At 68.4% G+C, this 67478-nt stretch overlaps 1 protein-coding gene and 1 long non-coding RNA gene across 3 annotated transcripts; one reads left to right on the plus strand and one right to left on the minus strand.

Annotated features, from left to right (window-relative positions):
• Positions 1-5877: 5877 nt before the first annotated feature.
• LOC133755397 (solute carrier organic anion transporter family member 4A1-like) lies at positions 5878-25173 on the minus strand. The gene is made up of 12 exons (XM_062185511.1): positions 25075-25173; positions 16086-16927; positions 15070-15160; positions 14101-14222; positions 12366-12477; positions 9582-9736; positions 8738-8933; positions 8455-8620; positions 8205-8377; positions 8032-8096; positions 7670-7818; positions 5878-6178 (listed from the first exon to the last, which is right to left on the minus strand). Exons 1-12 carry the CDS (start codon positions 25155-25157, stop codon positions 5942-5944), a joined length of 2391 nt encoding a protein of 796 aa, XP_062041495.1. The 5' UTR covers positions 25158-25173; the 3' UTR covers positions 5878-5941.
• An 838-nt stretch (positions 25174-26011) lies between these two features.
• LOC133755398 (uncharacterized) lies at positions 26012-35248 on the plus strand. Of its 2 annotated transcripts, none has more exons than XR_009865393.1 (3): positions 26012-28075; positions 28605-30019; positions 34881-35248. It is a non-coding gene; the product is annotated as an uncharacterized LOC133755398 (long non-coding RNA). The 2 variants fall into 2 exon arrangements; XR_009865392.1 differs by having other exon boundaries at positions 31775-35245.
• The last annotated feature ends 32230 nt before the right edge of the window (positions 35249-67478 follow it).

The following is a 67478-nucleotide window of genomic DNA, read 5'->3' on the forward strand; positions in this document are numbered from 1 at the left end:
ATGGGAGACCAGGAGAAGCACCTGGCTCCTGGCTTCGGATTAGCGTGGTGTGCCGGCCGCAGCGGCCATTGGAGGGTGAACCAACGGCAAAAAGGAAGACCTTTCTCTCTGTCTCTCTCTCTCTCACTATCCACTCTGCCTGTCAAAGAAAAAAAAAAAACTCGGAGTGCTGGGCTGTCTCGGAGGCCTCACAGAGTGGCCCTGGGGGAAGCTCTGAGCCGAGTCGGCCTTAGCATTTGCTCTGCTTGGGAGGCTCCCTTGCTGGCTGTAATAAAACCTCTGTTCCCTGCACCTGCGGGCTCTGGGCACCCTTCAGCCATTGCCTGGGCGGGAAGAACCCGGCCACCTGGGGAGAGGGACGGGGTGGGGGGGCAGCTGTCAGGGCGGCCACCTCCGTCCTCCCTTGGCCCCGTGCACAGTCCCAGGTTTGGTGGGCGGGGCCACCTGGGGAATGACACTCCTTGCTGCGAGGCCCCTCCCCCGCCCATGCAGGAAAGAGGGTCCCTCACTCTGGGTCCCCAGGAAAAGGCTTTCTCTCCTTGGGATTTGCTCCCGGAAAAGACAGCACACACAGCACACGTAGCCCAGGGGGACAAACCGTTCCGTCTGTGCAGTTTGAGAAAAACAAGAGGCCGTGTTCTGCCTGCTCGCGCCCCGGGAGCCGGGAGCTTGTGCCTCAGTAAAGGCAGCAATTTGTGGACGTGTCTGTGGACACAGGCGGCTTGGAGCCCGGGGCGCGCATCCGGCCGCTGTCACTTCCCGTGAGATGGACGGCCCACGGCTCTCGGGGCCTCGGAGATGCACACCCGCTGCGGGCTGGCAACGTCCCAGACGCTGGCCACCCTCGCCGGGGGACAGCGCCTGTGGGCAGGGGAACAGGGGCTGTGGGGGCTCCCCAGCCTTCCCGCCCCCACCCCATCTGCAGTGGGGCCGCTCCAGCCTGTCCGCCTCCCCCTGGACACACCCCGGGTCCAGCCCTGTCAGTGCAGCTGGGCTCAGAGGCCAAGGCTGGGGCACCTAAAGCGCCAGTTGCTGGCAGGCGCTGGGCCCGGGCGGCCGCCCCCAGGCCCCGTGCAGGCCACCCCCAAGCCCCGAGCAGGCCGCCCCCAGGCCCCGTGCAGGCCGAGAATGCCCGGGTGGCCGCCCCCAGGCCCCGTGCAGGCCGAGGACGCCCCCGGCGGCTCCTAACTGGGTCCATGTTTCTGTTCCCTGCCGCACTCGCGCCCTGGGCTGGAGGTGCCAGGCAGGGCCCCACAGGCCACGACGCTGGTCTCGTCCTCTTAGATCCGGCTGTTCCGGCCAGGGCCAGCCCAGGTCCTCCGTGGTGCTGATGGCCAGCCAGGCATTAGTCCTCTGCCCCCTGCCAACTGGCCCTGCCCGAGGTCCCAAGCACCGTGGGTGACCCCTGCCCGCCCAGCAGCCCCAGGCCCTCGGACAGCAAGGCGGACAGGGCCTCCTCGCCACGGCCCCCACACATGGTCCAGAGGCCCAGGCCACCCTTCTGCTCGGGACTCGGGAAGTGTCACTGTGCCCTCAGCAGCCGCGTCCGGGGGGGACAAGCAGGGCACGGGCGGGGGCACAGCAGACTGGGAGTGAGACACCCCCACCCCCGGCCTCCAGGGTTTTCCCCAGCAGCCTGCGGACGGCCCCGACTCCCCAGACAGCCCAGCCTGGGGCCCTGGGCTTGCTGGGGTCTGTCCCAGAGGCCCAGCTGACACCACGTGGCCAGGGCTCCCGCTACAGGGGCTGCGGTAGCACAGACCCCGGGTGGCTCAGGGTCAACTCAGGGGCTCATGTCAGCAGGACACGCGAGGGCCTGGCCACCTGGACGCCCTCCTGGGGGGCTGTGGTAGGGGACAAGATGGATGCATGGCTCTGGGGGAGGGTGGGTGCCGCGTGGCACAGTTCGACCAAGCTCAGAGGACTCAGCTGTGTCTCCTGGGCCGTCCTTGCCCTCGGCTGCTGTCACTGTGCACAGTGGACGTCCAGTGTGGGCGGCTCTCAGCCCCAGGCTCCACCCACCCCACTCCAGCCTCCACCAGTGGCGCTGCCCCCACACGTGGTCCCCCTGTGTTTCTTTCACTCCCCTTTGCAGGCTGACCCCTCCTCAGGCCTCTACCCAGGGTCCCCCCACCCGGGTCCCACGTGGGCACCTGGCACTGATCCTCTCCATGGCCTGGGCAGCGCCGTGGGGCGGAGCCAGGGCCGGCCCAGGGTAGAAGGTGGTGATGAGCTGTCCCTGGCCCAGCTGCTGCCCTGGGCGCACCCGTCTCCCTGCTGCCCTGGGCGCACCTGTCTCCCTGCTGCCCTGGGCGCACCTGTCTCCCTCCTGGCTGTGGGAGACGGAGGTGAATGATGGCCACAGCCCCGGGCCCTTCTCTCGGTGCTTTGTGATAATCTGCCTTGGAGTGCCGGTGGGCAGGGAGGGGCGCTGGGCAGAGGCTGGGGCCAGAAACCGCCCCCCACCCCCGCCGCAGGCCGTCAGCCCCCCCCCCCCCCCCCCCCCCGCTCCAGGACAGAAGCTCAGTGGCCAGTGGGGCTTGGGAGGGGATCCAGCACTTGTCCCTCGGTCTCTTGTCCCACGCTCAGTGGCTGGGGGGGCAGAGAGGGCTCCTCTGAAGCCGAGCCCTCCTAGGGGGCTGCTGGGACGCCCTGCCCAGTTCCCCAGGGGCAGCTCAGGCAGCCCCACCACCCTGCAGGGCTCCCTCCCCGGCTGCTGGGACTTTCTGGTCCCACCCTGGGAGAGGCCCTGCAGGTGCGCTGGGAGGAGGCGGGGCCTGCAGAAGCCCTGCCTCACTTCCTGCTCGGTAGTCACACAGCCTGGGTTTTGGAGCGAGCACCTGCCACCTTCCCTGGGTGCGGAACCTGGGGCCTGGGCCGCCTGCTTCCTGTCTCGCTCTTCCCGCCCCGGGAGCCGGGAGCCGGGAGCCGGGAGCCGGGAGCCGGGAGGAGCTGGGCGGCTCCCCGTCCGCGAGCGGAGACCGGCGTCCATCACGTCCTCGGAGAAATCCAATTAGGGGAGAACGATTTGTGAGGCACAGGCTGTTTCTCAGAGAACAAAACAAGGAACCGAGCCAGCAGGGGCTCGGCCCCGCCCACAGGGTGGGGGCAGGGCGGCGGCCCCTCCACGGCACCCCCCGCATGGGCCCAGGCGCGCGGGGCCGGGGAGGGGCAGAGCCCCACGGGGCTGTGGCAGGAGTGGAGGCCCCGCTGCGGAGCCTCCTCATCAGGCACCTCCACGTGCCGTGGCTGTGAGCTGCTTGCCTTAGTCACGTGGACTCGGACCTGTGGGGCGTGGGCCTCCCGCCGGCCTGGGGGGGGCGAATGTGCAGGTGCCCGAGACCCTCCCCTGGAGACGCCCAAACCCAGAAACGCTGGCCCGGGGCAGAGACTCTGGGCTGACCTGACGCTCTGGGGAGAGGTGGGGTGGCCCGGTGGGTGCTGGCGGACGCTGGCTGAGGATGGTGTTGGGCTTTGCACACTGCCTTACGATAACCCAACCACCCGAGAGACCGGACGGTGAGAGCAGCCCCCGTTAGAGGGTGGGAAACTGAGGCACGAAAGGTTGGACCCCCAGGACCCCCAGGTCTGCTGTCTGGGACCCCTCCCCCGGACGAGCAGCTCCGGTGCTGGCCCCCGTTGGCACGCCGCTCCAGCAGCTGCCGTACTGGACGTGGAATCAGTGGTCAGGCTGTGAATTAAACACACACGATGTGGTGACCGTGGAGCCGGCGGTCGCCAATCAGCTGTCACTCGATACTTCTAACACGCTGCTGGCTGAAACAGAACCCAGGGCAGATTCGATTCTCACGCCCGGCACCGCCCCCCACAGCCCACCCTGTGTGCCCCAGCAGAGGACGCTGCCAGGACCCCGGCCTCGACTCAGACCAGGATGGGCTGCCGCCAGGTCCTGGATGACCAGCTGGCTGCCACCGAGCCCCTGGGCGGCCAGCTTCCGTCCTCAGAGCCCTGGGCAGACAGCGGAACTGGAGCCCTGAGCTGTCGCGGTTTGGAGGACACGGTGTGGGGAGGTGTGGACGGAGAGCTCCCCAGGGCGGGGTGGCCTCTGCCGTCAGTGCTGTCCTGGGGCTTGGCCCTGCCGGCCCTACACCTCTGCACCCCCCCGCCCAGCTCCTGCCTGCTGTCTTCCTGCCCACGGTTCAGCTCAGCCCGTGGCCTGCCCTCCCCAGTACCTGCTGGGGGCCCCCACCCCAGTGCAGCAGGGGCAGGGTCCTCCCGTGCTCTGGCCAGGAGTCAGCCCAGCAAAGCCCCTGTGGGGTCAGTGGGTCTGCGAGGTCCACGCCTCAGGTGGACTTGCCCGCCCCCTGGTGGCCGCAGAGGGAACCTCGTCCCTGGGCTGGGTGTCTGGCAGAGGCTGTCCAGGCCTCCCCCGCAGTGGCCCCATCTCCATCCTGTCCATGCGATCTTCGCCCCTCCGAGAAGCAGGGAGACACGCTGGGCGCACACCGCTGGCGTCGTGTGCATCTGTGTCCTGTGGAGTCTCTTTCTGTGTGTGTTTCCTTAGGCTCTACAGACCAGTGTCCAGGCGGCTGGGTATGGGGGCAGAAGTCTGGCGTTGGTCACCAGCTTCCAGGAGGACCCTGGCCCTGGACGGCTGAGTCCCAAGGCCGGCTCTCCCCGAGAGGGTCTCTGGCGTCGCCGTGTCGGGTGCTCCCATGGCTAGGCATTTTTTTTTAAAGACTTATTTTATTTATTGAAAGAATTACAGAGAGAGGTAGATACACACACACACACACACACCCCTGCTGGTTCACTCCCCAAATGGCTGCAATGGCTGGAGCTGTCAATCCGAAGCCAGGAGCCAGGAGCTTCCTCTGGGTCTTCCCCATGGGTGCAGGGGCCCAAGGGCTTGGCCATCTTCTACTGCTTTCCCAGGCCACAGCAGAGAGCTGGATAGGAAGTGGAGCAGCCGGGACTAGAACCGGTGCCCGTTTCGGATGCCAGCACTGCAGGTGGAGGCTTTACCCCGCCGCGCCACAGCGCCGGCCCCCCGGCGTTCTTTATGAGCTCCAATCCCCCACTGGAGCCATCTGGTGGTGGCTGGGCTGTGTGGAGGCTGAGCCATTGCCAGGCACAGACAAGCTAAGCAGGACCTGCCCTGTCCACCTCGCCCCTCCCCTGCTCCTCTTGGACCTCAGGGGGGTTCACACAGCCCCCACCCCCAGATACAGCAACTCCCCCCCTCCCCAGCTACAGCAACTCCCCCCCTCCCCAGCTAGAAGCCAGGAGCCAGGAGCTTCTGCTAGGTCTCCGACGTGGGCAGCAGTGGCACAAGCACTTGGGCCATCCTCCACTGCTTTCCCAGGCCACAGCAGGGAGCTGGATCGGAAGTGGAGCAGCCCAGTCTCGAACTGGCGCCCATGTGGGACGCTGGCACTGCAGGCCGGGGCTTTAACCTGCTAACGTGTGTGGCTGTACCAGCTGCCGTCTCCCGTGCCCACGGCTGTGTCCAGCCACATCGTCCCATACCGCAGCCTGCAGAGATGGAGCCCAGGTTGCCCGTGGGCTGCGACAGGCAAAGGGAGGGGGTGGCCTGGAGGACCCTGGACCACGCCAGTGGCTGCTGCCTGTGGGGCACATGTGAGAAACCACACCGGGATGGGGAAGCCAGCAACTCTGCAGGTCTACAGCAATAACCACGCGGTCCAGGCCGTAAGCTTTAAATACAAAATTCTATTTACAATCAGGTACACAGGGCCTCGCCGGCCACATGGCCCACGACCACTGCTCGCGTGCCCTTACATGGCCGGCATGACAGGTCCTGGGAGCACGCCTCCGGCACGACACGGCCCCTCCGGAGCGGCCAGCCCTGAGGGCGGGGGGTGACCGCAGGCGCCAGCGGGTCCGAGCGTCCTGCTGTCCCGGGGGGCCTTGGGCTCCTTCAGCACTGGCCGAGCCGGGCACGTGCCCAGGCCTCCCCTCACTGTGTCTCCGTCGCAACTGTGGGCCCCAGAATCCAACGTGGGGCCTCCCGTGGGGCCTCGGTGCTGTGGCTGGCGTCCGGAAGCTCCTGGGGCACCGTGGAGGTGGGGGCGGGCTCGGCGGGGCTGTCGGAGGCCGAGGACTGGCTGGGCAGAGAGGCCTCTGGGCCATCCGGAGACCCTGGGGGGGGCTTGTACAGGTAGCAAGCACTGGCGAAGAAGATGAAGCCCAGCACCTGCGGAGGGAGGGGGAGCGCTGGGAGGGGAGCCTGGCCCACCCTCCCCCAGGCCTGTACACCTTTCCCAGGGGGCCAGTTCCCACAGGGGCACAGGTGCTGCTCCCGGCGGAAGAGCCCCAGCCCTCGCCCCACCCCCCGATGTGGCCAGGTCTCTGTGGATGCAGTTGGGCCCCCTGGACTCGGGGGGGGGGGGGCCCTTAGGTGCTGGGCATCTTTCCAGGGAGGGGGCCTGGACAAGAGGCATGGGGCGGGCGGGGCATGGCAGAGGTGTCCTGGGCCCACCGCTGCCCGGAGCCAGACCTGGCCTGGAAGGTGCGGAGCCCACGGCACCTGGAGAGGGCACAGACCCCGGAGTCGGCCTCTGCTGCGTGGGAGGCAGAGAAATGCGACACGGAGCGGCCGCCCTGGCGTCTCGGCCAGCAGCCTGGGCTGCAGCCATAGCAGGCCTCGCGGACGCCACCAGGCCGGCCACGGTGTGCAGGGAGCGAGGACACCGCGCGCACGTCTGTGGCTACGCTGGCCCGGGCAGAACCCAGCGTGCTTCCTGGAGCGTCTCCCTGGGCCCCAGGGTGGGCGTGGGGGAGGGGCTGGCCCCGCTCAGCTGCGTGGGGACCAGGGAGCAGCAAAGGCCTGCGGGCTATCTGGAGGGACGCTGCCGGCTCCTGCTGGCACCCGGCCTGTGTCCCTGCAGCCGAGTCGCCCCTGGGACAGCCACACCCCATCTGAGTGCCGGCGGTGGCCCATGTGGGAGACCCGGTGGAGCCCCAGGCTCCTGGCTTTAGACTGGCCCAGCCCTGGCTGTTGCGGCCATCTGGGGAGGGACCCAGTGGGCATTCGGAGATTGGACCGGCAGATGGGGCACAGGACAATCAGCACCTGCAGGGCTTTGGGACCAGCCCCACGTGGGCGCGGGCTCCCCAGCAAGGACACGGATGTGGGGGCAGAATCCGGTCTGGGCTCTGCGTGGCTATTTTTATGCTAATCCCAGGAGAGCTCTGGGTGACCTCTGGCTCGAAGCTCCTCCTGGCCCTGCAGGCTGACACCCAGCAACCCCGAGCCGGCCTGGAATCCCGGAACCCTGGGACTTCATTGTATTCTGAAGGTCTTGTGCTCTCTCCTCTACGGGACGAGAAAGCCAAAGCAGACATGGGGCCTCTGCCAGGGCAGCCCGGGCACCGGTTACCACCGGAGGTCCCTGGCGGCTGGAGGGCAGGGGCTCGGGCTGGGAAACCCCAGGGGCTTCGGGGTGCACGGCTGACAGAGGATGCTGCCCGCGGACCGCAGCCCCGGAAGCAAAAGGAAGGGGCTGTTTTCTCTCCAAGCTGTGCACAGCAGCCCCAGGAGCAGGAGCTGCGTGGGCCTGGCCAGGGCCCCCCGCCGTCTGCCTGGGCCCCCCGCCCCTCCCCCCACAGCTTCAGTCCCAGAGACCGGCTTCGAGAAGTGGCAGGTGGGAGCTGCCCCAGGGACGCCGCCGCAGGCCAGGCCCACCTTGTATGTGAGCCCCACGCCGAGCATGGAGCGGCTCATGGCCGCGTTCTGGTACACAAAGCAGGAGCCCTGCTGGCCACACTGGTCCTGCCAGAGCAGGCACGCCTTGTCCATCACCCAGCCGAACGCGATGGGCCCTGGGATGCCCCCTGTGGAGAGAGGGGTGTGCTCAGTGCCCACTGCTGTGGGGCCGGGGACCCGGCGCCCCAACGTCCCTTTCTCTGGGGTCTCGGCCCTGGGCGGGGGCAGGGGACTCTGGCACAAAGCTTCTGGGCAAGTGAATGGCAATGGCGCCCTCTAGTGGACAGTGAGGGGGTGATGGGTGGGATGTGGGCTGTGGACCCCGGCGCAGGGCACAGTACCTAGTGTTCTCACGAGGATCCACTGGATTCCAAGCGCAAAGGATCTCTGCTGCTCATGGACACACCTGCACCGGGAAACAGCGTCAGCCCCCACGAGGCGCGGCCGCATCACCGTGCCCCCTGGTGGCGGCTCGGGGCCAGAGGTCAGCAGTCACGAGCCCGGCCGGGCTTACCGTAGCGTGGCGGTCAGCGCGGGGATGCTGCCGAGGAAGGTGAAGACAATGACAAGGAACACGAACACCAGCAGCAGGGGCTTGACCCGGCACGGCACAGCGCACTTCCCCGCGGTCGCGTGGCCCAGGCCCGAGGACAGGTTCTGGGCGACACAGATACAGCCTCGGTGCACCTGAGGGCCCAACCACAGCGCCGGTTACAGGCGGAAGGGGCGGGGCCCCCAGGGGCAGCGGGCAGGGCCATGCTCACCTGCTGGCCGTCGGGGCCCGGCTCGGCGGCCGCGGGGCAGCCCGCGTGGCAGGGGGAGTAGTAGGTGAGGCCGTCAGAGCCGCACACGGGGCTGTAGTGCTGGGGCCCGCAGCCGCAGGAGGCGTTGCAGGCCGCGGCGGGCGTCGGGCGGCTTCCGGGCAGCGGGCTGGGGGGAGGCGGCAGGGGTCAGGGGTCAGGAATGGAGACCGGAGCCTGGCGGGCAGGGAGCCGGCCCCGGCCCGGACCCCACCCGCCCGACGTGCAGTGCACACAGGCGCCTCACCTGCCGTCGTAGGCGGCCGTCAGCCCGGCCACGGGCGCGTGGGGGCAGTGCGTGAGGAAGACCAGGGTGGCCAGCAGGCTGGTGAGGGTGCAGAGCAGGCAGAGCCTGACCATGCCCGAGCCCCGTAGCTTGAACCTGTTCACGAAGAAGCCGCCCAGGAACGTGCCGCCGCCGCCCGCCGGCACCACCAGGAACCCTGCGGGGAGGCGGGAAACTGAGGAGAGGCCTGCGGGGGCGGGGGAGGGGGCCGGGCACCCAGGGTCCGGCCTCCAGGGCAGCTTCGTGCCCCCGCCCACCAAGGCCTAGCGTGGGGGGGGTCGTCCACAGAAGCCTGTGCCACGTGGAGTCGGCAGCAGGGATGGGGCCCCACGCTAACAGGTGCGCAGGGTGGGGCACCGGGGAAGGAGGGCCCCCAAGGGGGGGTCCCACAAGTCCTGGGACTGAGACCTGCCCAACAGGGCAAGAGTGGGGTGGGGTCTGCCAGCGAGAGGGGCTGAAGAAGGGGGGCCCTGGGACAGCGGGGGAAGGCCAAGAGGGGTGTCTGGGGTGACACGGCTCCACCCGCTCCTGGGCCAACCTTGCCCACCTGGCACCTCCCACCAAGCGAGTGATTGGCACACAGCAGGTGCCCCTGGACGCTGGTGGAGCGAGGGGGTCTGAGAGGGGCCCCCAACCTCCCACCTGGGGGACCACTGGCCTTCCCCGGCACTGCCCACGCCGCCGCCGCCTCTCGGCCCGGCAGGCCCTCCCTGCCGGCCCGGCCCACGCCTGCCCCCGCCCCGCGCCCCATCTCGGTTCCCACGGCCCCTGGCACCGCAGAGAATGCACGACTCCGCTTCCTCACCGAACAAGGTGGCGGCCTCCGAGGCACTCAGGCTGAACTGGGACTCGAAGAACTTGGGCCCGAACGTGGACATGCCGGTGATGAGCGTGGCCTCCGTGGCCCCCGCCAGGCACAGCAGGACGAACGTGGGGTTCCTCAGGAGCAGCCAGATGGAACTGGACAGCGGGGGGGCCGCAGAGACGGAGGGTCAGCGCGGGCCGGGTCGCGAGGAAGCCGCAGCTCCTGAGGCCCAGCGGGGAGGGGCGTGGGACGGGGCAGCGAGGGGCGCCCTGCAGGCTCCAGAGAAAACAGAAGGGGTGCAAGGGGCGGCTCTGGCGGCGAGGGAACCGAGGGCCGCGGAGGGGCAGACCCCGGTGACCGAGCCGGGCGGCCGGGAGAGAGCTGCCTGGGGAAGGGGTGGTCGCCACGTCCAGGGGACTGGGCCACAGCTTGGCTCGAGGGCCCTCCCGGGAGCCCCCAGGTGGGCGAGGCTGGCTCCCTCCTCCTCGTGGTTTGCACGTGGCTACCGGAGGGCTGCAGGGCCCCCTAGTCAGCCTGCTGATTCCCCCGCAAGTCTGGCCTGGGACCCTCTGAGCGCCGGGGGACCTGTGCACCAATGGCCCTGGGGGAGGACAACCTCAGGCCCCCCCCACCCCGGGGTGGCCCTGACCAGACTCCCTGGGGTTCGGCACAGAGACCGGAGCCTGACAGAACCCAGCTCCACATCGGTGCCCACGTGAGCTGAGGACCGGGGGGGAGGGTCGCTGTCACTGCTCGCACGTCAGAGACCACGCTATGGCCGAAACGTGGAGGCCACAGGACCAGCAGTGGCCACAGAACCACAGCAGCCAGCGAAGGGAAACCCCCAGGCTGGGCTGCCCCCTGCTCCCCTCCCCACTGGAGACCACGGATCCTGTAGGGGCCGCACCCCTCCCTGCCGCCTGTCGCCCGGCAGGCACCCCCCCACCCAGGGAGGGAACCCTTTAAGTCCACCCCGTCCCCGGCGGGAGAGCCACGCTCCCGCCCCTGCCAGCTCTACAGATGGCTGTGACAACTCCCGGCGCTTGTCACTCAAATGCTCCTCACGCAGAGGACCTGGGCCAACAGCCCCCGTTCTGACGGGCGAGTGTGTGTGGTGCGGCCGCCTGGGGGCCAGCAGTGGCCGGAGGGGCGGCTGCTTAGAGAAGGAGCCGCTCTGGCTTCGTGGACACCTGAGGGGTCCCGGCTGAGCCCCGCCTTTGTCCCTCGGGCCAACCGCTGACCGCCGCAGCATGGCCAAGGACAGGGTGCTGGTGCCTCCCGGCACGTCCTGGGGTGTGGGGCCCGGTGCTGGGTGGGGGGGCTTGGCCAGGCTCCAGCGAGGGTGTGGTGGCCTCCGTGGGATGCAGGCTCCGTCGGCCCCAGCCGGGGCTCAGGGTGGGCACCGTGCCAGGACTCGCTTACCCTCATCAACTAGGTCAGGGAACTCAGCCGGGGCAGGGGCTCCTTGCTGCCTGATGGACAGTGACAGCCCTGGGGTCCCGGCCCCCCGGGCGGGGCTCCCACCGTGCACACCTTGCCCTGAGCCCAGTGGCCTCACTCAGCCCTGAGCAGCTCTGCGTGTGAGCCCCCCAGCCCCGGGCCGCAGGGGTCAGGGGCCACACCCCCTCCGCAGTGGGCGGGGCCGACATGGGCCTTCGCCCCCCTCCCTGGCCAGGACGTCCTGCTGGGTGCCCTGGGGGTGAGGAGGGGGCCGGGTTCCAGGAGCCCGCAGGCCCACGTGGCCCCTGTGAGGCCCAGGGGCTCAGGACTTCCGGCCCCTGCTCTGAGTGAAGCCTGGCAGTGCCGTGGGCTTGGGAAAGCCGGGCCAGATGGGCGGTGGGGGAGGCGGGGCATGGAGGCGGCAGCACTTGGGGCTCCCGGGCGGAGGCCCAGGCCACGCTCAGCGGGACGGCAGCAGGCTGCTCGAGGGGGCTCCCGGGAAGGGTGTCAGGGTCCCTGAGACCCTGCTGGGGACCCCACAGCACCCAGGCCCGCAGGAAACCTCGGGCCGGCAGGTGCCAGGACAGCCGGGGCCCTGCACAGCGACTGCTGTCCCTGCCCGGCCCCTGGATGGCCCTGGATGGCCCCTGCCCGGTTCCTGCCTGACCCCTGCCTGGCCCCTGCCCAGCCCCTGGATGGCCCTGGATGGCCCCTGCCCGGTCCTTGGATGGCCCTGGATGGCCCCTGCCCGGTTCCTGCCTGACCCCTGCCTGGCCCCTGGATGGTCCTGGATGGCCCCTGCCCGGTTCCTGCCTGGCCCCTGCCCAGCCCCTGGATGGTCCTGGATGGCCCCTGCCCGGTCCTTGGATGGCCCTGGATGGCCCCTGCCCGGTTCCTGCCTGACCCCTGCCTGGCCCCTGGATGGTCCTGGATGGCCCCTGCCCGGTTCCTGCCTGGCCCCTGCCCAGCCCCTGGATGGTCCTGGATGGCCCCTGCCCGGTCCTTGGATGGCCCTGGATGGCCCCTGCCCGGTTCCTGCCTGACCCCTGCCTGGCCCCTGGATGGTCCTGGATGGCCCCTGCCCGGTTCCTGCCTGACCCCTGCCTGGCCCCTGGATGGTCCTGGATGGCCCCTGCCCGGTTCCTGCCTGACCCCTGCCTGGCCCCTCCTGGCCCCTGGTTTGTCCCTGGGCACTGGGCAGCTTGGCCCGAGCCCCTTGGGGCTGCTACGCCGAGGTTCCTGGGTTCGTGGCGGGGCACACTGACTCCATCTGGGGCCCTCAGCGGGTCTTGGGCACATGCGCAGGTGACCCCGCCCGGCCTCCCTGGGCCCCCAGGTCCTTACAGGGGCAGGTCCCTGACGGTCTTCCCGAAGTCAGGGCTGCTGGTGGCCTTGCGGCTGCCGTCTCCCAGCCGGTGCGTTTCTGCTGCCCGCATTACCACGTAGCGCTGGGAGCCTAAGAGACGAGGAGTCAGTGCAGCCACGGTTCTGGGGGCCTGGCCCCGCCACCCTCTACCTGCCACGCTGCACCTGCCACCTGTCACCCTCCACCCTGAACCCGCCGCCCTGCACCCGCCGCCCTCCAGCGTCTGGGAACAAAGGGCAGTGACAGAAGCCTGGGGGGAGCAGCAGGAGGGGGATGGGGGGGCAGCTGGGAGAAGCCTGCTGTTGGCCCGGGGTGAAGGACAGCGCCCACAGCTGGCCAGGCCTGCCCGCCCCAGCCCGACAGCAAAGCAAAGAGCAGATTCTGCCCCGTGGGTGGAAGTGATGGGAGAACAGGGGACCGCGGCTGTGGCTCCCTCGCTCTGAGGGGTGGGGGTGAGGGAGTGGGGGTCCTGTCTGCTTAGGCTGGGGGCGGGGTCTGTCTGCTCAGGCTGGGGGCAGGGTCTGTCTGCTCAGGCCGGGGGGGCGGGGTCTGTCTGCTCAGGCTGGGGGCGGGGTTTGTCTGCTCAGGCTGGGGGGGGGCGGGGTCCTGTCTGCTCAGGCTGGGGCGGGGTCTGTCTGCTCAGGCTGGGGGGGCGGGGTCTGTCCGCTCAGGCTGGGGGTGGGGTCTGTCCGCTCAGGCTGGGGCGGGGTCTGTCTGCTCAGGCTGGGGGCGGGGTCCTGTCTGCTCAGGCTGGGGGCGGGGTCTGTCTGCTCAGGCTGGGGCGGGGTCTGTCTGCTCAGGCTGGGGTCAGGGTCTGTCTGCTCAGGCTGGGGGCGGGGTGCTGTCTGCTCAGGCTGGGGGCGGGGTCTGTCTGCTCAGGCTGGGGGCGGGGTCTGTCTGCTCAGGCTGGGGTGGGGTCTGTCTGCTCAGGGTGGGGGGGTGGGGTCTGCCTGCTCAGGCTGGGGCGGGGTCTGTCTGCTCAGGCTGGGGCAGGGTCTGTCTGCTCAGGCTGGGGGGGCGGGGTCTGTCTGCTCAGGCTGGGGGGGCGGGGTCTGTCTGCTCAGGCGGGGGCGGGGTGCTGTCTGCTCAGGCTGGGGGCGGGGTCTGTCTGCTCAGGCTGGGGGCGGGGTCTGTCTGCTCAGGCTGGGGTGGGGTCTGTCTGCTCAGGCTGGGGTGGGGTCTGTCTGCTCAGGCAGGGGTGGGGTGGGGGGGGTGGGGTCTGTCTGCTCAGGCTGGGGGCGGGGTCTGTCTGCTCAGGCGGGGGTGGGGGGGTGGGGTCTGTCTGCTCAGGGTGGGGGGGTGGGGTCTGCCTGCTCAGGCTGGGGGCGGGGTCTGTCTGCTCAGGCTGGGGCGGGGTCTGTCTGCTCAGGCTGGGGGGGGGCGGGGTCCTGTCTGCTCAGGCTGGGGGCGGGGTCTGTCTGCTCAGGCTGGGGCAGGGTCTGTCTGCTCAGGCTGGGGGGGCGGGGTCTGTCTGCTCAGGCGGGGGCGGGGTCTGTCTGCTCAGGCTGGGGGCGGGGTCTGTCTGCTCAGGCTGGGGCCGGGGTCTGTCTGCTCAGGCTGGGGGGGCGGGGTCTGTCTGCTCAGGCGGGGGCGGGGTCTGTCTGCTCAGGCGGGGGCGGGGTCTGTCTGCTTAGGCTGGGGCGGGGTCTGTCTGCTCAGGCGGGGGCGGGGTCTGTCTGCTCAGTGGGGGGCGGGGTGCTGTCTGGGGCCCACCTGGCAGCTGCCTGGGGTAGGCGAGGATGGGGATGGCGATGAGGACAGCCGCCGCTCCGGAGCCCAGGAAGCCGATCCACCAGGCGCCGACCCAGTGGGGGCTGGCGGTGCTCAGCTCCGTCCTGCAGGGGCAGTGCACTGGGTCAGTGGCCAGCCCACCCCTGCCCTCCACAGTACACGTGCTGGGCAGCTGACTCTTCCTCCAAGCAGCCCTCCAGGCTCCCTCTGCACACAGGCCCCAGCCCCCAGCCCTTCTGGCCCTCGGGCGAGACCTCAGCGGGCTCTGGCTGTGCGGTGTTGTGGGGCGAGGAGCCTTCCAGCAGCAGGGCAGGGGTGGCAGAGGGCGCCCCCTGGCCTCCTGAATCTTGGGGGCAGCGGCTCAGCTGGAGCAGCCAGGAGCCCCCCACGCCACACGTCAGCTTCAAGGTCAGTGAGCTGGAGAGGAAGATGGCAGCCACTCCCCACACCCCCCTCCCCGCACCCCCCTCCCCGCACCCCCCTCCCCACACCCTCCCCTCCCCGCTCCCCCCTCCCCGCACCCCCCTCCCCTCCCCGCTCCCCCCTCCCCGCACTCTGCGCCTCCCAGACCCATTCTAGGGGAGCGGAGGGGTGGGGCCAGCAGGAGGCAGGGAGCCTGGGCCAGAGCCCCCAGGGTTTCTCCTTCCCCCTCTCTCCTCTCCTCCCCCACCCCCTCCGGCTCTCTCCCTCTCCTGCTACAATTCCTACAAACCGTCACACAAACGGAAATGCAGGCGACAAAGCAGTCGGAGCTGCAGCCGGAGCAGCCACCTGGCTCTCCTGAGGGCACCAGAGCTGGGCTTTGAGCCCGGGGCCTGGGCCAGCGTGCACCTGCCCTGCAGCCCGCTCAGCAGGGCCAAGAGCCCCCACGTCCGGGGCCACCTCTGACTGGACCCTGCCCGCCCGGAGCCACCTCTCAGGGACACGGGGGCCCTCCCGAGGGGCACTCACCGCTGGCCCACGTCCGTGTAGATGGTCAGCAGTGCTCCGCCCATCAGGTAGCCGGCGGCAGGACCAAGGATGGCCGCGGTGTAGAAGATGGCTGGGAGGCAAATGGGGGCATTAGGGACCGTGCAGCCCCCGGAGCCCCCCCACAGCCCCTCCCCGCCCTGTCCCGGGGGCCCTGTGAGGCAGTTGGTCTTGGAACCTGGGCTCAGGAAGTTTCCCCAAAGCCAAGGTGTCCCCGGGCCCTCCCTCGGGAAACCCCGCAGAGACCCCGCTGAGCTGAGCGGTCCCCGAGGAGCTGGGCCTGCAGGGGAAGGCCCGGGCCGGGCTTGAGCCACAGCCCTGAGGAGTCCGAAGACGTGAGTGATGGCCGGGGCCAATGCCATCTGTGCTGGGTGACCCAGGAAGCCAGCGTCAGCCCCACAAGAGTCCAGCTAGGCCACGGAAGTGTGGCCAGGTACTCCCGTGCCCGTCCTGAAGTTTCTAAATGGCCGTACAGAGGCCGCCTGGAGAGCGGGCAGCGGGCAGTGGGAAGTGGCTGCAGGGCCGCCCACACACCCAGGGCTGGAGCTGGGTGGCCGGCTCGGTGGTCTTGCACCTGCTGACTCCAGCCTCAGGGGACTCTGCCTGGCCCTTCCGTGTGTTCCCCGCCCCACGTGGCCAGGACGGTCCCCTGTCACTTATCCACACAGACCCTGACCTCCCAGGGGCACTGGGGCTGCGCAGCTGGCTGACCTGGCACACCCCCGCATCTGGACCCTGAATGTGGGCGTTGTGCTGTGGTTCCAGGCACAGTGGCTGGGGGGCCCTTGGCGGGGGTCCTCACCAAACAGGCCGCGTCACCTTCTGCCCTGGTGCTCAGCTGGACCCACTGCTCGCCTGTGGGCCCACGTGAACGAGGGGTGCGTGCAAAGTGGGGCCGGGGTGAGCAGGCCTCACGCCGCTCAGGCCGCCGTCCTGGCTCGGCCAGCGCCAGCCCCGCCGCTCACAGCCCTCCCCCGGCCCCTCGGTGCCGCGCTCACCGATGTAGATGGGCGAGTGGCTGGACTTGACGTTCTCGTCCAGGTAGGTGACGCCCAGCGTGTAGAGGGGCGTGGCCCCCATGCCGTGCAGGAACTGGCCCAGCATGAAGACCAGACGGTAGCTGGACAGGCCCGAGGTGCGGTCGGCGCAGGCCGCGCTGCGGTTGGAGGGGCAGGCGCCGGCTCCCTCAGCGACCCGCGCCTCGTAGCGGCCAGCGGTGAAGTGGGGCAGCGCGAACACCAGCGAGCCGGCGCCCATGAGCAGCACGCCCCAGCCCAGCCAGCGCGGCTTGTGCCCCTGGCCCCCGAAGTAGCTGACGAAGGTGAGGCAGAGGCAGGAGGCGATGTCGTAGGAGCTGGCGATGAGGCCGCTCTGGTAGCTGTGCAGGTCGAAGCGGCGCTCCACGGAGGTGATGACGGTGTTGATGAAGCCGTTGACGGTCATGCCCTGCAGGAAGGAGGCCGCGCACAGGAACAGCAGGAAGCCCTGGGGCGTGTTGAGCACCTGCAGGCACCCGGGCGTGAAGGCCCACCACCCGCAGGCCGTGGCCCGTGGCCCCGCTGACACGTACCGCACCTCGCGGGCCGCCTGGCCGCCGGGCTTCTGGGCCGGCAGCTGGCACAGCGGCTGGCTGCTGCACGCCAGGGGGCTCTGGGCCGCCGGGCAGGGCACCCCGCTGGGCGGCAGGGGGTCAAGCCCGCTTTCCTGGTCCAGGGCTGTGGAGGGGCTGAGGAGGAGGAGCTGAGACCGGGGGTCGAAGGGCGTGTCCCCCACGGAGTGCTGGGGCATCGCTGGGACGCGGTGGCGTGGCGGCGACCGAGCCCGGGGGGTTCGCTTCTCTCTGTGAGAAGAATTTCTGGTTAGCAAACGTGGGTCTGTCTGCCTGCACCCATCACGGGGTCCTCCTTCCCACACCCACCCTCGGAACCTCAGCCCCGGCCACGTGGCCTGGCCTGGGGGGGGGTCGCCCAGCACTTGGCCAGAACCCGGGGTGGCTGGGGCTGGAGGAGCAGAGCCCCCAGGCGGAGGTCACAGACAGGGCCCGGGGCTCGGCAGAGTCAGCCCGGGTGTGCCCTGGGGCCTGGGACCCCGGCCTGGGAGCTGCACTTCCGCTTTCTGCCACCTGGCGGCCACGTGTCTCATGCTTCCTTGCACCCCTGCGCTGGGGGCAGGAAAGAGATGGGTGCTGGTGCAGTCTGGAGGGTGCCGGGAGTGAGCGAGGCAGGCGCGAGCTGCCCGGAGCCCCGGCACCTGACCCTGGGGGACAAACGGCAAAGGGGTGGCCGGCGGGTGGGGGTCCCTGCTCCCCCTTGGCTGCAGAGTTCTCAAAACGTGCTCAGGGTCGGGGGCCTCTGTCTGACCGCTCTTGCCCCCAGCTGCCCAGCGGCCCCGGCCCCCAGCGGCAGACTCCGCCCCCAGACAAGGCCTTTCTCCTGCCTCGGCCCCAGGATGCGCACCCAGCCCGGGAGGTCAGGCAGTCACAGGAGCCCCGGGACTCAGGAGGAGGCAGGCCTGGCAAGCTGTGTTTGAGCAGACACACGCCCGCAGCCGGCTTCCCCGCGTGGCAGGTGAGGACGGGGCGGGGCCCGGGGGCGCGGCCTCTGCAGGCAACCGGACTTCAGCCAGCTGTGGTTTGCTTTGTTTTGAAACCCAGGGGACACCTGTAGCCCAGGGCCCCAGCGGGACAGCCCTCCTCGTCCCCAGCAGCCCACCCAGGGCCACCCTCTCACCCAGCTCACGGCTGGGGCTGCGCCCCTTCAGCCGCATCCCCCATACTGCACCTGCTGGGGACCTCAGCCACAGCTCCCCCGCCCCTGGGGCTCAGTGCGGCCCCGCCCAGGCCTCCCTCTGCGGCCCCGGACAGCACCACGCTCTCCAGGCTCACAAGGACACAGGGAGTCGGGTGAAAGCAGGCCAGAGGCATGACCTTCTCAGTCCACCACACACATGCACATTCAGACACAGGCACAGGGACACATACATGTGTCATGTGAACACACGTGAATGCCAGGCACTTGTCCTGGGTTGGGGCGGGACCTAAGGGCTGCGTGCAGGGGGCAGCGTGGACCAGCCTTGCTGCAGGGAAAGTGAGAGGTCCTCAGAGCCACCTGGGGGTGTCCTACGTGAGTGACCTGCAAAACCGAGGTCTATGCGGCCGTCACCCTCGTGCACCTGCTGCACCCCGGGGGGCCCGGCCTCCAGGGGCCACACAGGCAGCAGGGAGGGTCAGAGCCACACAGGGCGCAGGGGAGGCCAGGTGCTCGACACTGGCCACCAGCAGTGGCCTCGTCTGAGAAGAGGCCCGCAGGGCAGAGCCGTCCACAGCTCCGGCTGAACTCGAAGCTCTGACAAATACAAACGCCTCCCCTGAGAGCAGCCCTCGCCTCCTGTGTCTGCACTGCGTGGTTAGGATCCTGCTACACGCCGGCCGGCGAACTGGTGTCCCTGCCCACCACAGGCCGGCCGGGGCCGCTGGGGGCGACTGCCTGCCTTCCCCCAGTGTGCGATCTGCCCCCTCAGGCGACGCAGCCCGGGACTGCCCTAGCACTGGGCTGCCCCACCGGGCTGGGAGGCCCTTCTCCAGGGCTCTGGGCCCCACCAGCAGCGACTCGGGGTGGGGGGCAGGCCACAGTGGTGCCACCTGGCATTGTCCCGCCTCAGCTGAGCCAGCAGGTGTGATGCCGGGCACTCAGGGCCAGGAGGAAGGTCCCAGGTTCCTGCACCTGCCACAGGATGTTCCTGAGTCTTAGGGCTGTGGCTCCAGCGCCAAGGTCTGGCCAGAGTGCCTTTGCGTGGTGGGGACAGCACCGTTCCAGGAAGTGGCAGCCAGTGTCCATGTCCATCTTGGCCTGGACATAAGGGGGTCTGGGCTGAGCACACGGCACAGCGAGACGTGGGGGGTGGGCACTGTAGCCACGGCAGCCACACCAGGAGGCCTCGGCAGGCACAGCCAGCCCCTCTGTCTCGGTCCCAGGGAACTGGGCTGCTTTCTGGGACCTGCCTGCCTCTGAGACAGCCGCGGTCCACGGCTGGGCCTGAAGGGCACCTCGTGCCTGCCCTTGTGGCTGTGGGCCAGGCCGTGACTGCTGACCCGCATCGGGGCCCCCCTCTGCCTTCCCTTCCTGGTCTCAGCCCCTCGGAGAGCACAGGATGCTGCAGCTGGCCTCGGGAACTCTCTGGAACCTTGTGTGTGTGCACGTGTATGTGTACACACGTGTGCGTGTGTACACACGTGGGTGCCCGTGGCTTCTCTCCATTTGGAACTGGATTTGACAAAGTGCCCGGCGGTGCCCTGGTAACCCGCGGCAGCAGCAACTGACAGAGCCTCACCCCGGTTCCCTGCTCTCAGCAGCCCCGGCAGAGGGGCCATGTGACACTGGGCACGTCCCCATGTCCCCAAGATGGCACGGGGGGCACCAGGCAGCCCGAGTCCAGGTCACGTCCCAAGGACACATGGGCACGTCCCCATGTCCCCAAGATGGCAGAGGGGGGCACCAGGCAGCCCGAGTCCAGGTCACGTCCCAATGAGACTGGGCACGTCCCCATGTCCCCAAGATGGCAGAGGGGGGCACCAGGCAGCCCGAGTCCAGGTCACGTCCCAATGACACTGGGCACATCCCCATGTCCCCAAGATGGCACGGGGGGTACCAGGCAGCCCAAGTCCAGGTCACGTCCTAATGACACTGGGCACGTCCCCATGTCCCCAAGATGGCAGAGGGGGGCACCAGGCAGCCCGAGTCCAGGTCACATCCCAAGGACACATGGGCACGTCCCCATGTCCCCAAGATGGCACGGGGGGCACCAGGCAGCCCGAGCCCAGGTCACGTCCCAAGGACCTGCCTCTTCCTGAGCCGTCCCTCAGAGGGGCTCCCCTGGGCCACGCTGGCCGCGTGCAGGGGCGGTCGATGGGCTGCTGGGCAGCGCCCACAGAGCGGCGCAGAAGCAGGTGAGCTGAGCCTGGTGCTGCTGGTGTGGACCTGAGCCATGGGCGGGGCCTGGTGACTGCAGCCACAGGGCTGGGTGGGGACAGGGTGGCCGTGGGCAGAGGAGGCCACACCCTGGCTGGCTCCAGGACTGCCCCAGCTCCCAGCAGCACCCCAGCCTCAGGCCCCGGGTACCCCACCCGAACCGCCCTCTCCACGGAACTCTAGGAGCGTCCCCGCCTGCAGACTCTGATGCCGTAGGTGATGGGCCGGGATCTCCTTCCACACCAGCACCAGCGCCCACGGTGTGAGGCCTCTGCGGGCGCCAGGGTTCAGGGACCGCCCCAGGAAACCGTCCCCGCCCCGGAGGAGCCCGCCGCTGTCACGTACGACCCCCTGCAGGACGCCCGTGGCCGGGAATCAGAGACACGGAGACACAGCCATCCCGGTCTCCAGGGCCCCAGGAGCCTGGCTTCGGGGGAGAAGCCTCGGAGAGCTGCCCACGGCTCTGTCCCTGAGCCTGGTGCGGGCAGGCAGACAGGACGTTGAGTAGATCTGTGCGCTGGACGGCCACGCCTTCACCACGCCCCTGTGTGCTCGCATGCCCCCACCTGACCACACTTGTGTGCCCACCTGCTAATCAGGCTACGTGACCACGCCTCTTCGGAAGTGGATACGAGGCCTGAAACATGGTGGGCCCGCCCTTTTACACCTTTTTTTCACTATGATGGACGCTTGCTGCCCTTGCTGCCCTGCGCCTTTGGGGCATGGCCTCCAGGGTGTGGCCTCCAGGGCGTGGCCTCCGGGCCGCCTGTGCTCTCTGCCTGCCGCACGTGGCTTTGGCCTACTCTGCTCTGTGCGGATCCAGCCTTCCTCACTCTCCTATGCAATATGAATAAAAAGCTTAAACCTTTCCATGTCGCCTGGTCTATTGAGCCAGTCCTCAGAATTCTCTGGATTCACGCAGGAACCCACACGCTTATTAATATGGAAATAGTAACAGGCAGATCGGCACCAAGCCCACGCCCATGCACCCAGAAGCCTGAAGCTGAGCCCACTGCCGGAGGCAGGTCCATCCCCGGCCCGGCCCCCCAAGCCTGCCAGGCTCACCTCTGGGCTCCCGCCCGGCCCTGCAGCTCAGCGGGGGCAGAGGCTGGCCTGGGGGCTCGGCCGACGTCCTCCGCCCAGGAGAGCGCAGACGCCATTCCCTGCGTGGGCAAGGAGAGCCGAGCAGCCCAGCACGGGGCCGCTGGGGGGGCTTAATCCCCGCTGGCTCCGCCCACACCTGGGGGGCAGGAATGGGGCCAGGGACCCGCCAGCGGATTAGGCCAAGGCGATTAGCGGGGAGGAGGATGCCTGGCTTCAGCGGGGAGAGCTTGTGTGAGCACACGGTCGCGAGTGCTTCTGTCCCCATCTGAGACCACGGGTGACACCTGGAGTGGCCCCCACCACCCCAGGGGCCTGGGCAGCGGCCCCCGAAGCCCTCGCCCTCCAGGCACTTGGCTCCTGCAGGGCTGCGCCTCGGCTCAGGGCACAGAGCGAGCGGGGAAGGCCAGGAGCTGGGCAGCGTTGGCGGCTCTGGCCAAGCACCCGTCCTCAGGGAGGCTCGGAGCTGGCCAGGGTGGGCAGTGCCGTTTTCACACTGGGGGCTCCCAGGCTGGACGTGTGAACCCACGTGAACTCAGCGGTAGGGCAGAGCACACATTTCACTTCTCCCCTGTCTCTGGGCTCCTGCCATTTCCTGGGCTCCGCGGGGCCACCAGCCGAGGCCAATCCCACCTGCCCGAGCTCCAGCCACGGCCTGAGCTCCCCGGGGCCCGCTCCCTTAGCTGAAAAGCCGCCCCTCCTACCTCCAGCTCAGCCCCGTGACCACGGGACCCTTCTGCCGCCTGCTAGACTCACCAGGAGTCTCCTCTCCGACAGGGCCGGGCAGATAGCTTTTTTAAAAAAAAATTTTTTTTTAATTTTTTTTTTTTGACAGGCAGAGTTAATGAGAGAGAGAGAGAGACAGAGAGAAAGGTCTTCCTTCCATTGGTTCACCCCCCCAAATGGCCGCTATGGCCGGTGCACTGCGCCGATCCGAAGCCAGGAGCCAGGTGCTTCCTCCCGGTCTCCCATGCAGGTGCAGGGCCCAAGGACCTGGGCCATCCTCCACTGCCTTCCTGGGCCATAGCAGAGCTGGACTGGAAGAGGAGCAACCGGGACGGAATCCGGCGCCCTGACCGGGACTAGAACCTGGTGTGCTGGCGCTGCAGGCGGAGGATTAGCCTAGTGAGCCGAGGCGCTGGCCAGCTTTTACCTCTTTAAGATGAGGCCCAAGGGCACTCATACAGCAGCCGCGAGGCGGGGGGATGGCTGGGAGTGGCAGCGCCACAGCGTGCCAGGTGAAGCCTGATTTGCATCCCTGGTGACCAGGCGCAGGTGAGGGAGCCAGAGCCAGCCACTTTGCATGGAGGCCAGCACGGAAGGGCTGTGTGAGCGCCGGGAGCCCAGGGCACCAGGGCTGGCACCAGAAAGACCCGTCTCCCAGGGGTTCCCTGCTGCCCCCTCTTGGGTGTCCCACCCAGGTCCACCCCAGGGCATCGGGAGAGTGAGCAGAGGGGGCGTGTGCAAGCTTCCGACCCGCAGTGCCCCGCCCATGAAGCTGGAACCCCACTGTGCCCTAGGAGGACGGACTCCAGAAGCGGAGAGGATGGGGGGGGGGGGCGGCACTGGGGCTGCTACAGGAAAGGCGGGGCCCCAGCTCGGGAGGGCAGTGGGCCGAGGGCCAAGCAGGGGCCAGCAGCGGAGGAGGAGCCCCCGGACCAGAAGGCCCAGTGCCGGTCCCGGCCACTGCCTCTGCAGGGACCGCGGAGGACACACCTGGGTCCCGCTGCTGGCAGCAAGGTGCTCCAGGCCACACAGATCCATGGCACACGTGCCACCAGGGCCTCCTCCCGCCTCAAGGGGGCCATCCCGAGCACCTGTCCAGTCACCTGCAGAGGCCAAGAACGGGGGTCCACCCCCGCTGTGACCGCGCACACCCAGCAAGACCACACCAGCCCAACAAGCAGCAGGGAGCCCCAGGACAGGCGTGGTGGCCAGGCTGAGGGACCGTGCATCCGTGTGGTGGCCAGGCTCAGGGACCGCACATCCGTGGGAACGGGCAGGTTACCTGGCTCGGGAGGGAAGCAGGAGTGTCCCAGGTGTGGCTGCTCCAGCTGCTGGGTGCCCCGCCCCTGCACCCTGCTGTCTGCCAGCTGAGCGTGGGACCCTGGGCTCCTCCTGCACCCTCTGTGATGGGCCCACAGGGGAGCGGTCAGGGCCTGGCCTGCTCCGGTTCGAGTCCACCCAATTTGCACGGCCCCTGTTACTGACCCGGGGGCACTGCTGCTCTCGGAGCCTCGCAGCCCAGGCTCTGACTTCCTGCTGGGCTGCGACAGCGTGTGCTGGCTGATGTCACAGACCTGGAACCCGAGCTGCGGCCGTGGGGGCCCCCTCACTGCTCAGTCCCTGGGGGCTCAGCTGTTTAGTGAGGCTGGAACAGCCCCCCGTTCCCCAGGCCACTGGGTCCCCGGGTGAGCAGCCACCTCACCACCAGGTAGGGAGGGACCTGGTTGGGACTTGCCCAGTGCCAGCTTTGTGGGTCACGCCCAGAGAGCCCCACAGCCACCTAGGAGGGAACAGCTCGAGGAAGAATTTTCCTGGCAGCACCTGCTGGCCTGGCCCCGCAGGAGAGCAGGACCGGTGCCCGGGCAGGGCCAGCAGGGCCAGTTGGCTCCCGATTGGCACCAGGGTCCTACCCTGAGGCCATCGCGCCGCCTCCTCCCGGCAGCACAGGGGAAATGCTCCCTGCTGGAGGACCTCTCTGTGTGCGCTGTTGTCCCCTTACCTGGACCCCTCCCATGCGACCCCTTAGAACAGAGCCCACCTGGGGTCAGACAAGCCCAGATTCCAACCTCCCCACCTCTCACTGGCCAATCCGTAACCTGCCTGCTCCTTAATCTACGGGTCTGTAAGATCCTTGAGGCCGAGGTGAGCGCCCCAGCTGTCGCGTCACCACAACCAGCCCTACAGAGGTAGCCACTCACCCCAGGCACCCTCTTCCCTGAGGTGCACCTGGCCCAGCCCGCGGGGAACCCCCAGAGCCCTGCCCGGTCGGACAGAGGTGACCAAGTCCAAAGCTCAGCCCAGGGGAAGCGAACCAAGAGCCGGCCCCGCCGTGTGGAAAAGTACTGTGGCCCCAACGCATCCAGGAACAGGGCCCGGGCGGGCAGAGTCCCAGGACAGCCCCAGCGAGGCCCGCACACTGCGCCAGGGCCACCCCGGCCGCGGGGCGGGGAACTTGGGCTCTCCTCTGGCAATGCCCGTGTAGGTTTCTCCCGCGTCCGCCTTGGGGCTCCCTGTGCGGAGTCAGCCGTGCCCAGCCGACGAGGTCGCGACCAGCACCCTCGTGGTCGGGGTGCCCCTCGCCCCTCCCGGGCTCCCGCCCCGCCCCCGGCCGCGGTTCTGAGCCGCGCACCCGGGGAGAGGGTCGCGGCCAGCGTCCTTGTGGCAAGGAACGGCCCGGCGAGCCCGCCCTCGGCTCCCCAAGGTGTCTGGAGCTCTACAGGCGCGCACACAGCCCGCCCTGCCGCGGGAAACTTGGACGCACCACGCTCCCCGGGCCCCGCCCCACAGCCGCATCCGCCGCAGGTGCGAGACCCGCCGCGCCCCTGCAGCGCCGGCAGCTCCAGCGCGCTCCGGGCCAGCAGCCGCTCGCTACATCTCCTTCCCTCCGCCCTCCTTCTTGCGCCCCGGCTCTTCCAGCCTGGCGCGGTGGCATCGAGGGGCCGAGCAATCCGCCCCCCTTACTTCGGGGGCGCCGCTGGCCCGCGGAGGGGCTCGGGGCGCACGGCCGGTGCCCGGGCCTCCCGCCGCGCAGACGGCCCCCACCGCGCCTGTCCTGGCGCCACCTCGCTCCCGCTGGCTCAGCTCCGCGTCCACTGGCACCTGCCGGCTCCTGACGTCAGCAGGCGGGCGCTCGGCGCACCTGGGCCGCGCCCCGCTCCCCTGCCCCTCGGCGCCCCGCGCCCCGCGCGCTCACCGTTCCCAGGCACCGTCCCCAAGCGCCGTCCGCGCGCTCCACTCCACGCTCTGAGCGCCGCGCGCTGCCCACCCGCGCTTCATTCATCGCTGCAGAGAGGCGGGCGGGGCTCGGCGGCCGCCCAGGGCCCTGGCCTCACCTCCTGTGGCCAATGGCGGCGCGGTCCGGGCAGAGCCCGCCCCGGTGACGGCTGAGCGCGCGCGCGGGGGCGGGGCGGGGCGGGCGCGGCCGAGGGCACCCGCGGGAGGCGCGAAGGCGCGGGGCGGCGGCGCGACCGCATCTCCGGAGCCGGCGGGGCCCGCGCTCTCCGCCGCTGGTTCCCTGCCCAGGCCCCGGGGCGCCGCGTCGGCTGCTGCCGTGAGGTCGGTGAGGTCGTCGCCCCGAGCCGGGGGCGAGGAGTCGCGGGCGGGTGGGGCGGTCCCGCCGGGTGCCCTCCGGGAAGGCCTGCGCCGGGTCCGGGAAGCCGGGAGTGGCCGCCGGGATGGCTCCCAGGTCCAGCCCAGGGTCGGGTCAGGGACGAGCCCGGGGCTCGCGGGGAGGCTGCGTCCTTGGCTGGGGCGGCCGGGGCCCAGCTGTGGCTTTTTTTTTTGTTTTTTTTTTTGTTTGCCGTAGAACGCCTTGTGCCGCGGAGGTCCCGGACGCGCGGCCCCCGACACGTTCCCTGCTCGGTCCCTCCGAGCCTCAGCCTTCTCACCCTAAAATGGGGGTGCCGGGAGCCTCCGCAGAGGGCTGTGGACCCGCTCCGGGGAGCGCAGGTGTTGGGGCCGAGTGGTAGCGGCTTTTCCCTTTCGTGGCGGTGACTACGTTTAAGGGAAGTTCACCCTAGTCAGGCGTGGGTGTGTGATCTCCCGCCAGGGCGGCGGGGCGCAGGCGGGGGCCTGGCCTCTTCCTGGGGGGGAGGGGCGCGCGGGGAAGAGGAGGGCGTCCTTCCTCCCCGCAGGGGGCGGGCTGAGGGGGCTCGCGTCGCCTGAGTGACAGCCGAGCAGCAGCATCCTCGGGGCTCCCCTTCGGCGGTGGCTGGCGTTATGAAGTGCACAGCTGTGTCCACTGCAGGAGGGCAGCCCCGCGAACCTTCATGCTTCCCGGGGACCCCCACCCGCAGGCGCCCTGGAGGTCTCAGCGGAGGACCCCGGTGCAACCCTGCAGAACTCAGGCCTCGGGGGACCCCGGGCGCCGCTGTGAGTCCTGAGACCCCGGCCCAGGCCGCACCCTGTGTACAGCTTGCATGCGGCTTCGGGGGACCAAGGATCTGGGGTGCGGTAGGGGCCCGCTCCAGGACGGGACCGGCTGGCGCCCCCGGCTTGCTGCGCGGGGCCCGGGAGGGCGGGGGCGGGGCGCAGCGAAGCCTGATTCTGCGCCCTGGAACATTCTGGTAATTAAAATAAAATGAAAGGAAGAAGCCAGGCCAGGTTCCCCTTCGGTCCTGCGGGTGCCGGGCCGCGCGCTGCCCCCACTCCCCACCCCGGGCGCGGAAGGGAAATTCCCGCGCTCTGACGTCATCTAGAGGTCGGACTCGGGGAAGCTGCGCGGCCACACCCCTGCCTGCCGGCTACCAGCTTCCCTGCCCTGCCGCTGGCCCTGCCGCTGCGCACTGCGCGCGGTTTGTCCCCAGAGCGGAGAAGGAGCAGGGGACGGAGGCTCTGCAGGAAGTGGCCCGGCCCTGGGCACCGCTTCTGGGGATCTAGGCGAGGGTGAAGCGGCACCACGGCTGGCCTCAGCCGGGCCCCGGGAGCTGCCGGTCTGTTCCTGTGCCATCCTGTTGCAGCCTCTGTCGGCGCATTTGCCTGGTATTAACGGAAGCACTGGACACTGCTCTGTGCCTGCTCCTCCAGCGTTGACAATGGTCATTTCCACCTAACCGACCCCGAGCCTTGGAAATGATGCAAAAGTTAGGGGCGGGCAGTGTGGTCCAGTGAGCTAACTTGCCACTTAAGGCTCCTGCGTCCCATATCCGAGTGGCTGCTCCACCTCCCATCCTGCTCCCAGCCAACGCCCGGGCAGGCAGCAAATGATGACCCAAGTGCTTGGGCCCCGCCACCCACGTGGGAGACAAGGACGGAGTTCCAGGCTCCTGGCTGTGGCCTGGCTGGAATGAAGCAGCTAACAGAACTGCTCGCGCTCGCTCTCTCTGCCTTTCAAGTAAAAGAAAATAAAAAAATTTAAAGAGAAAACAAGTTAGGAGCCAATTCGCAGGCAGTGGAAAATTTTTAACAATCTTCTTAAAGCTATGATTCCACCATTTTGCATCAGAGAAAGGATTCTGCTGAGGAGGGAGGGGGGTCTCGGTCACGGAGCGTGGGTGGGGGGCTTCGCTCTGTCCAGTGCCATGTTCGGGTGAGGAATCACGGCCAGGGTCAGCCCCGATGTGCAAAGACAGCAGGCGGTCGGAGTGATCTTAGGGGAAACACCCAGCCCACGGTCCTCCAAGCTTGTGCGGGGCGGACCTCATGGGCGTGGATCGTCAGGCGGGGAGGCTGTGGGCGGTGGGAGCCCCTGGGAGCCATGGCCACCTTGAGCCTCAGTTGCCTGCTGGGTGCCCAGCGAGTCCCCACGTGAGTGGTCACCTCGTGAGGACTGAGGCTTGGCCACCCTGGGCCCGTTCTGCAGGAATGCTCACCGATGGGCCCTGGTGACGGCTCTGGGCAGCAGGCGTCCCCGTGTCCTCACTGTGTCTTGGGGCCACAGCACCTAGGGCATTGTCTCAGCTCAGCCTTGTCTTCCAGAGAATTGCCTCCCGACGGCAGGGGACGTGGCTGTCAGCTGATCTCAGCGTCCACAGTCAACGGCAGAATGTGCTGAGCCCCCTGGCCGTGTGCTGAGCCCCCTGGCCGCGTGCAGAGCCCCTGGCCGCGTGCAGAGCCCTCTGGCCATGTGCAGAGGCCCTGGCCGTGTGCCAAGCCCCCTGGCCATGTTCAGAGGCCCCTGGCCGTGTGCAGAGCCCCCTGGCTGTGTCCTCAGGCCAACACAGTCGAGCTGCTGGAGAACAGCGTGGGGAATCCAGGTGACAGAACCCTGCCGGCCCCGGCCTGCTCTCTGGGAAGTACCTGCTGCCCGCAGGTCCGGCGACCTTCAGTGTCGGGAGCAGTGCCGTTTGCTGGGGGTTGGCACGCTGCCGCGAGTGTGCAGGCGTGAACAGCCGTCTCACCCCAGGTTGTACAAGGCCTCCCGAGACCCCTGTGCCCGAGGCCTCCGCAAGCGCCAGCAGGCGAGCTGGGCGCCTCCCCCTGGGGGACTGGAGCTTCCATTGTCGCCGCCCCGTGGCTTCTTGAGGGCCTGATGTTCTGTTTAACCCCAGGCGGGCGGACGTCCTCAGGGGGTTTACTGAACCTCTGGGCTTCTTGAGCCCTGGGGGTGGTTCCATCTGCAGGCAGGAGTGGCTCTGGCTCTGCCAGGCCCCAGGGTGTCCGGCCTGTGGCCAGCATGGGCCCTCTGGCTGCTGCCGCCTGCCCAGCCCCTCCCCGCCGCCCTCCTCTAGCTGGGGCCCGGGCCAGGCCCCGCGCTGTGGCGCCATGGCTGCCTCACTCCCCCAGATCCTCCCAGATGGTCCCGGGTGCACCAGCAGAGCTGAGCAGCTGAGGCCACTTCCGCCTGAGCACTCCCAGGTCTGGGCCCCCACCTGCCTTTATCCTTGGCGACCCACCCTCACCCCCATCTCACCCCGGGCACTCCCCGCTGCCCCGCCCAGCCGCTGTCTGTCCCTGTTTGTCCGCTGTCTGCCCCTGTGCGTACCGCTTCAGCGGCCTGGGCTGTGTTCTCCCTTGGCGTCCGTGGCTCTGTGTCCTGGCCAGGTGTCTCCCAGGTCCCACCCTCAGAGACCCGCAGCAGACTGCCAGCTCGCGCCCCAGGACCACCCCAGACCACGTCACCGTCAACAGGGCATCCTCCTCGGACTGGCCCCGGCTCCCTCCCGGGAGTCCCTGCCTCGCTCAGGGCCCCGAGTTCCAACAGACTCTTGCCGGGGGCTCCGGAGACTGCTGCGAACCACCCGGAGCCGCGCACTTCCCCAAGGCTCGCGGCCCCCACGCCGGTGCCCACCACGGTCCTGACGGTCTGCTGGCCTCTGGCCACACTCGCCCAGGCCTAGTGTGCACACAGCAGCCAAGCCTGCCGGTGGCTGCCCGAGTGTCCCCGGGCAAGGACCGCACCTCAGGCCCGTGGACAAGGCCGTGCCTCACCCTGGCCTTCCCACGCCTGCCACGAGGCCTCCGCCCACCCTCCCTCCCTCGAGGCTGTCCCGCCCCACCCAGCCCAGTCGCCAACACGGGCCCAGGGCCGCCCTCGAATGTTTGTGTAGGATATCAGCCCCCGGCGGCTCCTGGCCGTGCCCGGCTGACGCAGACTGGCACACCTTCGGCACCTAATAAATAATGAGCCACCCACCAGACCGGGCCTGCGCTTCTGCCCGCGCCCTCAGTCCACGCACCACGTGGTGCCCACGCCCGGGCTCCTCCCTGGGACGCCCCGCGCCCCCTCAGGCTGTGCCCCACCTAAGGGTCTCCGGCGGGACTGGGCCAGGCCGGCCGCCGCCCCCTGCCCCAGCGTCTCCCTCGGCGCTGGCTGGCTGGGGCTGCCTGGCTCCGCTTTGTCTTCCTCTGCCTCCTGCCGCCCCAGGAACTGTACGTATGGCAAAAGCGACGCTGTAACTGCCCCGGAGACAAACCTGGAGGGATGGAGTCCGCTCAGGGCCGCGTGAGCAACGCCACGGCCACTTCCCGTTCCCTGCCTTTTCTCCGGGCGGGTCTGGGCCCGTGACGTCCGTTCTCACGCTGGCGGCCACGGCCACGGCCACGGTGCTGTGGGGCCGCGTGGCCGGCTCCCTTGTTCCATGCATTTGCCCTTTAGTGGCTCGGGGACGTTCTCCGAAGCAGCGGCAAAGCTGTAGCAGCAGGGAGTGGGCGAGGGACCTGGCACAGCCTCCGGGAGCCATCGGCATCGCCGCTGAAAGGTGAAAACACGCGGGTGCCCGGCCCCGTGGGCTCAGACAGCGGGCGTGGGGGGCAGGGCGGGCAGGGCGAGGCGTTCAGGAGGGGCGGCGTCCTCCTGCGGACGTACAGGGAGCCTGGGCTGGGCGGGTCGCGGGGGTCTGCACACGGACGGGGGTGTGGATGGGGTGGAGCCAGGGGCAAGGCCACGCCTGGGAGGAGCCTGTGTGGTTGGTGACAGCACCCGACAAGGAGGGGCATGGGTGAGGGGCTCAGGGGAGCAGGTGGCGGAGCAGCCCCTCCCCTCTGCTGCGACTCTCCAGGGGCTTTAGGAGGTGGGGGAGAGAAGGGGGGCATATTCTCCAGGAGCTCCAGGGAGATGGGGTGGCCCCTTCCTGTACCGGGCTTCACCGCTCCAGCCATGTCCCCCCTGGGCCGGCACCCGTGCGCCAGGCCAGGGCACTTGGCTGCCGGTGGTCCCTTGGGCTGGAAGCCTCCCTGCTGGCCTCGTGGGACCCCCGGCCTGCAAGCTCCCAAGGTGCTTGGTCTGTTTGCCCCCGCACCTGCTGCGCATCCCGTGCATGGCAGTGTCTGGGCCGCAAAGCCTCAGCCAGGCGTCACATGCCAGGGCCCCGTCCATCCGTCCATCGTCCATCTGTCCATCCGCCGTCTCTCCAGGTCCAACACAGGAAGACCTCGGCCTTCCCCCACCCCCTCCCCTGCCCTCGGGGTTGTGGGGCAGGGGAGGGGGGCTTCTTTGGATTGAATTAGTGATACAATTTAACAAGTGGGTGTTGAGACCTCCCTGGTGAGCCCACCTCCTGCCTCCCGCCTCCCGGGCTGCATTTGAGTGACAGCACGGAACACCCATGGTGAGCCGGCATCGAGGCCGGGTGCACGTGGCTGTTGACAGTGCCTCCGACCCAGAACTCTCTGGGGTCTGGGCTGCCGCCTCGCCCGCTCCGGCCAGCACCTGCCGCCCTCCCAGCCCCTGCTCTGCTCCAATGAGCCCCTCCCCATCCCTGGCTTCCTCCCTCGGGGCGCGCCCACGGGCGTCACAGGGACTTACCGCAGTCCCCGCACCCTGTCTGCCGGGGAGGGGATGCCGGCGGTGGCACTTCTATTTTTAACTTCTTGAGGAACCTCCACGCCGTTTTCCATAATGGCTGTGCTGATTTGCATCCAGGCCGGCTTCTCGCAGCCTTGCCAGCGCCTGTCTCTGCTATCCCCCCCCCCCCCCGTGCCAGCGCCTGTCTCTGCTACCCCCCCCCCCCCGTGCCGGCACCGGCACCTGCGGTTTGGATTTGCATCTCCCTGCTGCTGAGCGGGGCTTGGTGTTTCCCGTGAACTCTGTTGCTCACTGGTTTTCTTTTGGGAAATGCTTGTTGAGGTCCTTTGCCATTTCTTTGTAAAGACTTATTTATTTATTTGAAAGGCAGAGTTAGAGAGAGAGAAGAGAGGTCTTCCATCTGTTGGTTCACTCCCTTGGTAGCTGTAACGCAGGGGCTGGGCCAGGCTGAAGCCAGGAGTCAGGAGCTTCTTCCAGGTCTCCCACGCGGGTGCAGGGCCTACGCACTTGGGCCACTGATGCTCTGCTGCTTTCCCAGGCCATTAGCAGGGAGCTGGATCGGAAGTGGAACAGCCGGGGCTTGAACCAGTGCCCACGTGGGATGCTGGTTTCGCTCTGGGAAGGAGTGCGTGGACTCTCCATCTGGTTCCCGGCTCCTGGCATGGGGGGGGGGCTGTGCTGAGATGTTTGTGCCCCACACTCGACACAGGTGCCCACGGAGGCACGGACGGGTAGACAGAACGCCGTCACTTGGACTTGCAAAGGGTGAAGATGCCGGCACCTCCTTCGTGGTGAACTGGCCGGCATTCCGCCGAGGAGTGAGCCCTTCCCACAGCCCCAGTGTGAGCTCCTTGGGGCAGTGGTGACCACAGGGACAGAGGGCAGAGCAGTGGCTGTCAGGGTCTGGGCGGGGCCCGGGGATTGGGGTTCAGTGGGGACAGAGTTTGGGCTCTGCAGAGGCAGAGTTCTGGAGGCGGATGGTGGTGACGGCTGGGAATGTCCCGGACCCCCGTGGGCTGCGAGCTCAGAGTCGTGGCCACGGAGGCCTGTGTGGGACCGTGTGTTTCTGTACACGCAGAACCAACAGCACACGGGACGCAGAGGGCGCCCCCCCGGGGGAGTCTGGCGGCTGCTCCGGAGCTGAGCACACGGCTCTGCAGGAACGGTGGGCAGGAGCCCGGGCACAGGCGTGGGCAGTGTCCCGGTGGGGGCAGTGTGGGACGGCCGGGAGCGGGAACGCCCACGCCGCCGAGCAAGGACCCCGCCACAGCAGGAGGCCGAGTGGCCGGGCCTGGAGCAGGGAGTGGCCCACACATTCCGGAAAGGGCCGTGGAGGCCGGGCCAGCTGACCGTGGGGTAGGAGGGGCAGGAGGGTGGCGGCCGCACGACTCCCCGTCACGCTGTCAGAGTGAGCTGGCTTGCTCCTGAAACCGCGTGGGCGTTGTCACTTGAGCTGCGCCTCGTTCCTGGAACGCCCTGCAGTGCGGTGGGCACTGTGTGGTGCTCGGCCCCAGCAACTCAGGCTCCCGCTGGCCCTGGGCCGGGTGCCCCCTGTGGGGCCTTGGGCAGGTTTCTCGGCTTCTCTGAGCCCCAGGGTCTTCAGCTTCCATGGGACGAGAGCGAGGACGCTGACCTAGGTCTGCTGGGCGCTGCTGGGCCAATGGGCCTGGGGACCCCGCGGTCACCCCCCTCTTCCACAACAGCACCGCAGCCCCAGCGGTGGTGGGCTGGGCCCTGGGCTCCGCGAGCTTCTCCAGAACTGGGAAAATGGAGCAGCGGAAAAAGAAGCACACAGACAAGCAAGCCCGCCCCAGCAGTGGTGTGAGGTGGCAACTGTAACAGAGGGCGGGCGGTGGGGGCCCCCACCTCTCCTGGGTGGAGCCGTTGAGGCAGAGGGAGAGGCAGAGGGAGCCCAGGACAAGGGCAGCTGGCATTGGGAGCAGCAGGTGCATGGCCCTGGGGAGAGGCAGAGGTGGCCGGTGTGGCCAGGATGGAGCAGGAAGGGCCAGGGGAGGCCTGGGGTGAGCTCCAGGCCTCTGGGGGCTCCTCTGCGCCCCGCCGGAGTTTGAATGGCACCTGCGCCTGCACCCTGGCCTTGCTGGGGCCCCAGCACCCAGCAGGCTGCTGGGAGGGGTTCCACATGGCAGGTTTCACGCTTGGCTGAGGAAGGTGGGGGCTGCCGTGGGCCTGGCTAGCCCAGCACCTCGTGGTGGGTGACTCACAGCCGGTTTGTCCATACAGGAAATGGAAAAATCCCCAGAGTGCTCATGAGTACTTTCCTCGTAGCCCTTAACACTTGGGTCCCAAACGGCCTGCAGCGCGTCAGTCAGCCTCTGTCTCGGCTCGCTCCTGGGGACACCACAGCAGTGTCCCTGCCGGCCACCTGGGGCGGAGCTGGGAGCAGTAAAGTCTTTACATGGAGTCGAGACCCTCGTTTGCTTTGTAGGCAAACTGACGGCTGCTGTGGTGATGGTGGTGGTGATGGTGGTGGTGATGGTGGTGGTGGTAATGGTGGTGAGGGTGATGATGGTGGTGATGGTAATGGTGGTGATGAGGATGGCGATGGTGATGGTGGTGATTTCGGGGTATGAGGGCGGCCATGGCACGCCTCGTGGGGAGGTAGCTGGACCGGCCCTGGGGAGGGTGGTGCGGCCATAGCCCGGCGGCGGTGCCGCACTTGCATCGCGCTGTTCCTGGTGCTGCCTTTCGCCTTCGACACCCTCATGGGCCTGCGCACGCTCAAGGCTCCAGACGGAGCCCCCGTTTTGGGCCCAGGCCTGGAACTGGCGCCCTTTGAGCGGTGGCCGGAGGGGGCCCCAGTGCCCACCGCCCGGGCCCCTGCCGCACCGCCACCTCCACCTCCACCCTGCACTGTGGAGCCAGGCCCCACCCCCCAGGCTGTGGAGTGCCATCGTCCCGGCTGCCTGCAGGTGCTGTGGGAGGTGGCCACCGGGCGGGGCCGGCGGAGAGGACCCCCAAGGAGTCCACTCTCGACCGGAGCTCAGTCTGGGCGCGCGGCCCCTCGGCAGCGTGTGACCCAGGCGTAAGTGTTTCTGGGGGCCCCAAGGCTGCTCAGAGGCACTGCACCTGGGCCATCACGGAGCCCGCAGCGTTGGCAGACAGCGCCCCGGTGCCCGGAGGCCCCTCGCGAGTCCAGCGGCAGCCTCTCCTCCAGCGGGCCCCAGGGGGAGGACGGTGAGGAGGCGGACGCCATCTGCGCAGCGCTGGACAAGAGGGTGGATGAGAGGAAGTTAGATGGGCGGAGTCCGAGTGGTTTACGAGGAAACTTTGATTGGGCACACACAGTGGGCGTGAACCTCTCCCTCTCCCGTGTAGCTGATGCTTTAAAAGAGGCTCACTGCGCAATAATAATTCAGTGGCTGTTTGACTCGGCTCCTCGCTGCCTCTGTCTCCGGATCGGCGAGCGGCGCACTTACCCTTCCTCGGGCCCAGTCCACCCTCACCCGGGTGAACTAAGACCCTGCAGATGATGGCGGTGGTGGTGGTGAAGATGGTGATGGTGATGATGATGATAGTGGTGGTGACCAGGGTGATGGTGATGGTGATGGTGATGTTGATGGTGGTGATGATAGCTATCACCATGACGATTATCTGTGGAGTCTTCCTCGTGCTGGCCCGCACACGCTCACTAGCTCCCTTCCCTGGAGCCACTTTCTGGGCCCGGTGAGGATCCTGCCTGGCGGCTTCTGCTCGGCCTGCGGCAGCGGGGGCCACATGACCCTGGTCCGGGCCGCGTTAGCTTTTGCAAGAACGGATGAAACTGAAACCTTTACTTGGAAATCTTTACTTGGCAGCCTTTACTGTGAGATCTTTACTTCTGTGGATAAAGTGAACTGGAAGCGAATCTGACCGGAGAACGGGAGAGGAGGAGGAGGCTGGGCAGCCTCCGTGCTCCTAGAGCCTTGCTTACCACATTCGTGCTCCTGAAATAAAAGATGTTTTTGGAAAAAAAAAAGAGAGAGAGAGAATGGATGAAAACACGGGGGATTCCGCTGGGCCTGGCAGCTCCGCCAGTTCCTCCAGCTGTGAGCGGGAGCGGGGAGGAGTCCAGGCAACACGAGGACAGAGAGCTCGAGAAGCCTCGCCTCGAAGGAGGCAAGAGAGCAAAGGTGGGGGCCCCACATGGGTGGTTCCGGAAGCAGCCCCCCACTCCAGGCTGCCTGCCCGCCCCTCACTCAGAGAACTTAGCCAGGGCCTGGTGGATGGAGGGCAGGCCGGGGTCGTCCCTGGGAGGCGGGGCCGTGGGGCTGGGGCGGCCCGGGTCGTCCCTGGGAGGCGGGGCCGTGGGGCTGGGGCGGCCGGGGTCCTCCCTGGGAGGCGGGGCCGTGGGGCTGGGGCGGCCCTGGGAGGCGGGGCCGTGGGGCTGGGGCGGCCGGGGTCGTCCCTGGGAGGCGGGGCCGTGGGGCTGGGGCGGCCGGGGTCCTCCCTGGGAGGCGGGGCCGTGGGGCTGGGGCGGCCCTGGGAGGCGGGGCCGTGGGGCTGGGGCGGCCGGGGTCTTCCCTGGGAGGCGGGGCCGTGGGGCTGGGGCGGCTGGGGTCCTCCCTGGGAGGCGGGGCCGTGGGGCTGGGGCGGCCCTGGGAGGCGGGGCCGTGGGGCTGGGGCGGCCGGGGTCGTCCCTGGGAGGCGGGGCCGTGGGGCTGGGGCGGCCGGGGTCCTCCCTGGGAGGCGGGGCCGTGGGGCTGGGGCGGCCCTGGGAGGCGGGGCCGTGGGGCTGGGGCGGCCGGGGTCTTCCCTGGGAGGCGGGGCCGTGGGGCTGGGGCGGCTGGGGTCGTCCCTGGGAGGCGGGGCCGTGGGGCTGGGGCGGCCCTGGTCGTCCCTGGGAGGCGGGGCTGTGGGGCTGGGGCGGCCCGGGTCGTCCCTGGGAGGCGGGGCTGTGGGGCTGGGGCGGCCCGGGTCCTCCCTGGGAGGCGGGGCCGTGGGGCTGGGGCGGCCGGGGTCCTCCCTGGGAGGCGGGGCCGTGGGGCTGGGGCGGCCCGGGTCCTCCCTGGGAGGCGGGGCCGTGGGGCTGGGGCGGCCGGGGTCGTCCCTGGGAGGCGGGGCCGTGGGGCTGGGGCGGCCCGGGTCCTCCCTGGGAGGCGGGCCGTGGGGCTGGGGCGGCCCGGGTCCTCCCTGGGAGGCGGGGCCGCAGCCGCTCCCGCGCAGACCCAGGGTCACTCCGGTTCCGCCATCTGCTCTCTCTGAAGCGACTGGCAGAGTGCGGTCAGCTTCCCGTCCTGCGGTGACAACGGAGAACTTCCCTCCGAAATTCCCCGGCACACACCCGCCCCGAGCCCCGGGGGAGGGGCTGGCAGGGGCCTCGGCGGCCTGCGTGCGGCTCAGGGCGGTCCCCACCGCGTCCCCGGGGCCTGGCTTCTCCTGGGGTTCAGGCCAGGGAAGCTGCGGCCACGCCCACCTGCACAGCCGCTGCGGCCCTGGGAGCCCAGGCGGCCTCGTGCCGGCCCTGCAGTGTCTCCTGGGCGGCATGGCCGTCTCTTCCTCTGGGCCCCACAGCCTGCGTCCCCGCCTGGGAGCCTCTTCTGGAAGGTTCTGTGCCTCATCTGCACTGCTCCTGTGTGGCCGAAAGGTGGCGGGCACGGACCCCAGCACACACACCCCCGACCCCCCCCCCCCCCCGTGTCCCTGCCGGCCCCGGAGCTGTCTTCTGCCCACCCTCCCACTCCCGCTCCCGCCCACGCCCACGCCCACGATGACCTCTGTGGGCAGAAGTGTGTGTTTCTGGCTGAGCTGCCAGGCTTGGATGTCCTTCCTGCCCGAGAGAAAAGTTTCAACTCGGAAAATTACAGCCAGGAAGCCCGGGAGAAGCTTCCGGGTCGCTCTCAGCCCGCAAGGAGAAGCCCTGGGCCGTGAGTCTCCTCCGACCACCGCGGAGCCTGTCCTCCCGCGTGTGCCACGGCCGTGTGCGCACGAGCCACACGGACCCTTCCAGAAAGCCCAGCCCCAGCTCCTCGGCAAAGCACCTGCCAGCCAGTCCATACCGGTTACATCACTGCGCAGGTCACTACCGGTTAAAACACCACTGGCACCACCTGGGCCAGGCTGGCAGGGGCAGGTGCAGAACTCGCTAAGCTGCCAATCGGCCCAGTGCCGTGACCTCGCAGCTCTGAATCTGTCCCGCCACGGCCTGGCCACGGCGTCTCACTGAGTCCCACCCCCCAGACACACACATGCACACACACACGCACACACACATACACACGCACGGCATCTGTCCCCGGACCGCCCACCCCACTCAGCCTGGCTGCCCTCACCCCTGAGGTCTCTGCCGAGGCCGACCTGGCCCAGGATGCACCGTGAGCCGGTCTGGTGTCCACCGCGGCCCACACGGGCAAGGACTCATCCTCTCAGACAGCGACCGGGGGCACAGCACAGCGGGGGAGGAGGGTGCGGGCACCGGCGCCTCCGAGGACACACAGGGACCCCACAGGCCTCAGCTTCATCCCCCAGGTGGCGGGAATGGGAGCTGGGGACCCTGGCCACCACGGCCTGGGCCAGCATCGCCCCCTCCCGGTGGGGGTGATCGCTGGAGGCGCGGCCGTCGCTGGATTTCTGGGCATTGTGGATTCACTGCTCTGCTGTGTCCGGCCCCTGACTCCTTACTGGTGCTGCCATGGCAATGCCATGCATCAGCACGCGATGCCGGGTGCTCGGAAGTTCACCCTGGCCTTGACGGGTCTGGGGGCTTCCTCGAGAAGACAGCAGACATGGCCCAGGTGACCATGGAGCATATGAGCACCTGTGCAAAGGCCCTGTGGCCCAAAGGAGCCCTGTGCACACACCTGGAGAAGCAAAGGCCCTGGGCAGGGCTGGGGCTCACAGGCCCCTCCAGGCCATTATTCTAGGGTGTGAGAGGCTGGGGGTCTGACCTGTGCCCTTCCCCCACTCCCCAGGTGTGGATGGGGGGGTGGGGCATCCAGGCAACAGGCAGGAGCTGAGCCTGGGGCGGTGACTTGGAGACTGGGTGTGGTCAGGCAGCCTCGGCTTGGTGGACTCCAACAGGGTGCTGGGGGAAGATTTGGGGTCCACTCTGGTTGGGGCAGCCTGGACTGGAGCAGGCAAGCAGGCCCCCCCGAGGGAGTCCTGGGGTCCTGCGGCTCCCTGGTCTGCAGGTGTGGAGTTCAGCGAGTGGCCGAGCCCAGCTGGTCCCTCGGTGCCTCTGACCCCAAGCCCTCCCTGGGCCTGCAGAGCGCTGATGGCACCAGCCGTGAGCCCAGGAGGCTGCCTGCAGCGGCTGTTTTACAACGGCGAAAACGCACGGTGTGGATGGGCTACAGCCGTGGAAACAGCTGAGGAAGGGGCGTGAGCGGACCCCGTGTCAGTTACGTGTCGGGGAGGCAGCTGTGGTTCTACCGCATTGAGTTTACATAAAAGAGATCAAAACGATTCCACCTGCTGACTTTCCCTTTCCCAGAACACGCGTGATCGCCTCTGTGGCCCCAGGAGCGCGCGTGGTTGGCTGTGTGGCTCCCTTGCCTTGTATCAGAGGCACTCTGGAGCCGTGGGCTTTTTTTTCCCCCAGGAAACTGGAGGTTTTAATGCATCCGTGACTGGAGGGGTGCGTGTTTGAGTGTGAGTGCACATGTATGTGCTTCTGTGGAGGGCTGAGTGTGCACATGTGTGTCTGGGCTGTGTGTGGGAGTGCGAGTGCACACGTGTCTGTGGAGGGGGAGGCCCCACACAGTGTGGCCACAGCTGTGAGCAGGACACTGGTCCCTGAGTGGGGACCCGGGGCGGTTCCCCAGGGACCCCTGGGGGGCTGCTCTCCTGCTGGTCTGGGAAGGTGGCCCCACCCTGGGCGCCTGGGCCACGTGGCCTGAGCCTACCGCCTGCAGAACCTTCCAGAAGGCCCGCTGCCGGGGCAGGAAAGGCAGTGTGAAGGGCAGGCAACCCCGCACCTCCACCTGGGGGCATTCGTGGGGGAGGGGGCCTGAGGTGGCCCCAGGAGCATGCGTGATTGGCTCCTGCTCCTGGCCTGGTCCCGCTGGAGGCAAAGGCCCCGCCACACTCAGGGTCCCCACCCCGGCTCAGGAAGAGGCAGGTGCACGTGGTCACAGGATCATGGGGTCACGGGACCCCGCCACACTCAGAGTCCCCGCTCGGCTCGGGAAGCAGCAGGTGCACGGGGTCACAGGGTCACGGGGCCTCTAGGTGACATCACGGGAATGCTGCAGGAGCTATTGCTTTCCCCGGGAAAGAACGGCCGGCCTGGGTGCAGGCAGCGCGGTCATCCAGGGGCCAGGGGGAGCCCGGGGGCCCCTCAGGGGGAGGCCTCGGGGGCCCAGCGGAAGCCTCGCTTGGGGAAGCTGAGCCCGGCCCAGGCCGCAGTGGAAAAGTCCTACTCCGGCGACAAACCGTGGCTGCCACCCCTTCCTCTCGCCCCCAGCACCGCCGGGCCTTCCCCGCAGGGCTGAGTCATGTCCAAAGACGGGTGGAAAATTCCCACGCGGGGACACGCACGGCTCCGTCCTGGGAGCGTCGGGCCCCCGGGCCCCCCAGCCAATTCCACAGCTCCAGCACCCGGTGCCTTGGCGTCTCAGCGCACCCCCCGCCTCGGGCAGCGGCCAGCACAACCCCGCCCTGGGCAGTGGCCGGCACACCCCCACCCCGGGCAGCGGCCAGCACAACCCCGCCCTGGGCAGTGGCCAGCGCACCCCCCTGCCCCAGGCAGCGGCCAGCGCACCCCCACCCCGGGCAGTGGCCAGCACACCCCCACCCCGGGCAGTGGCCAGCACAACCCCGCCCTGGGCAGTGGCCAGCGCACCCCCCGCCCCAGGCAGTGGCCAGCACACACCCCCACCCCGGGCAGCGGCCAGTGCACCCCCCGCCCCAGGCAGCGGCCAGCGCACCCCCCCGCCCCGGGCAGCGGCCAGCGCACCCCCACCCCAGGCAGTGCCGGCACACCCCCACCCCGGGCAGTGGCCAGCACAACCCCGCCCTGGGCAGTGGCCAGCGCACCCCCCCGCCCCAGGCAGCGGCCAGCACACCCCCCGCCCCAGGCAGTGGCCCGCACACCCCCACCCCGGGCAGTGGCCAGCACAACCCCGCCCTGGGCAGTGGCCAGCGCACCCCCCCGCCCCGGGAAGCGGCCAGCACACCCCCACCCCGGGCAGCGGCCAGCGCACTCCCCCCAGGCAGCAGCCAGCACACCCCCACCCCGGGCAGCGGCCAGCGCACCCCCCCGCCCCAGGCAGTGGCCAGCACACCCCCCCGCCCCAGGCAGTGGCCAGCACACCCCCACCCCGGGCAGTGGCCAGCACACACCCCACCCCGGGCAGCGGCCAGCACACCCCCACCCCGGGCAGTGGCCAGCGCACCCCCCCAGGCAGCGGCCAGCACACCCCCACCCCGGGCAGCGGCCAGCGCACCCCCCCCAGGCAGTGGCCAGCACACCCCCACCCCAGGCAGTGGCCAGCGCACCCCCACCCCGGGCAGTGGCCAGCACACACCCCACCCCGGGCAGCGGCCAGCGCACCCCCACCCCGGGCAGCGGCCAGCGCACCCCCCCCAGGCAGTGGCCAGCACACCCCCACCCCAGGCAGTGGCCAGCGCACCCCCACCCCGGGCAGTGGCCAGCACACCCCCACCCCGGGCAGCGGCCAGCGCACCCCCCCCAGGCAGTGGCCAGCGCACCCCCACCCCGGGCAGTGGCCAGCACACACCCCCCCCAGGCAGTGGCCAGCGCACCCCCACCCCGGGCAGTGGCCAGGGCACCCGTGGGGACACTGGGGCTGCGTCTCAGCCCCGACCTGACCCCATCCCAGCTCGGCTTCCGGTGATGCTCAAGTACTTGGGTCCCTGCCACCCACGTGGGGCACCCAGCCTGGGCTCCTGGCCCCTGCTCCTGCTCTGGCCTGGCCAGCCTTGCTGCTGTGGGACCAGCAGATGGGGGATTTCTCTCTTGCCTTTCGTGTAGCACGACCGTGGCTCTGCAGCCGCACGCCTGCACGCGCTCTGTTCAGGGGTCAGCGCTCAGCCCCCGTCCTGGGTCCAACCCTGACCCCGACCTCACCCAGCACCTGTGCTCGCCGCGTGGTGCGTGGTGCCCCCTCCGGCCTGAGCTGGCCTGTGATGGCAGACAGAGAACTGAAGACACAGCCCTACCCAAGCCCCCACCAGACCCTGCCTGGCCCCAGCCCAGCCTCAGCTGTGCCTGCCCAAGCCCCAGGCCCTGCCCCAACCCCAGCCCAGCCCCCCGCCCTGCCCTAGCCCCCAGCCCTGGCCCAGCCCTGGCCCAGCCCTGCCCCCCCCCCCCGCCCTCAGCTTGGAGGGCAGACCTCACCCAGTCAGAGGTGATGAATTGGTTTCCTTCTCTCATTCCGTGCAGAGAGCTTCCGGGAGACCACGTCCAGCTGCACGATTCCGTGGCAGGCGGCCTGTCCACGCTGTGTCGCCCGCAGCACGATCCAGGTCCCGACATCCCCAGCAGCCCAGGAGGAGCCCTGTGACCAAGAGCAGCCCTGCACCCTGCCTCGGCTTCCCACCGCGTCACTGACGCCACGCGTCACGGGCCCCTGGTGTCTGGCTGCCAGCACGGTGCACCACGCCCCACAGTCCACGCCGTGGCCCACACATGTCCTCCACACAGACCCTGGTGGGCTCTGGGGCAGGGCCTGGCCAGCCACCTCACTTCCCTGACCCTGCTGACCACAAAGCGGGAGACCCAGCCGGGGACAGCGACCTCTCGTGCTCCTGCCCCTTGGTTACCTGGGACCCTCAGCGTCCCCTCACCCTCTCCACAGCTCGCCCAGGTATCTCCCACCTACTGGTTCACTCCCCAAATGCCCGCAATAGCTGGGGCCAGGCCAGCCTAGAGCCAGGAGCCAGGAACTCAGCAGGTCTCCCACGTGGGTGCAGGGACGCCGTCACCTGCTGCTGCTGCCCCCCAGGGTCTCAATTCTCAGTAACCACAGTCAGGAGCAAGCGCCAGGAATTGAACCCGCGCACCCTGACAGGGACGCCCGCCCTTAGCTACCCTCTCTTTTTAATTAATTAATTAATTAATTTTTTTACAGGCAGCAGGCAGAGTGGACAGTGAGAGAGAGAGACAGAGAGAAAGGTCTTCCTTTGCCATTGGTTCACCCTCCAATGGCCGTTGCACCGCGCTGATCCGAAGCCAGGAGCCAGGTGCTTCTCCTGGTCTCCCATGGGGTGCAGGGCCCAAGCACTTGGGCCATCCTCCACTGTACTCCTGGGCCACAGCAGAGAGCTGGCCTGGAAGAGGGGCAACCGAGACGGAATCCAGTGCCCCGACCAGGACTAGAACCCGGGGTGCCAGTGCCACAAGGTGGAGGATTAGCCTATTGAGCCACGGCGCAGGCCAGCTACCCTCTCTTTAAAAGAACGCTCAGGGCCGGCGCCGTGGCTTAACAGGCTAATCCTCCGCCTTGCGGCGCCGGCACACCGGGTTCTAGTCCTGGTCGGGGCACCGATCCTGTCCCGGTTGCCCCTCTTCCAGGCCAGCTCTCTGCTGTGGCCCGGGAGTGCAGTGGAGGATGGCCCAAGTGCTTGGGCCCTGCACCCCATGGGAGGCCAGGAGAAGCACCTGGCTCCTGCTATCGGAACAGCGCGGTGCGCCATGGCCATTGGAGGGTGAACCAACGGCAAAAAGGAAGACCTTTCTCTCTGTCTCCCTCTACTGTCCACTCTGCCTGTCAAAAAAAATAAAAAATAAAAATAAATAAATAAAAAAATAAAAGAACGCTCAGCTGGTCCCGGCGCCTGCCCGCTGACAGATCGCTCTGCCTTGTGGATTTCAGCACCGCAGAGAGGCTGTGATCCTGGGTCACCAGACCCTGCAGGCGCTCAGGTGAGCTCCAGCTTCCTGCTGCTGGGGCCAGGGCACGGCAGGTGGGCCAGGCCGGGCCTGCAGGTGGTTACCTCCGGGTAACTTCCCCTCGCCCCTCAGCAGCCCCCCAGCACAAAGGGCGCGCACGGCCCCCCCAGCCCCGCCCAGCCTGTAGGACCCCTGGAGACCGCTCAGGCATTGTCCAGGCACCCTGCTTGTCCTGCTGCCCAGGAGGGGGCGGGGCCTCCACCTGCTCCCCATGGAAACCAACCAGCTCTGGCCTGGGGTCTGGCTGGACTCCGCCAGGGGACAGGCGGCCTCGCGGCCCCGGGAGGGCCCGTGGAGGCCGTGTTCCAGGGACGGCCATGGGGAGGCCCGATGGAGTCCCTGGCTCCGGGCTTTGGCCTGGCCCAGCACGGGTTCTTGTGGGCATTTGGGGAGTGTACAGATGGACAATCTTCTGTCTTTCAAATTTAAAAAAAAGGAAGAAAAGAAATTAATTTTTAAAAAAGAAGGAAAAGGAAATCTGCCACTGACTCCACGGAGCTCGGCCTCCAGCGAAGAGGCCATGGGGGGCTGGCGCACGCCCCTCCCAGAGGAGCCCCTGCATGGAGCCCGGGCCGGGGGCCGGGGGTGCACGTGGTATCCAGCATCCTGGAGCCCCTGCAGTGACGCGGGGGGCAGGGGGCCAAGGTCACGGAGACCACGGAGCACAGCACGTGTGCCCTGGGGATCCCCGCGGGAGGCTGCTTCTGAGAGCTGCCGCGGCTGCCCGCTGGGCTTGCTCCCTGGGGGCCCGTCCTGGGTAGCCAAGGCGGAGGCCCCTGAAGGCAAAGCCGGCCCTCTCTGCCCCTGCCCTGCTTGCCCAGGTAGGAAGTGGGGCTGGGGTGGCCGGTGACGAAGCGATCCTCCTGGAAGCTGGGGTCCTGGGGGCAGCATGTGCCCTGGGGACGCCACGCTGGCACTCGCTGTCAGACCCAGCAGCACAGCACTGAGGGGGACAGCCCTTCGGGCGTGTTCTGTGGCCAAGGACGCACCTCCAAGGGCAGCCTCCTGGGCCTTGGTGAGCCGTCCGGGGTCGCTGGCAGCCTCGGAACCTGCAGGTGTCACTTGTTCCTGGGGCTCTGAGGGCGGTGAAGACCCTGCCGGGCCAGCTCTGCCAGTCCTCGAGGGCAGGGCCTGATGGTGTCCACACCCCCACACCCAACTCACTGCCACGGAAACGGCCCCAGGGCCCAGCCCTTACCTGATGCCCAGTGGGTCCAGTCTCTCGAGCGGGTGCCTCGGTGTGGGGCCCCCCATCCCTGCCCGTCCCCACCCCCGTCTCGGGGTCTCTCGAGCGGGTGCCTCCGTGTGGGCCCCCGTCCCCGCCTGTCCCCACCCCTGCCTTGGGGTCTCTTGAGCGGGTGCCTCAGTGTGGGTCCCCCCACCCCCGTCCCCGCCCCCGTCTCGGGCGCCGCAGACCCCAGCGCTTGCCCAGGCTCCTGCTCCGGGGTCCTTGGTTTCCCCGCGTGAGGGTGGAGGTGGATTCTGCAGCTTCTGGCTCCAGGCGGCGCAGAGACCCCGAAGGCGAGGCCCCTGGGGGCTTGTTCTGCTTCCTGAGGCGCTGAGGCCCGCGAGCCCCCGAGTCCCTCCCTGCTGGCCTTCTGGGCCATGCCCGTGGGGTGTGCTCCGGGCCCGGTGCCTCCCTGGCAATGCCTCTCTGGACCAGGAGAGGGCGTCCGCGTCCCGCTGAGCCCAGAGCCTGCAGCCGCTGGAGGGAGGCGGGTGTGGGCCCTGAAGCCAGAGCCTGGGGTGACCCCACAGTGAGGAGCTGCCAGAGGGACCCTGGGGTGCGGGGAATGGACCCGTGTCTACCTGCAGGGGCCCAGGTGCACAGGGGCGGGTGGATTCACCTGTGCCTGTGGTCCGCGGTGGCCAGCACAGCCTGGACCTCGTCCTTAGCTGGCGGTGGGGGTGGACGTACACTGCCCCCTGCCCTGGCCTCTGCCCCTTGGTCCATTTGCACCTGAACCCAGGGACCCAGAGCAGCAGAGCTGAGGCCCTTGGCGGTCGTGGTCTTGCTTCTGTTGAGAACTAGAGCTCGGGCTGCTCGGGGCGGACGGGGGCTCCTCCTGCAGCTGCGGGGGGCGACCTTAGTCCTCGGGGGTGAACCCAAGACTCCCAGATCCTGAGCGAAGGGGACCATGAGACGGGGGGCAGCGCAGCGGGGCAGGGGGACACGTGTTCTCGCTGAGATGCGTTTTCTTCCCGTCCTTTCTCAAAGCCGACAGCCATCTGTCATGCGGAGCCCGAGTGACAGTGCCTCTATTCCTGCCCCACAGGCGGGGGACACGTGGGGCGTCCCCGAGCCAACAAAGAGCCCATCTATCACCAAAGCTGCAGCGAGCACTTCCAGCCCCGCCCCCCCCCGACCCTGAGGGTAGGACAGGCAGGGAAGGGGCGGCCTGTGCCGGCACAGATAGGTCCAGTATGGGAAAGGACAGACCCCTCATTCCTGTTCCCCTCCCCTCCCCGCTCCTGTCCCCTTCCCCAGTAGGACCCTGGCCCGAGAGCAAGCAGTGCAGCATGGGAAACCCGTGGCTGCTGGCTCCCAGCATGCACAGGGACAGCAGCAACACACGTGGGTCCTGTGAGCTCACTGGCATCATGGACACAGCGTTACATAGACCACACACACGTGAACACTCGTGCAGGGTGAGCCGCCCCACCAACACGCGTGCCGCACACGCAGACAGCAGGTGTGCATTGTGGGGGGGGGGCAGCGTGTGCAGCGTTCACCACCCCACGCACACGGCTCGGGATGGACAGAGGCAGACACACGCCCGGCGTGCCGGGCCCTCGGCCACACAGAGCCCCTCCCCCCTCCCTCCCTCTCCCTCTTCGAGGGCACCTGCTGCTCCGGGGGACGATTCTCCCTCCTGCTGACTCCCCCTGGTGCCCTGCTTCCCCTGCTGCCTGCCCTGGTTTCGGGGACCCCTGGCCACGCTGCCGTGACAGGACGGGAGCCCCAAGCTCTGTCTCCACCCAGGCCCCTCCTTCAGGAGCCGGCGCCTCTGTGCATCACGTTCCCTCCCGGCTGCACCTCGGGGCTCCAGGGCCCCAGGACTCGGCCAGGCTGGGGACACGGTGGGTGCTCTGCGTCCCGAGGAAGGCACAGACGTGAGCCCACCCCTGCCCTGGCTTCTCACTGCCAGGCCGCGCCGGGGTCCCCGGGGGTCCCTGACCCCACATGGCTGCTCAGGGCACAACCTCCCTGGACGCCGCAGTCCTCAGAAGCCCACAGGACCCCACGCCCGGCTCTGGGCCACGATGGGGGAGCAGGAGGAGACTCCTCTCGGCTCTCGGCCCTCTGGGAACTGGTTCCACTTGACCTCACCTGTGTGCCACTGCCTGACCCGGAACCACTCACAGGGGCCCGTCAGCCTTGCCCAAAACACGGGGGCTGCACTGGGGCAGGACCAGAGACCTGGGCAAAACCAGGAGAGGGGCGAGGGGGTCCCCGACACGTGTCGCAGGAGACGCCCTCTCCCTGCTGGCCGGGAGCTCCACGCTCGGCTCAAGCCGCCCCAGAGGAGTGGGTGGCCCCGAGGCGCCCGAAAGGCTGTCCAGGCCAACCCCGGGGACTCCGCCTGGTTCGGCCTCGGTGCCTGGCACAGTGGGCTTTGCCGCCTGGCTGTGACGTCTTTGTTTGGAGCAGGTCCTGTTGGCGGGAGGGGCTGCAGCACAGCGGGATCAAAGTCTCCTTTGGCACAGGGACAAGGCTGGTGCTGGAGCGAGCTCTGCGAGGCCCCTCCCATCTGTCCAACGCGCCTGTTAGGAGGCAGCAGTGTGCCGCTTCCCCGGCATGCAACCAAATTACCTAGAATTCCCCTGGACTGGGCAGTGATGGCCACAGGGCCCTCGTGGGAGGGGCTTGGCGGCCGGCTCAGGGCAGGGGGGCAGCGAGGAGGCCTGCAGGCGGGGTGGGGTGGGGGCGGGCAGAGCAGGGGCTCGCTCTGTCTGTGCACGGGGACGTTGATATCTGAAGCCATTGTGAATCTTTCTCAGCCACCTCAGCCCCAGCCCACGCCCGGGGCTCCAGGTTCCCCAGAAGGTGAGAGGCGGTGCACGTCTGGGGGTGCAGAGCCCCCGGGGTCCCCTCACGGCGTAGCAGGGCGGGGTGCTGGCCCTCCCTGAGCCAGGGATGCCGGCGGCCGAGCTGGGGTGCTGCCAGCCAGCTGAGTAAAACTGCTAATGAAATTTGCAGCGAGGAGATGGGCGGCCTCCCGGCCAGAGTGCTCCGCTGGCCCCCAGCCCAGGGCTTCCCAGCGCAGGGTCAGGGGCAGGTCCCAGGGGAGAGCAGAGCACGCGGAGTCCCCGCCCCCGCCGCCCCGGAATGTGGGCCGTGGAGCTTTGCTGCTGTTTGCTGTTTTTAAGCTGTGTTCTCCAACAAGGACTTTCTGGATGGCTCTGGCCGCCTCTCCCCTCCGTCCCCAGCTCTGTCTCTCCTCCTCCCTCCCCTCCCCATCCAGAGGTCTCTCTCCGAGCCCCTTGTGCGCGAGTGACAGCGGTGCCGCTCTGCCTGCCGGGTAAGACGGCTTTCCTGGGGGAGCAGGTGCCAGGAGCAGGTGCCGCCCCTGCGCCTCCCAAACGTGGAGAAGTCTGCGTTTCCCTGGGACGCCTGGTTCAGTTATTACCGTGGCCAGAGAGCACCATGGGGGCGGTGTCCCAGGGTAAACCCCGGGACAGGGGTTAACTGCCGCCTGCAGCGCCGGCATCGGTATCAGTGCTAATTTGAGTCCCTGCTGCTCTGCCTCTGACCCAGCTCCCGGCTGACGACCTAGGGAAGCAGAGGAGGATGGCCCAGGCCCTTGGGCCCCTGCACCCACGTGGGAGACCCGGATGGAGTTCCAAGGTCTTTGTTTTGGTTTGGTCCAGCCCCAGCCATTGAGGCCGTTTGGGGAGTAAGCCAGCAGATGCACGATCTCTCCCCCTCCCCCCCACCTCCCTCTCCCTCTCCCTCTCCTCATCTTCTCCCTCTCCCTCCACCTCCCCCTCCCTCCCCCTCTCCCTCACTCTGTCTTTCAAATAAACAAATTTTTAAAAGAAAAGAATCCCACGGAGCCGGAGCCAAAGCTGCCACCACACAGGAGGCGCTGCGGGGCTGCAACTCCCCTGTCACTCAGCCCAGCTCTGCACCCTGTGGCCTTCGGGCCCGGGGTCCTGAGGAGGACATCGCCCACCCCAGTGCTCAGTGCGGGGGCTGCGGAGACCCCGTGTGCCTCAGGCCCCTGCAGCACGGGCTGTGGGGCCAGGCCAGGGGAGCGTGCAGGCGAGCTTGGCCCCTGGGCTGCGGGCATCGGTGAAGCGGGCTGCAGCTCCCTGGCAGGTGGGGACTCAGAGTGTGCGGGGGGGGGGGGGGGGGACCCGGGGCACAGGGGAGCAGGGGCCGGCGAGGAGTGGGGCTGGGCCCTCCATGCCCACAGTGCTGGCGGCCCAGAGACCTGGGCTGGGCTCTCTGGAGAAAGGCGCGAAGCTCTTCCCCGACCTCAAGGGGTGCCCGACCTGGAGGGCAGGGCATGACCTGGGTGCGGCAGTGCAGCCCAGCTGCCCGTGGGGGCTCCTGGGAGGGCCCTGAGGGGGCGGGGCATCGCAGAGAACACGGCTGCCTTCCCGGCTGCCCGCTGTCCCCCGAGGCCGCGGCCGTCTTGGCTCGGAGCCTCTCCGGGCCCGGCACGTTCAGAGGATGCTTTACCAAGGCCATTAAGCTGTCACGGGCCGAGCGGCTCGCGCCCCTTCCCGCCAGTCGCCTGGGCAGCTGCACTTCCCGTCTTTCCCCTCCACTGAGTCACCGTCCGGCCGCCGCCTCTGAGCTCATCCTCCCAGCCGTCACTCAGCCCTCCCCGCCCAGGGCCGAGGACTCCGCCAGCCCGGGCAGCCGGACGGCGGCAGGCGCCCACTCTGCTCCCTCTGCCCCTGTTCGAAGGCAGGGGGATGCTGTGGGCCTGGGGTCCTCCCACCGCCCCTCTGCTCCAGGGTCCGGGGGTGGGGGCAGCGGCTCCCTTGGCGGCTGTCTGAGGTCAGCGCCACCGGCATCAGGAAGGAGGAGGTGGCATCGGTCCACGGCCTGGCACACACGAATGTCCCCCCCGTCACCCAGAGGACAGGGCTGGCCAGGGCCCCCAGGGAGCTGCCCACTGCCCAGCTGCCTGCGACAAGGCCCGGCGGCCGCACCACCCTGCGAGTCCTAGGGGTCTCTGCGGCAAAACCCTCACGGGGAGGCGGTGCGCGCTCCAGAGCCCTGGCACCGCGCATGCTCAGCAGCAGAAGCCCGCGACGGCCCCGCCCGCCGGGCGGAGGAGACCCAGACCTGACCAGGGCGGGCCGGTGCGCAGCTTGCACAGCACGCGGCCACCTGGAGAGTGCGGGGCACCAGCGCTCCGGTTCCGGTGTTTCCCCGGGGCTGTGCCCAGCCGTGGTGGCCCGCAGCGCTGATAGGGACTCCCGGGGGAGGGGTCCTCCAGGCCACAGCGTGGGTGCAGAGAGCGGCCTAGGGACCACCCGAGTGTGCGCATGACTCCGTGCACAGGCTCCACCCATCAAGGCCTGGAGGACCGACTGGGCCACCGCTGAGCAAGGTGACGCCCCTGGGAGAACGGAGCACAGCCCGGGGTCCGCCCAGCACAGCGCTCAGGCTGAGCGAGACCAACAGAGTGCGCAGGCGCGGCTGCTTCCAGGCCAGGCAGTGCCCTCGTGCGGGCCAGGGCCAGGCGCTCCCGCAGCCGCCATCTGTGAAATGCACACGCGTGCACACCCACGGCAAACACACGCACGTGTGCACACCCACGGCAAACACACACATGCACACACCTGCTGCAAACACACGTGTGCACACCTGCTGGAGATAGACACACGTGTGCACACCCGCTGGAGATAGACACACGTGTGCACACCCGCTGGAGATAGACACACGTGTGCACACCCACCACAAACGAGTGACAGAGATTCTCGAGGTTCTCAGAGACGGAGGAAGTGTGAGAAATGAGCAAACGCGTGTTTCAGGCCTGAAAATGCAACATCTGCCGTAAGAACGTCGCTGGCAAATGTCAGCAGCAAAAGGGTTTGAGAGGGAAAACAGGTGAACTCGCGACGGACGCAGAGAGCAGGGGCTTCGGACCAGACGGACAGAGGAGCGGGAGCAGCCCCGCGACCAGGCCGGGGCGACGCTGTCTGTCCGTCCAGCACAACGCCGCCTGTCCGTCCAGCACAACGCCGTCTGTCCGTCCAGCACAACGCCGTCTGTCCGTCCAGCACAACGCTCTGTCCGTCCAGCACAACGCCGTCTGTCCGTCCAGCACAACGCCGTCTGTCTGTCCAGCACAACGCTCTGTCCGTCCAGCACAACGCCGCCTGTCCGTCCAGCACAACGCCGTCTGTCTGTCCAGCACAACGCTCTGTCCGTCCAGCACAGTGCTCTGTCCGCCAGCACAACGCCACCTGTCCGTCCAGCACAACGCCATCTGTCTGTCCAGCACAACGCCGTCTGTCCGTCCAGCACAACGCTCTGTCCGTCCAGCACAACGCCGTCTGTCCGTCCAGCACAACGCCGTCTGTCTGTCCAGCACAACGCCGTCTGTCCGTCCAGCACAACGCCGTCTGTCTGTCCAGCACAGTGCTCTGTCCGCCAGCACAACGCCGTCTGTCTGTCCAGCACAGTGCTCTGTCCGTCCAGCACAACGCCGTCTGTCTGTCCAGCACAGTGCTCTGTCCGCCAGCACAACGCCGTCTGTCTGTCCAGCACAACGCTCTGTCCGTCCAGCACAACGCCGTCTGTCTGTCCAGCACAGTGCTCTGTCCGTCCAGCACAACGCTCTGTCCGTCCAGCACAACGCCGTCTGTCCGTCCAGCACAACGCTCTGTCCGTCCAGCACAACGCCGTCTGTCCGTCCAGCACAACGCCGTCTGTCCGTCCAGCACAACGCTCTGTCCATCCAGCACAACGCCGTCTGTCCATCCAGCACAACGCCGTCTGTCTGTCCAGCACAACGCCGTCTGTCCGTCCAGCACAACACCGTCTGTCCGTCCAGCACAACGCTCTGTCCGTCCAGCACAACGCTCTGTCTGTCCAGCACAACGCCGTCTGTCCGTCCAGCACAGTGCTCTGTCCGCCAGCACAACGCCGCCTGTCCGTCCAGCACAACGCCGTCTGTCTGTCCAGCACAGTGCTCTGTCCGTCCAGCACAACGCTCTGTCCGTCCAGCACAACGCTCTGTCCGTCCAGCACAACGCCGTCTGTCCGTCCAGCACAGTGCTCTGTCCGCCAGCACAACGCCGTCTGTCCGCCAGCGCACTGGGCCCCAGAGACAGCAGAGGCTGCCGCAGCAAAGGCCTCGGGAGGCGTCACGGCTGAAACGTCCCAGGTCTGGGGAAGGAACAGATTGGAACCTTCCAGAAGCTCGGAGACCGGGAACTGTCTAGGAACGCAGGGATCCGAAGGAAGCGCTTCGGAAGCAGGTGAGGAAAACAACACATTTCAGACTCGAAAGTGGCGCTGGTGGCCGCAGGCTCCCTGTCCGGGCAGAGGCGGCGGGGCAGTGGGACGGCCTCTTCTCTGAGATCAGCTGCATTAACTTGAAAGCGTGACGGAGCGAATGGGAGAGACAAGGATCCCCCAGCCGCAGGTTCACTCCCAGTGTGCGATGGCCGGGGCTGGGCCAGACTGAAGCCAGGAGCCAGGAACTCCCTCCAGGTCTCCCAGGCACTGGGGCCACCTCCCACGGCCTCCCACGCTGTCAGCAGGGAGCTGGGTCGGAAGTGGAGCAGCCAGGACTGGAACCGGTGCTCTGAGCCACAGGCCGTGGCTCAGCCGGCTGCGCCCAGCGCCAGCCTCGGAACAGCGTCTCCGAGGCTGGAAGGCTCTCCATCTTCTGACCTGACTCTCGTTCCCGTCTGTGTCCTGCCTTGATCTTCACTGCTGGCCCTGGGCTCTGTGCACGTCCCCTGGCTCCCTGCTGGAGCTGGAGCGCAGAGCAGGGCCAGCGCAGGCCTGGACGGCGGCTGCCTGTGGCCTGAGAGCCGCCCGCTGGCCCTGCCCTCGTGTGAAGGCAGCGGGGAAGCCATGAGGGTCTCCAGTGGCCGGTGCGGGACCGGGCAGGGCCCGGGGTCTCTGATGGGCTGGAGGTGAGGGTTGACGCCCCCTCCCCTGCACACGACCGCTCCTCTGCACTTCACAGACCCAGCCCCTCTGCGTGCTCCGACGTCTGGGCTCCTGGGCCTGGATGGCCCCCACGTGGGTGACCAAGCCTGCAGGAAGTGACGGCCCAGCTGTGTGCGCCTTCCACATGCAAGACACGGCCCCACACGCATCGCCACACGTGTCCCTACGTCATCCCCACACGGCCCCACATGGCCCCACACGTGACACCACACCATCCCCAGTGGCCCCATACATGGCTCCACATGTGTCACCACACGGTCCCACATGTGTTGCCACGCAGTCTCACACACGGCCCCACACCATCCCCACACGCACCCCCCGTGGGGCCCTCAGCCCAGCCCCAGGCACCTAGAACCAGTGCCAGGGGAAGAGCCCCCTCGCTCCCGCCTCTGCCGGCCCTGGGCTGCGCGGCTCAGCCGTGGCGAGGCCCGGCCCACAGACCAGGAGCCGGTGGCAATGAGAGGGTCGCTCGCTGCGGTTCCCAAGAGCATTGTCTGCCGGCTGAGAGAGCAGGAGCCCCTGGGTGACTTGGGGCTGAGCCCTGGGTTCCCCAGTGGGGCGGGACTGGCCCCTCTCCTTGTCCCTGGGGTCTCCATGGGTCCCACACTTCGGCGCGAGCCCTGAGGCGTGACCTGAGGCCTGTTTCAGGGCCCAGACCCTGCTCCGTGCAGTGTGCACAGGAGAAGGCCCTCTCCCCTCGGCTGTGCCCCCGCCCAGGCAGGCTCCGCCCAGCGCGCCCAGGTCAGTCCGGCCCAGCCTGGGGCCCTGAGCACCCGGGGATCAGGGGTCGGACACAGAAACCCAGCAAGGCCTCCACCTGCTCCTGGCTGGTGGCATCCCCGGTCCCAGTGCGATGGGGCCTGACGGTGCCCAGATGGTGTCCCAGTGACCCCAGCAGAAGGGACGAGGACAGCACCGCAGGCCTCGGTCAGGAGCTCCCCTCACCCCAGGACAGGACCCTGGAGCCTCGGCTGTGCAGGGGCCTGGGGTCCTCTCCAGAGACCACACACGGGACCCACGGACCACAGTTTCCAGGCAACAGGTGCCCCACGACCCGGACAGTCGCACCCGGGGAAGGCCAACGCTGGTCGGGCCAGTGCAGGTAGCCCCAGCCCAGCCAGCTGCATGGGTGCAAGGGCGCCTTTGAGGCCACACAAGCTTAGGGTGCTGTCCAGGCTCCCCAGGACATGGCTCAAGTGCGGGCAGCGCTGTCCCCAGACCTCGCTGGCCCCCATCGGCAGCCAGAGTCCCCTGAGGCTCTCAGCTCATGGCTTCCAGTACTCTCTGTCCTCGGGCCACAGAGGGGGGCTTCTGGGGGCGCTGCTCCAGCCGGACACAGTGGCCTCGAGCCCAGAACACGCCCCCCCTCTGCCACACAGGGCTCATCCTGCTGCGTGCTGGCCAGGAGTGCGAGGGGCATGAGGGGTCGCCCGTCCCCAGGGTGCCCGTACCCCCAACATCTCAGCTGCCTGCAGAGGAAAGACCCTGCCCCTGTAGCTGCAGGAGACCCTGTCCCCAGGGCTGTGCCCCACCCCACCCCAGAGGGTCTCCCTCAGCCAAGCCTGGCTTCACCCCAGGGCGCTGGGAGCTTGGAGACCCCGGGAATCCGATTTCACAGCAGAGGAGGCCACACTTCAGCACCGCCACAGCCCCCGCCCTGCCTTTATCCTTGGCGACCCACCCTCACCCCCATCTCACCCCGGGCACTCTCAGCTGCCCCGCCCAGCCGCTGTCTGTCCCTGTTTGTCCGCTGTCTGCCCCTGTGCGTACTGCTTCAGCGGCCTGGGCTGTGTTCTCCCTTGGCGTCCGTGGCTCTGTGTCCTGGCCAGGTGTCTCCCAGGTCCCACCCTCAGAGACCCGCAGCAGACTGCCAGCTCGCGCCCCAGGACCACCCCAGACCACGTCACCGTCAACAGGGCGTCCTCCTCGGACTGGCCCCGGCTCCCTCCCGGGAGTCCCTGCCTCGCTCAGGGCCCCGAGTTCCAACAGACTCTTGCCGGGGGCTCCGGAGACTGCTGCGAACCACCCGGAGCCGCGCACTTCCCCAAGGCTCGCGGCCCCCACGCCGGTGCCCACCACGGTCCTGACGGTCTGCTGGCCTCTGGCCACACTCGCCCAGGCCCAGTGTGCACACAGCAGCCAAGCCTGCCGGTGGCTGCCCGAGTGTCCCCGGGCAAGGACCGCACCTCAGGCCCGTGGACAAGGCCGTGCCTCACCCTGGCCTTCCCACGCCTGCCACGAGGCGGCCTCCGCCCACCCTCCCTCCCTCGAGGCTGTCCCGCCCCACCCAGCCCAGGCCCCGACACGGGCCCAGGGCCGCCCTCGAGTGTTTGTGTAGGATATCAGCCCCCGGCGGCTCCTGGCCGTGCCCGGCTGACGCAGACTGGCACCCCTTCGGCACCTAATAAATAATGAGCCACCCACCAGACGGCAGACCGGGCCTGCGCTTCTGCCCGCGCCCTCAGTCCACGCACCACGTGGTGCCCACGCCCGGGCTCCTCCCTGGGACGCCCCGCGCCCCCTCAGGCCGTGCCCCACCTAAGGGTCTCCGGCGGGACTGGGCCAGGCCGGCCGCCGCCCCCCCGCCCCAGCGTCTCCCTCGGCGCCGGCTGGCTGGGGCTGCCTGGCTCCGCTTTGTCTTCCTCTGCCTCCTGCCGCCCCAGGAACTGCACGTATGGCAAAAGCGACGCTGTAACTGCCCGGAGACAAACCTGGAGGGATGGAGTCCGCTCAGGGCCGCGTGAGCAACGCCACGGCCACTTCCCGTTCCCTGCCTTTTCTCCGGGCGGGTCTGGGCCCGTGACGTCCGTTCTCACGCTGGCGGCCGCGGCCACGGCCACGGTGCTGTGGGGCCGCGTGGCCGGCTCCCTTGTTCCATGCATTTGCCCTTTAGTGGCTCGGGGACGTTCTCCGAAGCAGCGGCAAAGCTGTAGCAGCAGGGAGTGGGCGAGGGACCTGGCACAGCCTCCGGGAGCCACCGGCATCGCCGCCGAAAGGTGAAAACACGCGGGTGCCCGGCCCCGTGGGCTCAGACAGCGGGCGTGGGGGGCAGGGCGGGCAGGGCGAGGCGTTCAGGAGGGGCGGCGTCCTCCTGCGGACGTACAGGGAGCCTGGGCTGGGCGGGTCGCGGGGGTCTGCACACGGGGGCGGGGGCGGAGACTGGACGGGGGAGTCCCAGCGGGCCCCAGGGGGAGGACGCTGAGGAGGCAGACGCCATCTGCGCAGCGCTGGACAAGAGGGTGGATGAGAGGAAGTTAGATGGGCGGAGTCCGAGTGGTTTACGAGGAAACTTTGATTGGGCACACACAGTGGGCGTGAACCTCTCCCTCTCCCGTGTAGCTGATGCTTTAAAAGAGGCTCACTGCGCAATAATAATTCAGTGGCTGTTTGACTCGGCTCCTCGCTGCCTCTGTCTCCGGATCGGCGAGCGGCGCACTTACCCTTCCTCGGGCCCAGTCCACCCTCACCCGGGTGAACTAAGACCCTGCAGATGATGGTGGTGGTGGTGGTGAAGATGGTGATGGTGATGATGATGATAGTGGTGGTGACCAGGGTGATGGTGATGGTGATGGTGATGTTGATGGTGGTGGTGATAGCTATCACCATGACGATTATCTGTGGAGTCTTCCTCGTGCTGGCCCGCACACGCTCACTAGCTCCCTTCCCTGGAGCCACTTTCTGGGCCCGGTGAGGATCCTGCCTGGCGGCTTCTGCTCGGCCTGCGGCAGCGGGGGCCACATGACCCTGGTCCGGGCCGCGTTAGCTTTTGCAAGAACGGATGAAACTGAAACCTTTACTTGGAAATCTTTACTTGGCAGCCTTTACTGTGAAATCTTTACTTCTGTGGATAAAGTGAACTGGAAGCGAATCTGACCGGAGAACGGGAGAGGAGGAGGAGGCTGGGCAGCCTCCGTGCTCCTAGAGCCTTGCTTACCACATTCGTGCTCCTGAAATAAAAGATGTTTTTGGAAAAAAAAAAGAGAGAGAGAGAATGGATGAAAACACGGGGGATTCCGCTGGGCCTGGCAGCTCCGCCAGTTCCTCCAGCTGGGAGCGGGAGCCGGGAGGAGTCCAGGCACCAAGAGCTCGAGAAGCCTCGCCTCGAAGGAGGTCTCCGGGCCTGGGTTCCCAGCAAGAGAGCAAAGGTGGGGGCCCACCCGCGCTTCATTCATCGCTGCAGAGAGGCGGGCGGGGCTCGGCGGCCGCCCAGGGCCCTGGCCTCACCTCCTGTGGCCAATGGCGGCGCGGTCCGGGCAGAGCCCGCCCCGGTGACGGCTGAGCGCGCGCGCGCGGGGGCGGGGCGGGGCGGGGCGGGGCGGGCGCGGCCGAGGGCACCCGCGGGAGGCGCGAAGGCGCGGGGCGGCGGCGCGACCGCATCTCCGGAGCCGGCGGGGCCCGCGCTCTCCGCCGCTGGTTCCCTGCCCAGGCCCCGGGGCGCCGCGTCGGCTGCTGCCGTGAGGTCGATGAGGTCGTCGCCCCGAGCCGGGGGGAGTCGCGGGCGGGTGGGGCGGTCCCGCCGGGTGCCCTCCGGGAAGGCCTGCGCCGGGTCCGGGAAGCCGGGAGTGGCCGCCGGGATGGCTCCCAGGTCCAGCCCAGCCCAGGGTCGGGTCAGGGACGAGCCCGGGGCTCGCGGGGAGGCTGCGTCCTTGGCTGGGGCGGCCGGGGCCCAGCTGTGGCTTTTTTTTTTTTTTTTTTTTTTTTTTTTGCCGTAGAACGCCTTGTGCCGCGGAGGTCCCGGGCGCGCGGCCCCCGACACGTTCCCTGCTCGGTCCCTCCGAGCCTCAGCCTTCTCACCCTAAAATGGGGGTGCCGGGAACCTCCGCAGAGGGCTGTGGACCCGCTCCGGGGAGCGCAGGTGTTGGGGCCGAGTGGTAGCGGCTTTTCCCTTTCGTGGCGGTGACTACGTTTAAGGGAAGTTCACCCTAGTCAGGGGTGGATGTGTCATCTCCCGCCAGGGCGGCGGGGCGCAGGCGGGGGCCTGGCCTCTTCCTGGGGGGGAGGGGCGCGCGGGGAAGAGGAGGGCGTCCTTCCTCCCCGCAGGGGGCGGGCTGAGGGGGCTCGCGTCGCCCGAGTGACAGCCGAGCAGCAGCATCCTCGGGGCTCCCCTTCGGCGGTGGCTGGCGTTATGGAGTGCACAGCTGTGTCCACTGCAGGAGGGCAGCCCCGCGAACCTTCATGCTTCCCGGGGACCCCCACCCGCAGGCGCCCTGGAGGTCTCAGCGGAGGACCCCGGTGCAACCCTGCAGAACTCAGGCCTCGGGGGACCCCGGGCGCCGCTGTGAGTCCTGAGACCCCGGCCCAGGCCGCACCCTGTGTGCAGCTTGCATGCGGCTTCGGGGGACCAGGGATCTGGGGTGCGGTAGGGGCCCCGCTCCAGGACGGGACCGGCTGGCGCCCCCGGCTTGCTGCGCGGGGCCCGGGAGGGCGGGGGCGGGGCGCAGCGAAGCCTGATTCTGCGCCCTGGAACATTCTGGTAATTACAATAAAATGAAAGGAAGAAGCCAGGCCAGGTTCCCCTTCGGTCCTGCGGGTGCCGGGCCGCGCGCTGCCCCCACTCCCCACCCCGGGCGCGGAAGGGAAATTCCCGCGCTCTGACGTCATCTAGAGGTCGGACTCGGGGAAGCTGCGCGGCCACACCCCTGCCTGCCGGCTACCAGCTTCCCTGCCCTGCCGCTGGCCCTGCCGCTGCGCACTGCGCGCGGTTTGTCCCCAGAGCGGAGAAGGAGCAGGGGACGGAGGCTCTGCAGGAAGTGGCCCGGCCCTGGGCACCGCTTCTGGGGATCTAGGCGAGGGTGAAGCGGCACCACGGCTGGCCTCAGCCGGGCCCCGGGAGCTGCAGGTCTGTTCCTGTGCCATCCTGTTGCAGCCTCTGTCGGCGCATTTGCCTGGTATTAACGGAAGCACTGGACACTGCTCTGTGCCTGCTCCTCCAGCGTTGACAATGGTCATTTCCACCTAACCGACCCCGAGCCTTGGAAATGATGCAAAAGTTAGGGCGGGCAGTGTGGTCCAGTGAGCTAACTTGCCACTTAAGGCTCCTGCGTCCCATATCCGAGTGGCTGCTCCACCTCCCATCCTGCTCCCAGCCAACGCCCGGGCAGGCAGCAAATGATGACCCAAGTGCTTGGGCCCCGCCACCCACGTGGGAGACAAGGACGGAGTTCCAGGCTCCTGGCTGTGGCCTGGCTGGGAATGAAGCAGCTAACAGAACTGCTCGCGCTCGCTCTCTCTGCCTTTCAAGTAAATGAAAATAAAAAAATTTAGAGAAAACAAGTTAGGAGCCAATTCGCAGGCAGTGGAGAATTTTTAACAATCTTCTTAAAGCTATGATTCCACCATTTTGCATCAGAGAAAGGATTCTGCTGAGGAGGGAGGGGGGTCTCGGTCACGGAGCGTGGGTGGGGGGCTTCGCTCTGTCCAGTGCCATGTTCGGGTGAGGAATCACGGCCAGGGTCAGCCCCGATGTGCAAAGACAGCAGGCGGTCGGAGTGATCTTAGGGGAAACACCCAGCCCACGGTCCTCCAAGCTTGTGCGGGGCGGACCTCATGGGCGTGGATCGTCAGGCGGGGAGGCTGTGGGCTGCGGGAGCCCCTGGGAGCCATGGCCGCCTTGAGCCTCAGTTGCCTGCTGGGTGCCCAGCGAGTCCCCACGTGAGTGGTCACCTCGTGAGGACTGAGGCTTGGCCACCCTGGGCCCGTTCTGCAGGAATGCTCACCGATGGGCCCTGGTGACGGCTCTGGGCAGCAGGCGTCCCCGTGTCCTCACTGTGTCTTGGGGCCACGGCACCTAGGGCATTGTCTCAGCTCAGCCTTGTCTTCCAGAGAATTGCCTCCCGACGGCAGGGGACGTGGCTGTCAGCTGATCTCAGCGTCCACAGTCAACGGCAGAATGTGCTGAGCCCCCTGGCCGCGTGCAGAGCCCCTGGCCGCGTGCAGAGCCCTCTGGCCATGCGCAGAGGCCCTGGCCGTGTGCCGAGCCCCCTGGCTGTGTGCAGAGCCCCTGGCCGCGTGAAGAGCCCCCTGGCTGTGTCCTCAGGCCAACACAGTCGAGCTGCTGGAGAACAGCGTGGGGAATCCAGGTGACAGAACCCTGCCGGCCCCGGCCTGCTCTCTGGGCAGTACCTGCTGCCCGCAGGTCCGGCGACCTTCAGTGTCGGGAGCAGTGCCGTTTGCTGGGGGTTGGCACGCTGCCGCGAGTGTGCAGGCGTGAACGGCCGTCTCACCCCAGGTTGTACAAGGCCTCCCGAGACCCCTGCGCCCGAGGCCTCCGCAAGCGCCAGCAGGCGAGCTGGGCGCCTCCCCCTGGGGGACTGGAGCTTCCATTGTCGCCGCCCCGTGGCTTCTTGAGGGCCTGATGTTCTGTTTAACCCCAGGCGGGCGGACGTCCTCAGGGGATTTACTGAACCTCTGGGCTTCTTGAGCCCTGGGGGTGGTTCCATCTGCAGGCAGGAGTGGCTCTGGCTCTGCCAGGCCCCAGGGTGTCCGGTCTGTGGCCAGCATGGGCCCTCTGGCTGCTGCCACCTGCCCAGCCCCTCCCCGCCGCCCTCCTCTAGCTGGGGCCCGGGCCAGGCCCCGCGCTGTGGCGCCATGGCTGCCTCACTCCCCCAGATCCTCCCAGATGGTCCCGGGTGCACCAGCAGAGCTGAGCAGCTGAGGCCACTTCCGCCTGAGCACTCCCAGGTCTGGGCCCCCACCTGGCTTTATCCTTGGCGACCCACCCTCACCCCCATCTCACCCCGGGCACTCCCAGCTGCCCCGCCCAGCCGCTGTCTGTCCCTGTTTGTCCGCTGTCTGCCCCTGTGCGTACTGCTTCAGCGGCCTGGGCTGTGTTCTCCCTTGGCGTCCGTGGCTCTGTGTCCTGGCCAGGTGTCTCCCAGGTCCCACCCTCAGAGACCCGCAGCAGACTGCCAGCTCGTGCCCCAGGACCACCCCAGACCACGTCACCGTCAACAGGGCGTCCTCCTCGGACTGGCCCCGGCTCCCTCCCGGGAGTCCCTGCCTCGCTCAGGGCCCCGAGTTCCAACAGACTCTTGCCGGGGGCTCCGGAGACTGCTGCGAACCACCCGGAGCCGCGCACTTCCCCAAGGCTCGCGGCCCCCACGCCGGTGCCCACCACGGTCCTGACGGTCTGCTGGCCTCTGGCCACACTCGCCCAGGCCCAGTGTGCACACAGCAGCCAAGCCTGCCGGTGGCTGCCCGAGTGTCCCCGGGCAAGGACCGCACCTCAGGCCCGTGGACAAGGCCGTGCCTCACCCTGGCCTTCCCACGCCTGCCACGAGGCGGCCTCCGCCCACCCTCCCTCCCTCGAGGCTGTCCCGCCCCACCCAGCCCAGGCCCCGACACGGGCCCAGGGCCGCCCTCGAGTGTTTGTGTAGGATATCAGCCCCCGGCGGCTCCTGGCCGTGCCCGGCTGACGCAGACTGGCACCCCTTCGGCACCTAATAAATAATGAGCCACCCACCAGACGGCAGACCGGGCCTGCGCTTCTGCCTGCGCCCTCAGTCCACGCACCACGTGGTGCCCACGCCCGGGCTCCTCCCTGGGACGCCCCGCGCCCCCTCAGGCCGTGCCCCACCTAAGGGTCTCCGGCGGGACTGGGCCAGGCCGGCCGCCGCCCCCCCGCCCCAGCGTCTCCCTCGGCGCCGGCTGGCTGGGGCTGCCTGGCTCCGCTTTGTCTTCCTCTGCCTCCTGCCGCCCCAGGAACTGCACGTATGGCAAAAGCGACGCTGTAACTGCCCGGAGACAAACCTGGAGGGATGGAGTCCGCTCAGGGCCGCGTGAGCAACGCCACGGCCACTTCCCGTTCCCTGCCTTTTCTCCGGGCGGGTCTGGGCCCGTGACGTCCGTTCTCACGCTGGCGGCCGCGGCCACGGCCACGGTGCTGTGGGGCCGCGTGGCCGGCTCCCTTGTTCCATGCATTTGCCCTTTAGTGGCTCGGGGACGTTCTCCGAAGCAGCGGCAAAGCTGTAGCAGCAGGGAGTGGGCGAGGGACCTGGCACAGCCTCCGGGAGCCACCGGCATCGCCGCCGAAAGGTGAAAACACGCGGGTGCCCGGCCCCGTGGGCTCAGACAGCGGGCGTGGGGGGCAGGGCGGGCAGGGCGAGGCGTTCAGGAGGGGCGGCGTCCTCCTGCGGACGTACAGGGAGCCTGGGCTGGGCGGGTCGCGGGGGTCTGCACACGGGGGCGGGGGCGGAGACTGGACGGGGGAGTCCCAGCGGGCCCCAGGGGGAGGACGCTGAGGAGGCGGACGCCATCTGCGCAGCGCTGGACAAGAGGGTGGATGAGAGGAAGTTAGATGGGCGGAGTCCGAGTGGTTTACGAGGAAACTTTGATTGGGCACACACAGTGGGCGTGAACCTCTCCCTCTCCCGTGTAGCTGATGCTTTAAAAGAGGCTCACTGCGCAATAATAATTCAGTGGCTGTTTGACTCGGCTCCTCGCTGCCTCTGTCTCCGGATCGGCGAGCGGCGCACTTACCCTTCCTCGGGCCCAGTCCACCCTCACCCGGGTGAACTAAGACCCTGCAGATGATGGTGGTGGTGGTGGTGAAGATGGTGATGGTGATGATGATGATAGTGGTGGTGACCAGGGTGATGGTGATGGTGATGGTGATGTTGATGGTGGTGATGATAGCTATCACCATGACGATTATCTGTGGAGTCTTCCTCGTGCTGGCCCGCACACGCTCACTAGCTCCCTTCCCTGGAGCCACTTTCTGGGCCCGGTGAGGATCCTGCCTGGCGGCTTCTGCTCGGCCTGCGGCAGCGGGGGCCACATGACCCTGGTCCGGGCCGCGTTAGCTTTTGCAAGAACGGATGAAACTGAAACCTTTACTTGGAAATCTTTACTTGGCAGCCTTTACTGTGAAATCTTTACTTCTGTGGATAAAGTGAACTGGAAGCGAATCTGACCGGAGAACGGGAGAGGAGGAGGAGGCTGGGCAGCCTCCGTGCTCCTAGAGCCTTGCTTACCACATTCGTGCTCCTGAAATAAAAGATGTTTTTGGAAAAAAAAAAGAGAGAGAGAGAATGGATGAAAACACGGGGGATTCCGCTGGGCCTGGCAGCTCCGCCAGTTCCTCCAGCTGGGAGCGGGAGCCGGGAGGAGTCCAGGCACCAAGAGCTCGAGAAGCCTCGCCTCGAAGGAGGTCTCCGGGCCTGGGTTCCCAGCAAGAGAGCAAAGGTGGGGGCCCACCCGCGCTTCATTCATCGCTGCAGAGAGGCGGGCGGGGCTCGGCGGCCGCCCAGGGCCCTGGCCTCACCTCCTGTGGCCAATGGCGGCGCGGTCCGGGCAGAGCCCGCCCCGGTGACGGCTGAGCGCGCGCGCGCGGGGGCGGGGCGGGGCGGGGCGGGGCGGGCGCGGCCGAGGGCACCCGCGGGAGGCGCGAAGGCGCGGGGCGGCGGCGCGACCGCATCTCCGGAGCCGGCGGGGCCCGCGCTCTCCGCCGCTGGTTCCCTGCCCAGGCCCCGGGGCGCCGCGTCGGCTGCTGCCGTGAGGTCGATGAGGTCGTCGCCCCGAGCCGGGGGCGAGGAGTCGCGGGCGGGTGGGGCGGTCCCGCCGGGTGCCCTCCGGGAAGGCCTGCGCCGGGTCCGGGAAGCCGGGAGTGGCCGCCGGGATGGCTCCCAGGTCCAGCCCAGCCCAGGGTCGGGTCAGGGACGAGCCCGGGGCTCGCGGGGAGGCTGCGTCCTTGGCTGGGGCGGCCGGGGCCCAGCTGTGGCTTTTTTTTTTTTTGCCGTAGAACGCCTTGTGCCGCGGAGGTCCCCGACGCGCGGCCCCCGACACGTTCCCTGCTCGGTCCCTCCGAGCCTCAGCCTTCTCACCCTAAAATGGGGGTGCCGGGAGCCTCCGCAGAGGGCTGTGGACCCGCTCCGGGGAGCGCAGGTGTTGGGGCCGAGTGGTAGCGGCTTTTCCCTTTCGTGGCGGTGACTACGTTTAAGGGAAGTTCACCCTAGTCAGGCGTGGATGTGTGATCTCCCGCCAGGGCGGCGGGGCGCAGGCGGGGGCCTGGCCTCTTCCTGGGGGGGAGGGGCGCGCGGGGAAGAGGAGGGCGTCCTTCCTCCCCGCAGGGGGCGGGCTGAGGGGGCTCGCGTCGCCCGAGTGACAGCCGAGCAGCAGCATCCTCGGGGCTCCCCTTCGGCGGTGGCTGGCGTTATGGAGTGCACAGCTGTGTCCACTGCAGGAGGGCAGCCCCGCGAACCTTCATGCTTCCCGGGGACCCCCACCCGCAGGCGCCCTGGAGGTCTCAGCGGAGGACCCCGGTGCAACCCTGCAGAACTCAGGCCTCGGGGGACCCCGGGCGCCGCTGTGAGTCCTGAGACCCCGGCCCAGGCCGCACCCTGTGTGCAGCTTGCATGCGGCTTCGGGGGACCAGGGATCTGGGGTGCGGTAGGGGCCCCGCTCCAGGACGGGACCGGCTGGCGCCCCCGGCTTGCTGCGCGGGGCCCGGGAGGGCGGGGGCGGGGCGCAGCGAAGCCTGATTCTGCGCCCTGGAACATTCTGGTAATTACAATGAAATGAAAGGAAGAAGCCAGGCCAGGTTCCCCTTCGGTCCTGCGGGTGCCGGGCCGCGCGCTGCCCCCACTCCCCACCCCGGGCGCGGAAGGGAAATTCCCGCGCTCTGACGTCATCTAGAGGTCGGACTCGGGGAAGCTGCGCGGCCACACCCCTGCCTGCCGGCTACCAGCTTCCCTGCCCTGCCGCTGGCCCTGCCGCTGCGCACTGCGCGCGGTTTGTCCCCAGAGCGGAGAAGGAGCAGGGGACGGAGGCTCTGCAGGAAGTGGCCCGGCCCTGGGCACCGCTTCTGGGGATCTAGGCGAGGGTGAAGCGGCACCACGGCTGGCCTCAGCCGGGCCCCGGGAGCTGCAGGTCTGTTCCTGTGCCATCCTGTTGCAGCCTCTGTCGGCGCATTTGCCTGGTATTAACGGAAGCACTGGACACTGCTCTGTGCCTGCTCCTCCAGCGTTGACAATGGTCATTTCCACCTAACCGACCCCGAGCCTTGGAAATGATGCAAAAGTTAGGGCGGGCAGTGTGGTCCAGTGAGCTAACTTGCCACTTAAGGCTCCTGCGTCCCATATCCGAGTGGCTGCTCCACCTCCCATCCTGCTCCCAGCCAACGCCCGGGCAGGCAGCAAATGATGACCCAAGTGCTTGGGCCCCGCCACCCACGTGGGAGACAAGGACGGAGTTCCAGGCTCCTGGCTGTGGCCTGGCTGGGAATGAAGCAGCTAACAGAACTGCTCGCGCTCGCTCTCTCTGCCTTTCAAGTAAATGAAAATAAAAAAATTTAGAGAAAACAAGTTAGGAGCCAATTCGCAGGCAGTGGAGAATTTTTAACAATCTTCTTAAAGCTATGATTCCACCATTTTGCATCAGAGAAAGGATTCTGCTGAGGAGGGAGGGGGGTCTCGGTCACGGAGCGTGGGTGGGGGGCTTCGCTCTGTCCAGTGCCATGTTCGGGTGAGGAATCACGGCCAGGGTCAGCCCCGATGTGCAAAGACAGCAGGCGGTCGGAGTGATCTTAGGGGAAACACCCAGCCCACGGTCCTCCAAGCTTGTGCGGGGCGGACCTCATGGGCGTGGATCGTCAGGCGGGGAGGCTGTGGGCTGCGGGAGCCCCTGGGAGCCATGGCCGCCTTGAGCCTCAGTTGCCTGCTGGGTGCCCAGCGAGTCCCCACGTGAGTGGTCACCTCGTGAGGACTGAGGCTTGGCCACCCTGGGCCCGTTCTGCAGGAATGCTCACCGATGGGCCCTGGTGACGGCTCTGGGCAGCAGGCGTCCCCGTGTCCTCACTGTGTCTTGGGGCCACGGCACCTAGGGCATTGTCTCAGCTCAGCCTTGTCTTCCAGAGAATTGCCTCCCGACGGCAGGGGACGTGGCTGTCAGCTGATCTCAGCGTCCACAGTCAACGGCAGAATGTGCTGAGCCCCCTGGCCGCGTGCAGAGCCCCTGGCCGCGTGCAGAGCCCTCTGGCCATGCGCAGAGGCCCTGGCCGTGTGCCGAGCCCCCTGGCTGTGTGCAGAGCCCCTGGCCGCGTGAAGAGCCCCCTGGCTGTGTCCTCAGGCCAACACAGTCGAGCTGCTGGAGAACAGCGTGGGGAATCCAGGTGACAGAACCCTGCCGGCCCCGGCCTGCTCTCTGGGCAGTACCTGCTGCCCGCAGGTCCGGCGACCTTCAGTGTCGGGAGCAGTGCCGTTTGCTGGGGGTTGGCACGCTGCCGCGAGTGTGCAGGCGTGAACGGCCGTCTCACCCCAGGTTGTACAAGGCCTCCCGAGACCCCTGCGCCCGAGGCCTCCGCAAGCGCCAGCAGGCGAGCTGGGCGCCTCCCCCTGGGGGACTGGAGCTTCCATTGTCGCCGCCCCGTGGCTTCTTGAGGGCCTGATGTTCTGTTTAACCCCAGGCGGGCGGACGTCCTCAGGGGATTTACTGAACCTCTGGGCTTCTTGAGCCCTGGGGGTGGTTCCATCTGCAGGCAGGAGTGGCTCTGGCTCTGCCAGGCCCCAGGGTGTCCGGTCTGTGGCCAGCATGGGCCCTCTGGCTGCTGCCACCTGCCCAGCCCCTCCCCGCCGCCCTCCTCTAGCTGGGGCCCGGGCCAGGCCCCGCGCTGTGGCGCCATGGCTGCCTCACTCCCCCAGATCCTCCCAGATGGTCCCGGGTGCACCAGCAGAGCTGAGCAGCTGAGGCCACTTCCGCCTGAGCACTCCCAGGTCTGGGCCCCCACCTGGCTTTATCCTTGGCGACCCACCCTCACCCCCATCTCACCCCGGGCACTCCCAGCTGCCCCGCCCAGCCGCTGTCTGTCCCTGTTTGTCCGCTGTCTGCCCCTGTGCGTACTGCTTCAGCGGCCTGGGCTGTGTTCTCCCTTGGCGTCCGTGGCTCTGTGTCCTGGCCAGGTGTCTCCCAGGTCCCACCCTCAGAGACCCGCAGCAGACTGCCAGCTCGCGCCCCAGGACCACCCCAGACCACGTCACCGTCAACAGGGCGTCCTCCTCGGACTGGCCCCGGCTCCCTCCCGGGAGTCCCTGCCTCGCTCAGGGCCCCGAGTTCCAACAGACTCTTGCCGGGGGCTCCGGAGACTGCTGCGAACCACCCGGAGCCGCGCACTTCCCCAAGGCTCGCGGCCCCCACGCCGGTGCCCACCACGGTCCTGACGGTCTGCTGGCCTCTGGCCACACTCGCCCAGGCCCAGTGTGCACACAGCAGCCAAGCCTGCCGGTGGCTGCCCGAGTGTCCCCGGGCAAGGACCGCACCTCAGGCCCGTGGACAAGGCCGTGCCTCACCCTGGCCTTCCCACGCCTGCCACGAGGCGGCCTCCGCCCACCCTCCCTCCCTCGAGGCTGTCCCGCCCCACCCAGCCCAGGCCCCGACACGGGCCCAGGGCCGCCCTCGAGTGTTTGTGTAGGATATCAGCCCCCGGCGGCTCCTGGCCGTGCCCGGCTGACGCAGACTGGCACCCCTTCGGCACCTAATAAATAATGAGCCACCCACCAGACGGCAGACCGGGCCTGCGCTTCTGCCCGCGCCCTCAGTCCACGCACCACGTGGTGCCCACGCCCGGGCTCCTCCCTGGGACGCCCCGCGCCCCCTCAGGCCGTGCCCCACCTAAGGGTCTCCGGCGGGACTGGGCCAGGCCGGCCGCCGCCCCCCCCGCCCCAGCGTCTCCCTCGGCGCCGGCTGGCTGGGGCTGCCTGGCTCCGCTTTGTCTTCCTCTGCCTCCTGCCGCCCCAGGAACTGCACGTATGGCAAAAGCGACGCTGTAACTGCCCGGAGACAAACCTGGAGGGATGGAGTCCGCTCAGGGCCGCGTGAGCAACGCCACGGCCACTTCCCGTTCCCTGCCTTTTCTCCGGGCGGGTCTGGGCCCGTGACGTCCGTTCTCACGCTGGCGGCCGCGGCCACGGCCACGGTGCTGTGGGGCCGCGTGGCCGGCTCCCTTGTTCCATGCATTTGCCCTTTAGTGGCTCGGGGACGTTCTCCGAAGCAGCGGCAAAGCTGTAGCAGCAGGGAGTGGGCGAGGGACCTGGCACAGCCTCCGGGAGCCACCGGCATCGCCGCCGAAAGGTGAAAACACGCGGGTGCCCGGCCCCGTGGGCTCAGACAGCGGGCGTGGGGGGCAGGGCGGGCAGGGCGAGGCGTTCAGGAGGGGCGGCGTCCTCCTGCGGACGTACAGGGAGCCTGGGCTGGGCGGGTCGCGGGGGTCTGCACACGGGGGCGGGGGCGGAGACTGGACGGGGGAGTCCCAGCGGGCCCCAGGGGGAGGACGCTGAGGAGGCGGACGCCATCTGCGCAGCGCTGGACAAGAGGGTGGATGAGAGGAAGTTAGATGGGCGGAGTCCGAGTGGTTTACGAGGAAACTTTGATTGGGCACACACAGTGGGCGTGAACCTCTCCCTCTCCCGTGTAGCTGATGCT

This window comes from Lepus europaeus, unplaced genomic scaffold (assembly GCF_033115175.1).
Source record: "Lepus europaeus isolate LE1 unplaced genomic scaffold, mLepTim1.pri SCAFFOLD_431, whole genome shotgun sequence".
NCBI lineage: Eukaryota > Metazoa > Chordata > Mammalia > Lagomorpha > Leporidae > Lepus > Lepus europaeus.

What these genes read in the sequence shown, in the direction of transcription:
- LOC133755397 (XM_062185511.1), bottom strand. Translation starts at nt 25,157, where the DNA reads ATGAAGCGCGGGTGGGCAGCGCGCGGCGCTCAGAGCGTGGAGTGGAGC. An exon ending in CTACCCCAGGCAGCTGCCAG is followed by an intron (nt 12,478 to 14,100) that starts GTGGGCCCCAGA and finishes CTCGTCTCTTAG; the next exon opens with GCTCCCAGCGCTACGTGGTA. An exon ending in ACGGCCGCCTACGACGGCAG is followed by an intron (nt 8,621 to 8,737) that starts GTGAGGCGCCTG and finishes GCCTCCCCCCAG; the next exon opens with CCCGCTGCCCGGAAGCCGCC.